General features: G+C 55.1%; 1 protein-coding gene across 1 annotated transcript; it reads right to left on the bottom strand.

Moving 5' to 3' along the window:
• Positions 1-39,587: 39,587 nt before the first annotated feature.
• On the bottom strand, positions 39,588-45,248 carry LOC146340741 (uncharacterized). The gene is made up of 2 exons (XM_084808211.1): positions 44,866-45,248; positions 39,588-41,264 (listed from the first exon to the last, which is right to left on the bottom strand). Exons 1-2 carry the CDS (start codon positions 45,201-45,203, stop codon positions 40,970-40,972), a joined length of 633 nt encoding a protein of 210 aa, XP_084664337.1. The 5' UTR covers positions 45,204-45,248; the 3' UTR covers positions 39,588-40,969.
• Between the last annotated feature and the right edge of the window lie 25,352 nt (positions 45,249-70,600).

Raw genomic sequence — 70,600 nt, 5'->3', positions numbered from 1 at the left:
CATATTAATGATGAATGATTATCATTATGAAGAGCCACTGCAAGCAGGTGTGAAGCAATGCCCCGTGAAAAGAAATGGAACGTCGTCCGCGGTGACCCACAACTCCTTTAAGGCTGCAATCCTGTACACACTTATCTGGGAGTAAATCCCATTGAACACAATGGTACTTACTTCCAAATGGACAAGTAGGATAGCCCTGCAGTCCCACTACAGGCCACTCCTTCTTTTCCCACGACAATATCCCGGGGTGGGCTGGTGGAGGGGCGGCCTTCGGCCCAAGACCTCTCCAGGCTGTTCCTGGAGGGATCGTGAATAGTGTTCCAGTTCGGTGGATATGTTCCATTTCATGCCTGCCTCATGCCCCGTTTTTTCTCTTGGTCATCACCTTTGCTGCTATCTACGTTTCTCATGGAAGGTACAGGGTTTTCTGACTGTGCCCTTCGCTGTAGTCTCTGTCTCCTGATGTGGGCTGTTCCCTCGATGGTGAGCAGGGAGCAGGACATGGGGCTCTGCTTTGGGTTGCTCTTTCATCTCCTGTTGGAGTGGGTTCCTTCCAGACTTGCAAGTCCCTGGACTGGGCTTGAAAATTGTGAACACTCTGCCCATCAACAGGGAGCCTGCGGCTAAGCCATACCTCTTGGAGTTCCTCCGGGAGAAGTCAGGGGAAAACAGCTCACGGTAAGTGTAACAGCTGTGTTTTTACTGGAGACATAACCAACTCACGTCTCAAGGTAAGCCGGCTGAGGTCAGCCCCATGGTCAGCACCGCTTGCAGGAGGAAGGAGGAAGAAGAAGGGAAGGGAGAGGGAGAAGACCAGGAGAAGGCAGGAGGACCTCTCAGGGAACCCCTCCCACCTTGCTCAGGTACATATTAGCCCTTCGAGTTCAGGTTCAGTGACTCATGGCCCTAGTCCCTCCAACATAAACTCCACTGAACACATTAGGACTTCCTTCTGAGTAAACACAGCTAGGATCCTACTGTCCACCAGAGGGGTTGGGTCCAACCCCAGACCCCCTCCTGAGCCTTGAAGGACAAACTGGATGTGCAAACAAACAGCAGGTGAAAACATTTCACCGCATGATCCCCTCCTACCGCCTGCACATCGAGCCCACTAGAATCCCTCTCCCACACACAGCAAACCGCACGCGTCAGCACGAGCGACAGACCAAGGCGGCATCGGCCCCCCGCCCGCTGCTGCCACTGCCGTGGCCAGCCCGCCGGGGACGCAGGCAGGCAAGGAGCGGGGACAGGCAGCAGTGTGGGAACACGGGGAGGAAGCTGAGGGGCTGGCTGGCTGGGGACAGTCGAGTGGCGAGGCGTGGCGTGGCGGCTGCTCTGGGGCTGGAAGGCGGAGGAGCCGAGGGCTGAGGAGGAGACTAGGGGCGCTGAGGAGAGGGAAGGGGGCTTAGTCCCGCCACAGTGCTGACTTCCAGACAGAAGGGTCCCTAGTGGAGATCCCCTCCTGGGACCAGGCGTTGCTCCTGAAACCACCCCCAGGAAGATGGCGTGCACATCCCCAATGAGATGAAGGGACGTGTTGCGTGAGCCTAATAAGAGCGTGGGGTCCATGAATACTGGGAGGTTGCTCCATTACTGACCCATGTGGAATGCTTACGTCATACAAGGTACTCCTTTCTTAAAAACACAAAACATTTAAATGCAATGCACGCCATTTCAGGCAACAAATAAAACCCTTTCACCTTATTAGGTATCAGCTGCAACCCATGAATCTCAACCAGAAAACCGCCAATGCAACAGCAGTAAATTCAGACTCCAGCAAAGGAGAAGCAGGAATGCAGCAAGTCTTCTCCTCCTTTCTAATGACTTTCTGTGAGGCCCTAGGCTGGTGGGCCTCCCTGGGAAGCGAACGAGGCGTTCGCCTGCCTTCGTTTGCGCAGAGGAAAGGAAGAACGGAAGATCTCCTTTGGTTGCAGATCACTGATTCCTCTTCATTTCATTCCAAAGGAGGCGAGGAAGTGGCGTCGGACACCCGCCAACGGGCAGATGTCCCAACATCTCTGGAGCTCCATGCCCCAGAGGAATTAAATCAGGTCCCGGCTAAGAACGCTGCGCTGAATAGTGAGTGCCAAAGATTCAGAAGGCGACTCCACACACCTGCCAAGCGGGGCTTGCTTGCGGAATGCCTGTTGGTGCACAGTCTCCCCGAGCTTTTCCCGTCGCTGTCGCAAAGGGCACTACCCCCCTGTGACACATTCCTTTGAATGGGCTTTGAGGAATGCAGCTCACCGAGGCCCTCTATTTTGGAAGAGTATTTTTTAAATCTGCAAGTGATGACCACAGATCCAGATCCATAGTCCCAAATCTCCCCTGGAATCAATCCGTTAGACGCTGTGGGTTCACGGGTCTCGTGCTGCTTTGCTGTCTTGCCCAGTCTGGAGTGTGTTTCCCTCATTTCATGTCAGGTATGAAAATTGCCCCCCTCTCCAGAAATGAGGACACCCAAGGCGTACATGGGATCAACAGGCAACAGCTTTAGTGACCTATCAGAATCGGCAACAGGAGGAAACAGCTTAGCCACCAGCTCACAGCCTTCCAGTACAGGCCCCTGCACCGCAGCGGAGAGCTGGGAGAACAACACTCCTGCTCTCAACCTGGCCTGGGCAATTCCCCACCTTGCAGCCTCAGGCCCACTCCCTCCCTGCCCACGCCAGACCCGCCAGCAGCACCAATGGGAAGAGAGCCCATCAGCTGCCTTAAATACAGCAACCCCCCCCCCCCCGCAGCATGAAGGAGGTGAAAAGGAGCTCCCTGGATGCCAATTGCAAGCCCCCCCCCCCGCCCAACGCCCTGCTTAGCCCTGGAACCAGCGACTCCCCCCCATGCCACACCACCCACGGGGGGTTGGGCGAGTTGCCATGCGGAGGAATGCTCTGAGCTGGTGGGAGGCAGATCCTCCCGTGTTTCTTCCTGGTCTCGGCGGCGGGGGAAACTCCTCCCATGCTGCACGAGGGGCAGGTGGAGCCCCCTCCGAATTGTGGGAATCGGAGAATTGCTCTCACGTTCTGCCCGCAAAGTAGCAAAGGTTCCTTGTCCTGTAATCATGGGCTCCACTTTCTCTCTCTCTTTCAGGGGTGGACACAGTGAATAGGCACTTAGCGGCACAGTGCCTGAAGGCCGGGGCAGCCCCGGTGGATTTGTTTCCCCGGGAGCAAAGATCAGGCCTTAGCCAGAAAAGAAAATGCCCCGATCCTCAGTCCAAAGACGTGGGCAAACTCCCCAGGATCCCTCCAGAGCCCGGACCTCGCAGGAGCCACCCCCCTTCGAAAGCACCACCAGAGCCTCCCATGAATGGGAAAAGAAAATCAAAGTCAGCCGAAGGAGGACCTTCCCCAAAAAGGCTCCCCACAAGTCTGGACCCAGATCAGCCCCCAAGACATCCGGGAACGGGAAGCACTTTGGTACCTGGGGAAAGTCAGGAAGGGCACAAACATGAGGGGACAAGATCTGAGCCTGTGCCATCTGGGGCGACGGGGGGAGAAACAGTCCCCCACAAGACCGAGGAGCCTGGGGAGAGTGCCCCCGTGAAGACTGCCGGGGTGGCCGAGGATGTTTCTCGGCCCCAGCGCACCCCGAGGGATCGGGGCTCTGAAGAACATCAGTGTAAATATCAAGGCAAAAGACCAGGCAAGGGTGAAGGCCAGTCTCCCTGGGGCGAGGGGGAAAAAGAGAGGCGCCAAGCCGGAGCCGGAGGAAGCCTGGAAGCACGTCTCCAGGCGCAACCTGGCTTTGCCCGTGGCAGAGCCTGTGCAGGGCTTCTCCCCACTGGGGCAGAGCAGAGCTCCATCCCTGCCTCTGCAGAAGCTTCTTCCAGTTCCTTCTCCCCGCGCCGTTCCCCAGACGCTGCTGGCCGTGCCCGAAAGAGCTGTGCCTGCGCCTCTGCCAAGGCCACCATCGTGCTCACTGCCAAAGCCATGTCCAGCCTCACAGCCGCCACCGAGCTCTTTGCCACGGCCGCCACCGAGCTCCCTGCTGAGGCCCCTGCCAAGCTCTTTGCCGAGGCGAGTGCAGGCTTGTGTGCCCAGGCCAGCGCCGACCGCTTTGCCACAGCCAGGGCAGACAACGTTGCCAAGAGTGGTGGAGATCTGCTTTCCGAAGCCAGTGCCGACCTCTGGGCCGAAGCCAGTGCCAGCCCCTTGGCCCAAGCCGCTGCCGAGCATAGTTTCCAAGCAGCTGCCCAGGTCATTGGCGAAGCCACCGCCTTGCTCAGTGACTGGGCAACAAGCAAACTCGTTGCCTCAACCGCTGCCACAATCTGTGTGCAAGCCGGTGCTGAGAACTATGCTTCACCCGGCAGTGGCGCACCCCTCTCAGCCAAAGCCACCGTCGGCTCAGTTTCCCCACGCCGGCGGGTGGAGAGGGCAGGCCAGGGTGGCGGGCAGAACACCCGGTCTCCCCACCAGGCCAGCCGGTCCCGCAGAAAAAATCCGGAAGCCAAGCAGCACGGGCACACCCACTCTGGCGAAAAGCCAGCCTCCGGGGGACGACCCTCCTGCCTCTCCACCGCACAAGGAGGACACGTCCAACCCGTAGAGGACCCCCCTGGTGGCCTGGAGGCCTCGGAGCCTGTAAGAGAAGAGCAACGGCCCATCTGAGAGATGGTGAGCGGAAAGCCCAGAGGGGCGGGAGCGGGCAGCCGCTGGACGTCGGCGGGGTGAGGGCAGCTTTCCATGGGGCGGGAGGGAGAAGTGGATATATCCATTTGGCACGGCTGCCCTCAGCATCACCCAGAGGGCAGTTAAATATATATAGGTGTATATATGTGTGTGTTTGTAACTGGTTAGATTAGAAGGCTGGAGCAGTTCCTGAGTTGCCTTGAAGATCACATTTGATTGCAGTATGTTATATACCACTATAAAATATTTCTAGCTGATTTAATGGTTTATACTTGTCATATTATTTTATTTGGTTGCTTATTTACTATATCACAGGCATAAAATAATTTGCTATTTTTTAATTTTAATACTGTCCCAATTAAATCTATACTTTCTCGTTGTGCTCCTTTTTATATCCATGTGTGTATTAGGCTTATAAATTGTTCCTGTCCATTAATAGTTACATATGCATTTCTGCAATGTCATATTTATCTTAGCTCTTGTATATCTCCCTCATCAGTAGCTAGTGTTCATTTGTATATTGGGTTCCTGCTAATGGTCTTTTAATTTCACTGCTAGCATACCCGGGGTCAATGCGGGGCTCGGGGCACCCTTTATTCGTCTTCCTTCTTCTTTATGGGCTTGTCTTTATTCGTCTCTCATCATCCTAGAACTTGGGTTCATCCAGTGAAAGTGATTGAAAAGAGAGTGGGGACAGAGAAAAGGATGCATAGGAAGCATCCTTCACACAACACAGGGTTTTTTTTTAAGGAACACGCTGCCACAACACGTGGTAGAGAGTACTAGCTGAAACAGCTTTAAAACAGGGGTGTTTCCCCTTGCGTCTAAGGGATGCCAAAAGCTGTGGCTTTTGTTTGTACCCTGATTCAGATCGTTTGCATGAATGTGGCAGACACTGGGCTGTGGCTGGCGCACATCTCCCACATCATCCCTGGTTGAGTTTCCAGCCAGTTGAGATGACCCAAACACCGGGGAATGGTGAGCCTGAAATGGTAAAACCAGGACTCCGCTCCATCAAAGAATGCGGACTTAGGAACCATGGGATCTGAAGAAGGCCCTGATTCTGTAGGCACACAACCCCTCAGGCCCGTCTTATCTCTACAGCGATAAGGGTTAGGGGTTCACGGCCATTCTCCTCCCTGCACTGGGCTCAAGACATGTGCTTCTCCCACGAATCAGGGACAGGCAAACAGGCAGCTTGGGTGGCATTGCAGGGGGAAAGTGGTTGAGCGTGGAAAGGGTGAACTGCTCTCAGCCATGGCTTCTCTCCTGCAAGCTGGATGAAAACAGAACTAATTTCTTCCCATCCCTGCAAGGAAATCCACCTTCTCTTTGCCCCATGGTAGCTCCCCGAACAGCTCTAGGAACACAGGGAGCTGCCATGGGCATCCACAGAATTGTTTGCAGAGGGGGCAAAGCTGGTGTGTGATTGTAATTGACACACATGGCAGTCGCTGCGGCGACACAGCTGTGCGTTCCCCTTGTGTGTCCGCACACGCTTTGTTGCGTAGAGTCATATCCCATGACGTTTAGACGGCTGCACAGAGTGGCAGAACATCCTGGCGACTGGTCAGCCCTCATGCAGAGGAGTGTTCCAGTTCCCCTGCACACAGGAGTGATACATCCGTCAGCGTGAGGGTCACAAGAGTCATACATCAGCGTGGGAGTCGGAGTGCCTGGTTCGAAAGGGGAGCCGAGATGCAGCGGGCAGAACGGAGACCTGATGGAACGGAGGGGGCCAGTGGGAACCGGTCAAGTCTGGACAGACGCTCCAGAGGAAAGACGGGCGGACGTCCTGGGTCGCTCTGTAAAGTAGAGTGTCCAGCAGACTGAAAGAGGCAGACATGTCCTCAGAAGCGCTGTGGGTGGCAAGACCAGGCTCCAAAAGTAATTTAGCACTGGGGACATGCCATCGTTCCTGGAGCAGAATACTCAAGGTGCTGCTGAAATGGAAAATGAAATCAGCGAGGCCTCCAAAGGAGGAAGTGTTGTAATGCTGGGGGGCTTCAGTGACTCCCACATGGACTGGATACATGCATGTTCCAGTCACAGAACCCTAGAACCATAGAGTCATAGAACAGTAGGGTTGGAAGGGGCTTAGAAGACCATCGAGTCCAACCCCCTGCTCAGTGCAGGAATCCAAGTCAGAGCTTCCCTGACAGGTGGCTGTCCAGCCTCGTCACGAATGCCTCCAGTGTGGGAGCCGCCCGCCTCCCCAGGTCATTGGTTCCCTTGTCGTATTGATCTAACAGTCAGGACGCTCATCTTCGTCTTCGCAGGGATGGTAACACGTTGAGCTTTACATCACCCTCACAGGGTGGGAAGATATGGTGATTCAGTCATCTTTATGGACTCTGGACATCCCCTCCGCCTCCACGTTGGCTCTTCCCTTGATATGGGTCACCCAGAAAGCGTAGTCTGGCAGCGCCAAACTCCACCGCAACAGCGCTACATCAACCCACTGGGGGAGGTGATCCAGAGGTACAGACTGCAGGGTCGCCAATATGCGGGTGTCACCCAGGTCCTGTCTCCTGTTCATCCAGTCCAGGTGAGGCAGGGGATGCGCTGAACCTGTGCCTGGCTGCAGAAATAGACGGGATGAGTGCCAATCAACGGAGACTCAATCCAGATACGACGGAGGTTCTGTTAGCGGGTGGTTCTTCTGCCCAGTTGAGTGATATTCACCTGTGCTGGGGGGGCTGCGCTCCTCTTAACCGATCAGGTCTGTAGTTTGAGGGTGCCCTTCAATCCAGCACTGTCATCGGAGGCACAGGTGGCCAGGGGAGTGACGGGCGCCACACCTCGGGGCGGGTTGTCTGAGCAGGGGTGCACCTTCCCCCTCTCAGATGAGAACAGGCAACAGGCCAATCTGCTCAGGACTTCATAGAGCCTTTACCAAGGCCTTTCTCTCTTGGCAGCAAAGTACGTTTCTCGCAGTACAGAAAGAAGCATCCCTTGTCAAGTAGGAGGTACGCAGTGTGAAGAGCAACCACTGTGCATTGCTCCAGCTTCTGTCAGTAGCAAGATTTGTGGCCTTCACTGTTTGTGAATACAGCTATGAGAACCAACCCTGAAAGTGTGACAATTGCCAACTCTCTAGCAAATCGGTGTACTTGTGCTGTTAATTCCTGCATTCAGTCCTGCATATCTCTGGGGAAATTCACACCTGCCTGCCCGCCATGCTTCTGAAACCAAATCCAAAACACTTCACCCCTTGCATTTTCATAGATTCCAAATGCCCTTGTCCATTTAACAACGAAACAAATCATTGCTGTTGCCTCCATATACTGCTGTCTATTAAGCAATCAAACCAGATACAGTATTGCGTTTGCATGACAGATGCAGAGCAAAAAGACACAGCGAGAAGATAACAGTAACCGATAGAACAGTGGGATAGAGCATTATGCATAGGATTTCAGATCCAGTGGTACTCCAGTGTACAAATATATCCCGCCAGTGACTTCCAGTAAACGTTTACACTTGCTTAGACCACGTTAAAAATCTCATTCCCATCTCGACAGCATCATTTCAGCACATGCAGCATCCCTCCGCAAACATTCGGTTTAGACTGCCCTTTCTTGTCTCGTGAAGTACCCCTTGCCGATACAGAAAGAAGGTGGGGCCCAAGCCGCGGTGCATTTTCAAGCACGTGGCAACACAGGCAGTCCCCAGCCCACACCTCTCCCCCTTCTCAGTGACTTGGCCAGGCATCGCATCGTGATCTTTGCACGGGAGAAGCGGCTGCTGTTGCAGCGGTCAGGGGGACGCAGAGGACCATGCATGCCCTCAGCTGACCCTGAGGGAAGGCATTCGATGACGCAGAGGAGAAAGAAGGTTCGCACCCCCAAAAGGCAGGAGCCGTAGGCACAAAGGCAGATATAAATGCACTTCACTAAAGCAAAACAGAAGCAAAGTTACGGAGTACATTCAGCACAGTCATGTACTTAATGTGGGGGGTTGGACTCAATGGTCTTGTCGGCCCCTTCCAACCCTGCTCTTCTATGATTCTGTGGCTATCCACATGTCTGCAACTCGCCTAATTCTAGGGGTGTACGAATGGTGGACCTTCAGTGCTGCTTGACATCCGCACTTTGCGGTCAGTGCGCCATTCCGCCATTCACAAGCCCCCGGATTTCTCCTCTTTTTTTTCCGCTCCAAAAATTACAAAGATAAATCCGTACCGAGAACCGTAATTCCGGTGCCCAGCCCTCTCCGTGAGTCTGCTTAACTTCCGTAAGAATCGCTATTTTTCGTAAATATTTACGTGGTTTTTTTTTTATTGAAATCCTCCGTCTCCGGTTACTTTCAGCCAAAACACTTCCTCTTGCTAGGGGCTTCCCAAATGAAGGTTGTGTGAAGTGTTCCTGAGCAATAAACTCCTTGTTTAAAGCAACAGTGTTTTAAAGAAAGAAAGAAAGAAACTTTTAAAATGACCATGACTGTCCAGGACCAGCATGGTCATTTTAAAAGGTTTTTTCTTTCTTTAAAACAGTTTTTATTTACGAAAATTCCTCGACCCTGTGCGGACGATGAAAAAAAAGCCGCATGACTGCTGGCTCCGCAGGACCTCGCGGCACCGTTCCGCAGAGGATTCCGTGGCAAGGACTGAAGGGAACTCGATCCCATTTCAGTCCGTGGCGGGATTCTCTGGCAGCCCTACCTAATTCAAACCATCGTGGCAGCTCCACCCCCAGGGAATAGCTCAACAGGTTCTACCCTCCCCCTACGCTACCACCTCCCCCACCTTTGGGGGGCTACCTTGGGCAAAAGACCTACGCTTTCTGCCCCACACACAGTGTTAGCGCCTCTCGAGATCTTGGGGCCTCCAATTACAAATTTGGGGGAGGGGCAAGGTCCATGTGCACTCACAGGGTATCTGTCCCCCCACAAGGACCTTTGTTACATTTAAGATCCATTTAGCAAGCACTGTGGGCAACCCCCTTCAGGCCACGGGCAGATGTTCCCAGTGTGATGTGATGTTGAGCTTGTCCATTGTCTTCCTCCGCACGTTCACAGGCCTGAGTTAAGTCAAATCTCCACACGGCCACAACTTGCCATCGCACCTTTGTCCTGGCTTCCACAGGACGCATTATCTGACACAGGGCCATGCGGTGCAGAAGGCAGGCTTACGTCACCCCAGCCAGCGTTCTTCCTTCCCCTCACCCAGGTGGCCGGATGTCACTCCTACCCTGGTTAGATGTCTTCCACCCTGACAGGTCAGGGTACCGCTTGGGAGGCTGCAAGCTCGGGGAGGTCTCGGTCCCCTGAACCCTCACCGGTTGGCGCTTTTTACACAAGGTGGTCAGAGGGGCCGCTGTGGAAGTGAAATTAGGAGGAAAGCGCCGGTGATTTCCAGCCAGCGCCAGGGGGGACAGAACCTGCTCTTCATAGTTGGCAGGGGCCATTGCTGGACGGCCTCTACTTTGGCCTCCACAGGCTTCGAATTTCCACTCCTGGCCTGATGCCTCAAAGAGGTGACCTCCCCCCATCCCAACTGACCCTTGGTGGCTTTGATAGTCAGCCCACTTCTTGCAGGCGCTTCGCCTCTTGTCTCACCAGACCCACGTGGCCTCCCAGGTCGGACTACAAATGGCAACGTCGCCTAGGTAGGCGCGGGCCCAGCCCCTCGGTCCATTCACCAGCCCATCAATGACCTTGCGAACGGTCTCTCACGCTCCCGGCACGCCGGACGGAAGCCCTGTGCAGGAACTCGTGGGTAATAACCAGCACAGCTGGGAAGCCCAGGGGCTCTGGCTCTCTTCAGTAGCCCCCAAGCCAGCATTTCTTGCAATCCCCTGGCCACCGATTTAGCATGCTGTCCAGTAGCCCAGTAGCGGGGAGACTGAATAGGCCGATGGTCTCCGGCCAGAAAGACAACTCAAACAGAAAGACACACGGGAAATCAAACACAGCTTCTGCTTCCACCCTCATATGCTGTAGGAAAAGCCTCACCTGTTGAAGTTCTGCCTGTCATGCGCCTGGCGCAGGAGTCCTGGGCCCTCTGCCCCTGCGAGGCACTCAGCGGCGCCTTCCCTTTGTGAGGCCCTCGGCTGGAGGCCGGCTGGAGCCGAATGGCGCCCGAGGCCTCGCAGTGCTGAGGCAAGAGGCAGCCGGGCGGAGGCGAGGAGGCGGAGGCGAGGAGGCGGAGGCCGCTCTCGGAGGACTGCCCAGCAGCCGAGGCCTGTGTGGGGAGCAGGTCGGCCCGCCTCAGAGGCACGAGCGGGCCTTCCACGGGCGATGACGGCCCTCTGTTCCCCAGACCTGTCTCCTCCCCTCGGGGTGGGGGACATTTACCCGGCACGGGCGGAAGCCCTTCTCGGCTCCTTCCAGGGTCAGAGGCAGAAAGGGCGGGGGGCACGGAGCAGCCTTGGTGTGTCCCCCTCCCTCCTCCACGCAGCCACTCCTTCTGTTAAGAGTCGGGGAGACGAATAAAGTCCAAAGGTTTCCCCCTAAACTGGCACGCCAGCCAGCCCCTGCTTTGCTCGTGAACGGGGCAGGAGCAGGAAGGAGAAAGACGGCCGCTCTCCCTCCTCCGCCTTAGAATCTCGCACGGAGGGCATCAGCCACACGTGAGGGGAGAGTGCCTGTGGGCATGCGCAGAGTACTATCTCCCGCCACGGAACCACTTTGGCCAGCTCCCAAAGGCAAAGGGCGCCGCTCTCGGGCAAGCTTGAGTTCCTCGCTCGTCTACGGTTACAAGTTCAGTGCTTGGGACTGAGTGTGTAAAATAGGACACCCGGGGCGGCGAGGTGGCCCCCCAGTTCTGAAGTCTCAGGAGAAGATGCAGACTTAGCACCTCTCTTGAGACCAGCCTGAAGCATCCCTCTCTGCCCTTCCCTCCACTTTGCATTTCAGTGAAGAAATTTATTTATTTATGTTTATTTATTAAATTTCTTAAGCACCCATCTGGCTGGTCACCCAGCCACTCTGGGCAATGTACAACATTAAAACAGTTCAAAACAATAAAATTCAACGTTAAAAACATCACATTTCTAAAATTACCCTAAACCACCCTAAACGCCTGCCTGAACAACTACGCTTTTAATGCATGGCGGAAGCTCATTAAGGGGGGCCATGGTGGAGTTCCCTAGGGAGGGAGTTCCACAGAGTGGGGGCCACCACAGAGAAGGCCCTCTCCCTTGTCCTCACCAGCCTTGTCCTCACCTCATCAGTCCTGGCTGATGGGACAGAGAGAAGGCCATCCGAGGCTGATCTTGTTGAGCGGCCTGCCTGGTGTTGCTGGAGGTGCTCCTTGAGATAGGCTGGGCCGGAACCGTATAGGGTTTTCAAAGTCAAAACCAACACCTTGAATGTGGCCCGGAAAACAACTGGTAACCACTGCAGCTCCTTCAGCACTGTGATCTCGCCAGCGGCTGCCTTTAATCAGGCGAGCCGCTGCATTCTGTATCAGCTGCAGCTTCCGAACCTTCTTCAAGGGTAACCCCACCTAGACCGCATTGCAGTAGTCTAAACGAGAGGAGACCAGGGCATGTACTACCGATGGGAGCAGATGGTCGGGAAAGAAGGGGCGCAGCCACCGTATCAGATGGAGTTTGTACAGCGCTGTCCAGCTCACAGCTGACCCCTGAGCCTCCATGGACAGCTGGGAGTCAAAAATGACCCCCAGGCTGCGGACCTGGTCTTTCAAGGGTAGCCGTAGCCCATTCGACACCAGGTCAACATCCCCCAGCCTCCTCTTGTCTCCCACCAAAAGTACCTCGGTCTTGTCAGGGTTCAGCTTATTCCTCCCCATCCAGCCACTCACCGTCTGCAGACATTTGGACGGGGATTCTACGGCCAACTTGGTGAAGATTTGAACGGGGGGCAGAGCTGTGTGTCATCTGCATACTAAGGGCACTGCACCCCAAACCTCCTGATGATAGCCCCCAGCGGCGTCATATAAATGTGAAACAGCATCGGGGAGAGGATGGAACTCTGTGGCACCCCACAAGTCAGTGGCCATGGATCCGAAACCTCCTCCCCCAGTGCTACCCTGTGGTACCTGCCGGAGAGGAAGGACCAGAACCACCATAATACGGTGTCTCCAATGCCCTGCCCCTCCAGGCGGTCCAGGAGGATACCGTGGTCAACGGTATCAAAAGCCGCTGCGAAGTCGAGGAGAACAAGGAAGGAGCATTCGCCCTTATCCAGAGCCCTCCTCACATCATCCAGCAAGGCGACCAAGGCCTTTTCTGTCCCATGCCCAGGCCTGAATCCCGGCTGAAATGCATCCAGATAATCGGCCTTTTCCAAGTGTGCCTTCAACTGCAGCGCCATCACCCGCTCAATCACCTTGCCCCAAACTGGCAGATTCGAGACTGGGCAAAAGTTGTTCAGAACTTGGGGATCCAAGGAGGGCTTCTTTAAGAGCGGTCTTATCACTGCGTCCTTGAGGGCTGATGGCATCACTGCCTCCTCAAGGGAGGCGTTCACCACCGCCCTGATCCCCTCACCCAGCCTCTCTCCGCAGCTCATAATGAGCCAAGATGGGCAAGGAGCAAGGATACAGGTGGTCGGCCTTACAGATAAAAGCACCTTGTCCACTTCCTCAGAAGGAAGAAGCTGGAACCGATCCCACAAAACCGGTTTGCCGCAGACCGCCTCTCGCTCACTAACTGTATGCACAGCGCACCGAGTAACACTCCTAATCCGATCACTTTCATCCACAAAGCGCCTTGCCAAGGCCTCACAGCAGGAGGCCTCAGAATGCTCCAGCAGTTCTGGAGCAACTGGACCGACCAGGCTCCGGACCACTTGGAACAGCCTCCTGGGACAGCACTCTGCAGACGCGATAGAGGCAGCATAACATTCCGTCTTTGCTGCCTTCACCGCCACGTGATAGGCTGAAGATACAGCTGTAGCCCGTGTCCGATCGCCTTTGGAGCGAGACGTCCGCCACCGGCGCTCTGGCCGTCTCACCTCCTCTTTCAGCTCGTAACTGCGGATTGAGGCATGGTGCAGCCCGAGCCCTGTGTGTTTGTTTCTTTATGAAAAGTATTCATTCACATTCCATTTTTTAAAAAATGCTCAAGGTCTTCAAGTTTTGTAAAACAACAACAACAACACACACACCTTTCCTCAATATTAAGATTATGACTTTGTGAACAGACCACTGTTAAAGAAGCCCTCCTTGGGTCCCCGAGATGTGAACAACTCTCGCTCGGTCTCGAATCTGCTCTTTGGGGGCAAGGGGATTAAGCCGATGGTGGCGTTGCAGTTGCAGGCACACTTGGAAGAAGCTGATTATCTGGATCCATTTCAATCGGGCTTCAGGCCTGGGCATGGGACAGGAACGGTCTTGGTCGCCTTGGCGGATGATATGGGGAGAGCTCTGGATAGGGGAGAATGCTCCTTCCTTGTTCTCCTCCATCTCTCAGTGGCTTTTGGTACTGTTGAACATGGTATCCCCCTGGACGGGTAGGGCATAGGGGACACCATATTACAATGGTTTCGTTCCTTCGTCTCTGGCAGGTACCAGAAGGTAGCACTGGGAGAGGAGGTTTCGGACCCTTGGTGTCAAGGGCTCCTTGGAGGCCTCTCTCAGTCTAATCCAGTAGCCAAGTCCAGACACAGACAAAGGGATTCCTTTCAAAGCTTTATTCTTCTTTTACAACTTAACAACTCTACAGGTAGCAACTAGATCTGAGCAGCAGAGTACCTATGCCCTAAGTTGAAACAGTTGGTCCCCGTTTGAAAGGGAATTACTGGCAGACCCCTGAACTTAAGGACTGGGGAGAGTCCCTCCCCTTTTCCCTTGGATCCTCTGGGCGCAGCCCTTGTTTGCGCGCCAACCGGGCACTGCGCCTCCTTTCCGCGCCCTCCATCTGGCGCCGCTCTCTGCGTCTGCGTCGCGCATCCACCAAGTCTGCTATCTGTGCTCGGTCACTCCCTGGACTGCTTTCTAATCTAGGAATGCCGGTGGGAGGAATCTCCGTCAGCTGTGGGCCCTGGGAAAGAGGAGCGCGCTCCTCTCCCAGGAGCGACTGCTCTTCCTCAGAATCAGAACTACTCTGGGATTCTATGGGCTCAGTGTCCACCCTGACATTTGGCTGCTCGCTTGCAGGCTGCCACAGGGTTCTATTCTCTCCCCAATGTCATTTAACATCTAGGTGAAGCTGCTGGGGGCTATCATCAGGAGGTTTGGGGTGCAATGTCAGCAATATGCAGATGATACGCAACTCTGCCTCTCATTTAAATCCTTGCCAAGGTTGGCTGTAGAAACCCTGTCCAAGTGTCTGGAGTCAATGAGTGGCTGGATGGAAAGGACCAAGCTGAAACTGAACCCCGACAAAACCGAAGTACTTTTTGTGGGAGACAAGGGGACATTGGGGGAGGTTGACCTGGTGTTCAATGGGGTGTGACTGCCCCTGAAAGACCAGATCCACAGTCTGGGGGTTATTTTAGACTCCCAGTTGTCCATGGAGGCTCAGGTGTCAGCCCTGAGCTGGACAGCGCTGTACCAACACCATCTGATATGGCGGCTGCACCCCTATCTCCCTAACCATCTGCTCCCATCAGTAGTTCATGCCCTGGTCTCCTCTCACCTAGACTACTGTAATGCACTGTATGTGGGGTTGCCCTTGAAGACAGTTCGGAAGTTGCAGCTGGTGCAGAATGTGGCGGCCCAGCTAATTAACATCGGGAAGATCACATCACTCCAGTGCTGAAGGAGTTGCACTGGTTACCAGTTGTTTTCTGGGCCCGATTCAAGGTGTTGGCATTGACCTTTAAAACCCTATATGGGTCTGGCCCAATCTATCTTACGGAGCACCTCCAACAACACCAGAGATGCCACTCAATGAGATCTGCCTCGGTAGGCCTTCCGTCTGTCCCACCAGCCAGGACAGCTAGGCTGGTGAGGACTAGGGATAGGGCCTTTTCTGTGGTGGCCCCCACTCTGTGGAATTCCCTCCCTCGTGACCTCCGCCATGCACCCTCTTTGATGAGCTTCCTCCAGGCTTCGAAAACCTGGCTGTTCAGGTGCGCATTTGGGGTTGGTTAGGGGGTTGGGGTTTTTTTTAGAGCAATGTTGTTTTGTTCAGTTGATGATGTAAATTTGTTGTATTTTGTGTTGTTATTTGTATTGTACGCTGCCTAGAGTGGCCGGGTAGCTGGCCAGATGGGCGGCTAATAAATAAAATAAATACATAAAATATGAAGACCATTTTAAAGACTACTTTTATAATATCGCTGGCTATTCCCTTTTCCCCACGAAAGAAAAAATGAAGCACATCTATCATTCTGTTTCATCCAAAATCACACCTGCACCAGAAGCCCTCTGGGTGGCCCTGCAAAGCTGACCAGGGGGTTGGGGCAACAAAGGCACTCCTTGCCCAGGGCGCTATTTATCCTGGGCCGGCCCTGGATCTGCACATCATTTACTTGACTTTACTTCTGGCTTTCTGAGGAACGCTGGCAAACCCTGAAGTGGCTGATGAGACTGGAAGGAAAGACGGCATATGGGCGTGGCGAAGACAAAGCAGGAGTTCAGTAGGGGTTGCTGACTTTTGAAGTGCCTTTTCCTCCTGCTGACAGCTGCACCACTGCTGCCTTTCCAGCATTTTTATTCAATCCAGAGTAAACAAACACTTGGCCAAAGTGGAGAGCAAAAGCCTGAGTCGGCTTGCCATCTTGGCTTCTGGGTGCCCAGGCAGCAAACTCTGTAGCCCCTCCAGGAAGGGGCAGGTGGAAACAGTCAGCACAGCTGGCTCAGGACCTGGGGGCCCGGTCCTGCAGGGACTGGGGGTCCGCCAGGCAGCAGGCCACAGGGAAGGACTGGTGGTGGTGGCGGCGGCGGCGGCAGCGGCAGGCCCAGCAGCAGCAGATTAAATTAAGCACAAGATGGAAAACATCCCAGACCTGCTGGTGCTTCGTTTCCAAGGACGTTTGGGGGAGAGGATTGCTGCACTAGCAGCCCCATCACGACTGCAGGACCACGTCCGTGTGGCTGAAGATTGTCCGGTTCCTGGACTCAGCGAATTCCAGGTCTGAGGGTGAGCAGCCTCCCCCGCCCCCCTTCTCCTCAGGTCGCCTGTCGGTCTCCCGTTTTGCGAAGGAGGGGAAACCTTCCCTGCTGCGAGGGGTCTTGCCACAGCGTTGGCAGCAGGTGATGCGCGAGAAGGAGCGACACTGGTGCTGCGGCTGCTGGGCAGGCGGGGAGGCGGCGTGGGCAAGGGGCTGCTCCCCCGGTGTGCTGCGGGGCCACCGGGGTGTCTGCTGGGGTAGCAAGGAGGTCCGGGGCCAGCCTGCCTTCCCGTTGCCACAGGAGGACCTGCCCATGCGGTCACTCCCTGGACAGAACTTTCTCCGCAAACACCGCGCTCTCCAAGGGAGCTGGTTCCCGCATTTTGGGAGGGGAGGGGGCCGTGGCTCCGTGGCAGAGCACCTGGTTTGCATGCGGAAGGGGCCAGGTTCAGTCCCTGGCCTCTCCAGGGAGGGCCGGAATCCCCTGCCTGGAACCCTGGAGAGCCACTGCTGCCAGTCAGCCTCGACAGCACCGGGCTAGGTGGCCCCAGGGTTTGACCCGGGATAAGGCAGCGTCCTATGTCCCATTTCAGGCACCCGTCTTCAAAGGGGGGCTCATCTAATTCTCTGCAGGGCTGAAAGCGGGGGGGGGGCCTCTCGGGGATCGGGTGAGGGGAGGGCAGGCATTGTGAGGGCACTTGTGTTCCAGGGGCACGGGCTAAGCAGAGGCTGAAACCCCGTGTTCGCCCCCCGCGAAATGGGCACGGAACGGAGCACCTACCTGCTGCCGTCCACGCTGCATTGCGAATGGCGGCCGCAGACGTCTTCCATATAGACGTGATAGGCTACGTAAATAATTACGTAGCCTATCACGGCTAACGCAGGGAAGCCATTTGCGTCCCTGTGGAAGCCGTGATAGGCTGTGTAAGTATTTATGTAGCCTATGACGGAAAAAAAAGGGAACGCAAATGGCGGCGGCTACGGCGGCCACCATTTGCGTTCCCTTTTTTTTTGCCATGATACCCTACGTAAATATTTACATAGGCTATTACAGAAAAAAAAAAAGTACGCAAATGGCGTAGTGGCCACCATTTGCGTTCCTTTTTTTTTTTTTACCGTAATAGGTTACGTAAATATTTACGTAGCCTATTACTGTAAAAAAAAAAAAGGAACGCCAATGGTGGCCACTACGCCATTTGCGTTCTTTTCTTTTCTGTAATAGCCTATGTAAATATCACGGCAAAAAAAAAAAGGGAACGCAAGTGGCAGCTGCTGTAGCCGCTGCCATTTGCGTTCAGTATTTTTTTTCTTTTGCTGTGGTAGGCTACGTAAATATTTACGTAGCCTATCACGGCTATATGGAAGAAGTCCCAACATATAGGGACACAAATGGCGATGGCTACGGCAGCTGCCATTTGCGTCCCTGCAGGCTATCCACCGGCCGGATGTCCGGCTGCAGGCAGCCCCGGAGGACAGCTCTGCGGAATCTCCGTGGAGTGGAGCCGGCTGGAGAGAATTTTGGGGGGAGGGATGGAGCGCCTCCCCCCCACCGCGAATGTCACCCTTCGAAAAGGTAAGTGACTTTCGTACATCCCTACCTCTCTCATAGGGGAGATGCTCCAGCCCCTTCATCATGTTAGTTGCCCTTTTCTGCACTTCTTCCAGCTCTGCAATATCTTTTTTTTAGCCGTGGTGACTAGGGATGTACGAAAGTAAATATTGGGGGGGGGGGATTACACCACATACCCCATGTTGAGCTCCCTGCATGAGAGGCGAAATATGTAATCAGTAAGCAAAACACTACCATCCCCAACAAATATTTAGAAAAGTAAATATTTATGTAGGCTAGAACGGTGAAAAATAAAGGAACGCAAATAGAGCCCACTACGCTATTTGCGTTCCCCTTTTTTTCGCCGTTTTATCTTACGTAAATATTTACGTAAGATAAATCGGCGAAAAATAGGGAACGCAAATGGCGGCTGCAGTAGCCGCCGCCATTTGCGCACACTGTGGGTTTTTTGTAAATTCTTACGTAGCCTATCACAGCTGCAAGGATGGCAATGGTGGTGGCAGAAGCCCAGCCGCAGCTGGCCAGGAGACCATCCGCTGCTGGAGCCGCCGCTGGGAAGCCCAGGGGCTCTGGCTCTCTTCAGTAGCCCCCAAGCCAGCATTTCTTGCAATCCCCTGGCCACCGATTCAGCATGCTGTCCGGTAGCCCAGTAGCGGGGAGACTGAATAGGCCGATGGTCTCCGGCCAGAAAGACAACTCAAACAGAAAGACACACGGGAAATCAAACACAGCTTCTGCTTCCACCCTCATATGCTGTAGGAAAAGCCGCACCTGTCGAAATTCTGCCTGTCATGCGCCTGGTACAGGAGTCCTGGGCCCTCCTCGGCTGGAGGCCGGCCGGAGCCGAATGGCGCCCGAGGCCTCGCAGTGCTGAGGCAAGAGGCAGCCGGGCGGAGGCGAGGAGGCGGAGGCCGCTCCCGGAGGACTGCCCAGCAGCCGAGGCCTGTGTGGGGAGCAGGCCGGCCCGCCGCAGAGGCACCAGTGGGCCTTCCACGGGGGGTGGCGGCCCTGTCTTCCCCAGACCTGTCCCCTTCCCTGGGGGTGGGGTGGGCGACGTTTCCCGGCCCGGGCGGAAGCCCTTCCCGGGCCAGAGGCAGAAAGGGCGGGGGGCACGGAGCGGCCGTGGTGCTTCCCCCTCCCTTCTCCTCAGAGCCACCAGCGCCTGCGAGAAGCGGGGTGACTATCCAAGCCACCAAGGGTCAGTTGGGCTGGGGGGAGGTCACCCCTTTGAGGCATCAGGCCAGGAGTGGAAATGCGAAGCCTGCGGAGGCCGAAGCAGAAGCCGTCCAGCAATGGCCCCTGCCCACTGCGAAGAAGCCGGCCTTGTCGTTCGACCCCGGCGTGGCCCAAGGGGACTCCTATGCTCGCCAGATCTTTGCACGGGAGAAGCGGCTGCTGTTGCAGCGGTCAGGGGGACGCAGAGGACCGTGCTTGCACCCCGCTGACCCCGAGGGAAGGCATTCGATGACGCAGAGGAGAAAGGAGGTTCGCACCCCCAAAAGGCAGGAGCCGTAGGCACAAACGCAGGTATAAACGCACTTCTCTAACGCAAAACAGGAGCAAAGTCACGGAGTACCTTCCGTAAGAATCGCTATTTTTCGTAAATATTTACTTTTTTAAAAAAATTGAAATCCTCCGTCTCCGTTTCCATTCAGCCCAAACACTTCCTGTTCCTCGGGGCTTCCCAAAAGAAGGCTGTCTTAGGTGTGCTGAGCGATACACTCTTTGTTTAAAGCAACGCTGTTTTAAAGAAAGAAAAAAAACCCTTTAAAATGACCATGCCGGTCCTGGAACACCCACAAACAAGGTGGTGAGTGCAATTCCTTTTGTAAAAAGACTCGCGTATTTATTATTGGAATATACTACACTGCATTCTTATTTAGTGAAATTTTGCGACTCATTTTAAAGGGAAAGAAACCCTTTAAAATGACAGAAAGCCGCACAAAACATCACATATGAATTTTAGAACAGATTTCTTTTGAATGGCCAGCTTGGGAAATAGGAGGGAACCAGCCGGACTAGCCCAGCCAGCCTCCCCCTGAGGATTTTGACCAGTCTGGGATGGATAGAGTGACCCGCCCCTAATCTGGCGCAAAATGTCCTGCATATTACGAGAGCGAGAGCAACCACGCTAGCCTTCATGTTGCGGGGGAAATCGTGGAAAGCTGTGAACACGCTGGAGAGGGCTCGGTAATCCTAGCTATTTCTATAGTTGAAACTTGGCTTTCTTCCACCATCCCTGGAGCTCTGTGACAGGCAGAAACTCAGTAGGTGGCCTTCCCCCAGCATTTAGAGGTGGGAACTGCACCTGTTGAAGTTCTGGCTGTCATGCCACTGAAGTACAGTCAGGATATCCACAGCTTCTGCTTCCCCCCTCATGTGCTGTAGGAAAAGCTGCACCTGTTGAAGTTCTGCCTGTCATGCGCCTGGCACAGGAGTCCTGGGCCCTCTGCCCCTGCGAGGCACTCGGCGGCGCCTTCCCTTTGTGAGGCCCTCGGCTGGAGGCCGGCTGGAGCCGAATGGCGCCCGAGGCCTCGCAGTGCTGAGGCAAGAGGCAGCCGGGCGGAGGAGGGGAGGCAGAGGAGAGGAGGCGGAGGCCGCTCTCGGAGGACTGCCCAGGAGCCTCTCTTCTCCAGACATGTCCCCTTCCCTTGGGGTGGGGTGGGGGGCACAGAGCAGCCATGGTGTGTCCCCTCCCTTCTCCACGCAGCCACTCCTTTTAAAAAGTGGGGAGATGAACGCAGTCTAAAGGTTTCCCCCTATGCTGTCACGCCAGCCAGCCCCTGCTTTGCTCGTGAACGGGGCAGGAGCAGGAAGGAGAAAGACGGCCACTCTCCTTCCTCTGCCTTAGAATCTCCCACGGAGGGCATCAGCTACACATGAGGGGAGAGTGCCTGTGAGCATGCGCAGAGTACTACCCCTCGCCCGGGAGCCCCTTAGGCCAGCTGCCAGACCTGGAGGTGGTGTGGCGCTTCCAAGGCAAAGGGCGCTGCTTTTGGGCAAGCTCGAGTCCCTCGCTCATCTACGGTTACAAGTTCAGTGCTTGGGATTGAGTGTGTAAAATAGGACAACTGGGGGGGGGGTGCCCACCCCCAATTTTGAAGCCTCAGGAGGAGGTGCAGATTTAGCACCTCCCTTGGAACCAGCCTGAAGCATCCGTTCCTGCCCTTTCCTCCACTTCGCATTTTGATGAAGAAATTTATTTATTTATTTATGTTTATTTATTAAATTTAGTAAGCGCCCATCTGGCTGGTCACCCAGCCACTCTGGGCAATGTACAACATTAAAACAGTTCAGAACAATAAAATTCAACATTAAAAACATCACATTTCTAAAATTACCCTAACCTACCCCAAATGCCTGCCTGAACAACCACGTTTTCAATGCGTGGCGGAAGATCATTAAAGAGGGGGCACGGTGGAGTTCCCTAGGGAGGGAGTTCCAGAGAGTGGGGGCCACCACAGAGAAGGCCCTCTCCCTCGTCCTCACCAGCCTAGCAGTCCTGGCTGATGGGACAGAGAGAAGGCCATCCGAGGCTGATCTTGTTGAGTGGCCTATCTGGTGTTGCTGGAGGCGCTCCTTGAGATAGGCTGGGCCAGAACTCTATAGCGTTTTCAAGGTCAAAACCAACACCTTGAATGTGTCCCGGAAAACAACTGGTAACCAGTGCAGCTCCTTTAGCACTGTGATCTCACAGGCGGCTGCCTTCAATCAGGCGAGCCGCCGCGTTCGGTACCAGCTGCAGCTTCCGAACCGTCTTCAAGGGTAACCCCACCTAGAGTGCATTACAGTAGTCTAAACAAGAGGAGACCAGGGCATGTACTACCGATGGGAGCAGATGCTTGGGAAGGTAGGGGCGCAGCCGCCGTATCAGATGGAGTTGGTACAGCGCTGTCCAGCTCACAGCTGACACCTGAGCCTCCGTGGACAGCTGGGAGTTGAAAATGACCCCCAGGCTGCGGACCTGGTCTTTCAAGGGTAGCCATACCCCATTCAACACCAGGTCAACATCCCCCAGCCTCCTCTTGTCTCCCACCAAAAGTACCTCAGTCTTGTCAGGGTTCAGCTTCAGCTTGTTCCTCCCCATCCAGCCACTCACCATCTGCAGACATTTGGACGGGGATTCTACAGCCAACTTGGTGAAGATTTGAACGGGAGGTAGAGCTGCGTGTCATCCGCATACTAAGGACACTGCACCCCAAACCTCCTGATGATAGCCCCCAGTGGCTTCATATAGATGTTAAATAGCAGCAGGGAGAGGATGGAACCCTGTGGCACCCCACAAGTGAGCGGCCACGGGTCTGAAACATCCTCTCCCAGTGCTACCCTGTGGTACCTGCTGGAGAGGAAGGACCACGGTGTCTCCAATGCCCAGCCCCTCCAGGCGGTCCAGGAGGATACCGTGGTCAATGGTATCAAAAGCTGCTGAGAGGTTGAGGAGAACAACGAAGGAGCATTCGCCCCTATCCAGAGCCCTCCTCACATCATCCACCAAGGCGACCAAGGCCATTTCTGTCCCATGCCCAGGCCTGAAGCCCGACTGAAATGCATCCAGATAATCGGCCTTTTCCAAGTGTGCCTTCAACTGCATCTCCATCACCCGCTCAATCACCTTGCCCCAAACTGGCAGATTTGAGACTGGGCGAAAGTTGTTCAGAACTTGGGGATCCAAGGAGGGCTTCTTTAAAGGCGGTCTTATCGCCGCCTCCTTGATGGCTGATGGCATCACTTCCTCCTCAAGGGTGGCATTCACCACCGCCCTGATCCCTTCACCCAGCCTCTCTCTGCAGCCCATAATGAGCCAAGATGGGCAAGGAGCAAGGACGCAGGTGGTCGGCCTTACAGATGAAAGCACCTTGTCCACTTCATCAGGAGGAAGAAGCTGGAACCGATCCCACAAGACCGGTTTGCCACAGACCACCTCTCGCTCACTAACTGTATGCACAGCGCACGGAGTAACACTCCTAATCCGATCACTTTTACCCGCGAAGCGCCTTGCCAAAGCCTCACAGCAGGAGGCCTCGAATGCTCCAGCAGTTCTGGAGCAACTGGACTGACCAGGCTCCAGACCACTTGGAACAGCCTCCTGGGACAGCACTCTGCAGACGCGATGGAGGCAGCATAACATTCCGTCTTTGCTGCCTTCACCGCCACGTGATAGGCTGAAGATACAGCTGTAGCCCGTGTCCGATCGCCTTTGGAGCGAGACGTCCGCCACCGGCGCTCTGGCCGTCTCACCTCCTCTTTCAGAGCTCGTAACTGCGGATTGAGCCATGGTGCAGCCCGAGCCCTGCTCAGGGGGAGAGGGCGTTTCGGAGCCACCCGATCTAATGCCCCAGTGACTGCGGCGTTCCAGCCACCCACCAGGGTCCCGACCGAGTGGCCGCTGGCGTGCTCCAGAGAATCCCCAAGCGCGTTCAGGAATCCATTTGGATCCATAATACGTCTGGGGCGGCCCATTTTAATGGGTCCTCCCCCCCGCGGAGGGGTTGTGGAACCGAGAAGTCCAACGTCACCAGTTTGTCCAACTTGGACAAATTGGAGTTTGTCCAACCCCTTTTGAGCCGTCCAAACTGGTGGCCATGGTAGCGACTTCCACAGTTTAACTCTGCGATGTGTGAAGAAGTGCTTCCTTTGGCCTGTCCTGAATCTCCCACCAATCATCTCCATGGGATGAGCCTGGTTTCTGATCCTTTGAGAGAGGGAGAATAATGTCTCCCCATCTGCAATCTCCACACCATGCATAATTTTGTAGACCGCTGTCATGTCTCCCCTCACCCTCCTTTTTTCCAAAATAAGCAATCCCAGCTGTTGGAACCCTCTCTCATAGGGGAGATGCTCCAGCCCTTTCATCATTTTAGTTGCCCTTTTCTGCACTTTTTCCAGCTCTACAATATCTTTTTTTTTAGGTGTGGTGACCAGAACTGGACACAGTATTCCAAGTGTGGCTGCACCATAGATTTGTATAGGAGCAGTCTGATATTGGCTGTTTTATTCTCCATTCCTTTTTTAATTATGCCTAGCATGGCGTTCCCCCCCCCCTTTATTTTACAGCGGCTGCATGCTGGGTAGACATCTTCACTGAGCTGTCCACCACAACACCAAGATCTCTTTCCTGGTCGGTCACTGCCAGCTCGGATCCCATCAGGTTATACTTGAAGTTGGGAATTTTTGACTCCCCTCCACTGCAAATGTCACCCTTCGAAAAGGTAAGTGACTTTCATACATCCCTAATTTGGCCTCCCTGGGATCCGTGGCGGAATTCTCTAACATCCCTAACACAAACTCTTTCCTGCCCGTGCTCAAATATGGCCTGGCATCTTTTGCTTGCTGAATCGTTCCCCTGTTTTTCGGTGCTGGTTCCCTTTGTCTGACAGTTGCCATGCTCCCAGTGGGAATATTAGGGTGTTGGAAGTGTTGCCATATATCCTTGGAAGGCCCGCTAAACAAGAGCCATCTTGCTCCAACAGGAAGGGGATGAAGAGGTCTACGGTGAAGTACGGCATGAGGCGTCTGCCGATCACATGGAAGGAGATGAGGCGGTTCTTCGCTGCGCCCTTTCAGTCCATGTGAGTCATCCAGAGGGAAACAGGGAGCTTTTGCCATTTTGTGGGAGGAGGACTGACAACTGTAGCTTTCGAGATAGGGAGCGGTCAGCATAAATTGGGCATCTTGAACGCCTCCAGTGGGAGAGCCCCCCCCAGGTCTCGAGGTCATTGGTTCCATTGTCGTAATGCTCTAACGGTCAGGACGTTTTTCCTGATGTCCAGACGGAATCTGGCTTCCGGAATCTGGAGGTGGGAACTGCACCTGTTGACGTTCTGGCTGTCATGCCACCGAAGTACAGCCAGGATATCCACAGCTTCTGCTTCCCCCCTCATGTGCTGTAGGAAAAGCCGCACCTGTTGAAGTTCTGCCTGTCATGCGCCTGGCGCAGGAGTCCTGGGCCCTCTGCCCCTGCGAGGCACTCAGCGGCGCCTTGCCTTTGTGAGGCCCTCGGCTGGAGGCCGGCTGGAGCCGAATGGCGCCCGAGGCCTCGCAGTGCTGAGGCAAGAGGCAGCCGGGCGGAGGCGAAGAGGCGGAGGCGAGGAGGCGGAGGCCGTCTCGGAGGACTGCCCAGCAGCCGAGGCCTGTGTGGGGAGCAGGTCGGCCCTCCTCAGAGGCACGAGCGGGCCTTCCACGGGCGATGGCGGCCCTCTGTTCCCCAGACCTGTCTCCTCCCCTCGGGGTGGGGGACATTTACCCGGCACGGGCGGAAGCCCTTCTCGGCTCCTTCCAGGGCCAGAGGCAGAAAGGGCGGGGGGCACGGAGCGGCCATGGTGTGTCCCCCTCCCTCCTCCACGCAGCCACTCCTTCTGTTAAGAGTCGGGGAGACGAATAAAGTCCAAAGGTTTCCCCCTAAACTGGCACGCCAGCCAGCCCCTGCTTTGCTCGTGAACGGGGCAGGAGCAGGAAGGAGAAAGACGGCCGCTCTCCCTCCTCCGCCTTAGAATCTCGCACGGAGGGCATCAGCCACACGTGAGGGGAGAGTGCCTGTGGGCATGCGCAGAGTACTATCCCCCGCCACGGAACCACTTTGGCCGGCTCACAAAGGCAAAGGGCGCCGCTCTCAGGCAAGCTTGAGTTCCTCGCTCCTCTACGGTTACAAGTTCAGTGCTTGGGATTGAGTGTGTAAAATAGGACAACGGGGGGGAGAGGTGGCCCCCCAGTTCTGAAGCCTCAGGAGAAGAAGCAGACTTAGCACCTCTCTTGAGACCAGCCTGAAGCACCCCTCTCTGCCCTTCCCTCCACTTTGCATTTCAATGAAGAAATTTATTTATTTATGTATGTATGTTTATTTATTAAATTTCTTAAGCGCCCATCTGGCTGGTCACCAAGCCACTCTGGGCGATGTACAACATTAAAACAGTTCAAAACAATAAAATTCCACATTAAAAACATCACATTTCTAAAATTACCCTAACCCACCCCAAACGCCTGCCTGAACAACTATGCTTTTAATGCATGGTGGAAGCCCATTAAGAGGGTCCATGGCAGAGTTCCCTAGGGAGGGAGTTCCACAGAGTGGGGGCTACCACAGAGAAGGCCCTCTCCCCCGTCCTCACCAGCCTAGCTGTCCTGGCTGATGGGACAGAGAGAAGGCCATCCGAGGCTGATCTTGTTGTGCGGCCTATCTGGTGTTGCTGGAGGCGCTCCTTGAGATAGGCTGGGCCGGAACGGTATAGGGTTTTCAAGGTCAAAACCAACCCCTTGAATTTGGCCCGGAAAACAACTGGTAACCAGTGCAGCTCCTTCAGCACTGTGATCTCGCAGGCGGCTGCCTTCCATTAGGCGAGCTGCCGCGTTCTGTACCAGCTGCAGCTTCCGAACCGTCTTCAAGGGTAACCCCACCTAGAGCGCATTACAGGAGTCTAAACGAGAGGAGCCCAGGGCATGTACTACCGATGGGAGCAGATGGTCGGGAAGGAAGGGGCGCAGCCGCCGTATCAGATGGAGTTGGTACAGCGCTGTCCGGCCTCCATGGACAGCTGGGAGTCGAAAATGACCCCTAGGCTGCGGACCTGGTCTTTCAAGGGTAGCCGTAGCCCATTCGACACCAGGTCAACATCCCCCAGCCTCCTCATGTCTCCCACCAAAAGTACCTCGGTCTTGTCAGGGTTCAGCTTATTCCTCCCCATCCAGCCAGTCACCGTCCGCAGACATTTGGACAGGGATTCTGCGGCCAACTTGGTGAAGATTTGAACGAGAGGTAGAGCTGCGTGTCATCCGCATAGTAATGACACTGCACCCCAAACCTCCTGATGATAGCCCCCAGCAGCTTTAAGGAGATGTTAAATGGCATCGGGGAGAGGATGGAACCCTGTGGCACCCCACAAGTGAGCGGCCATGGATCCGAAAAATCCTCTCCCAGTGCTACCCTCTGGTACCTGCCGGAGAGGAGGGACCGGAACCACCGTAATACGGTGTCTCCAATGCCCAGCCCCTCCAGGCGGTCCAGGAGGATACCGTGGTCAACGCTATCAAAAGCTGCTGAGAGGTCGAGGAGAACAAGGAAGGACAATTCGCCCCTATCCAGAGCCCTCATAGAGCCCCAAATACAGGCCTGACATCATGGCCATCCTTTCCTGTGATCAGCTCCGCGGTGGCTGCTGGATGGCCATGACGTCCTGTATCCCTAATGACCTCCAAACACAGCCAGCTTGGAGAACATCGCTCATGGAGAACCCCCCCCCCGAGACATGAAGTGGGGCAGGGGCTGGTTGCATGCATCGGCAGCTGTTTCTAGAAGCCACGAAAGAGAGAGGGAGAGGGAGGGAGAGAGAGAGAGGGAGAGAGAGGCAGGTGGCCACACAGGACACAGAGATGCTGCCCCTTTGTGCACTGACGTCTTTGGCCAGGGCTGGCTTAGTTAAAAATGAGCCTTCACAGCTGCCAGTCCTGGACACTTCTTCGAAGAAAGGTACCGAGGATTTGGAGGAATCCAGACTCTCCACTCCGCTCCACTCCGCTCCACTCTGCCAACTCCCGTCTTAACATGTGATTAGGGATGTCAGAGCATTCCGCCACGGACTGGAATGAGATCGAGTTCCCTTCAGTCTGTGCCACGGAATCCTCTGCGGAGCGGCGCCACAAGGTCCTGCGGAGCCAGCAGTCATGCGGCTCTTTTTTTTTGTCAGCTGCACAGAGTCGCAAAGTTTCCGTAAATAAAAACGCAAGGTAGGATATTTCGAAAAGAAATACGTAAGTTTAAAAACAGAAGAAGAATTGTGCTTACCGTCTTGTTTGTGGGTGTTCTTTTTCACTTGAAATCCTCCGTCTCCGTTTACTTTCAGCCAAAACACCTCCTCCTCCCCGGAGGACAGAGTTGCACAGAGTTGGTTCTCCTCTCCATTTTAGCCTCACAACGTCACCAACAAGCTGGATGTGGAAATAGAAAGCCTAGTAGGGGGAATAATACTCGTGCAGGTCTCCAGACCGGCACGGTCATTTTAAAAGGTTTTTTCTGTCTTTCTGTCAAACAGCGTTGCTTTAAGCAAAGAGTGCATCGCTCAGGCACACCTAGGGCAGCTTTGATTTGGGAAGCCCCGAGGAGGAGGAAGTCTTTGGGCTGAAAGTAATTACTGCACGTCTCAGGGCAGGGGAAAATATACCTAAATATCTATGAGAAATAGCCTTTCTTACGGAAGTTATGCAGAATTACGGCTGTCGGTACGGATTTATCTTTGTAATTTTCGGAGCGAAAAAAAGGGTATTCCGGGGGTTTGAGAATGACGGTACAGATAGGGGTGTACGAAGCCCCACTTACCTGGCTCCACCGGGTTCCGCTGGGGGGTGAGGCGCTCCGTCCCTCCCCCCGGAATCCTGGCCGGCCAGCTCCGCTCCACGGGGATTCCGCGGAGTCGCTGGCCGGCTCCACCAGCAGCCGGACATCCGGCCGCTGGCTAGCAGGGATGCAAATGGCGGCGGCCGTAGCCGCCGCCGTTTGTGTCCCTGTTGTGAGCCACGATAGGCTATGTAAAGACTTACGTAGCCTATCACGTCTGGGTTAAAAAAAAAAATGTGTACGCAAATGGCAGTGGCTACGGCCGCAGCCATTTGCGTTTCTTATTGTAGGCCGTCTTAGTCTACGTAAATATTTACGTACACTAAGATGGCGAAAATAAGGGGGAACGCAGATAGCGTCTTTACATAGCCTATCACGAATGGGGAAAAGCAAAAAAACAAAACAGACTGCAAATGGCGGCGGTGGCGGCTGGTTGGAAGTCCAGCCGCCGCCGCCGAAACCACCGCTGGAGCCACCGCCGTCCGGAACATCCGCCCCAGGTAAGTCTCGTCCCGGGGGGGATCTGCGGCAGGCGGGGGGGTGGCAGGCCATTCCGCCATGGAGTTCGGGGGCCCGAATACACTGGCATTCGGCCTCACCGAGATCCGTGGCGGAATTCTCTGACATCCCTAGGTACGGATCACTGGCTGCATATTGCGGAAGTCAAGCAGCACAGAAGGTACACAATTCGTACATCCCTACTACTCAAAACGGAACACAGTCCTCCAAATGGGGCCTGGCCAGTGCAGAATGGAGCAGAACTATGACTTCCCACGATCTGGAGACTATGCGTCCGTTCCGTTTGTCCCCCCTACTCCTTTCTCCCAATCCCCCTCTTCTACAGAACCTCTGGCCTTCCCCCTTAGTCCTCAGCAGAAACAGAGTCCAGCTGTGTGAAACGGCACTTGCTCATCCTAATTCCTTGTTTCCAAAGCCCCATCTGCGGATCTCTCTTGGATCACATTCTAGAGTGTGAGCTCCTTGCGGCAGGGACTGGTCTTGTTTGTCACTCTGTTGAGTTTACGCGCATGTAGATTGTACTATAGAAATAATCAAGATCTTGAACTTACTATGATTATAGTGATCTACTATTCTTGTTTAAACACAGTCTGTATATGACTTCTCTATCCAGTCGACAGCTGGTTTTCTCCTGCCAGCTCATAGGACCATGAGAAGAGCTGTGTTAGATCAGGCCAGGGGCCTCTCTGGTCCAGCATGCCGTTCCTGCAGGAGCCAGCCAGATCCCCTGAGAAACCCACAAGCAGGACATGTCACAACTGCTCCCTCATTGTTCCTCAGCGCGATGAACCTAGGACTGCCCCTCGAATGTGGAAATGGATCTGGAAAATTAACTTCCCAGAGGCTTACCGAGGGATATCTAGGGCGTCTATGGCAACGGTGAAATGTGAACTCGGGACTTTCTCATTCCTGGCACATAGACCACACAATGCTATTTCATTACTAGCCCCACCCCCCCACCCCCCAATTTACCACAACACAGGAATCAAGAAGATACCAAGAATAAAGGTAATAGGCATGACAGCAACTGGACCCGGCCATAGCTGGTGCCTGCTATTCACATTCACTAACTTGGACTCCGGAAAACTGAGGCAGAACGTGTTAGTCCGCCAGTCCAGCGAAAGCCAAAAGGGACTTCATGTGACTATGTTTGAAGCATCTCGGCATCTCAGACCAGGCCTTCCTCTCTGGAGGTCAAGGTGAAGGTCACTCATTGCTGGACAGACAGACGAAGGGCGCCTGGGAAGATGGGTTTTCTACCACGTAGCGTGAGTCACTGAGCACCTCTACACCAGCCCCAAATCCCGCATTCAAAACGGGACTTTCTGCTTCCATTCCAAAGGCAGGATCCCAGCAGACTCCCTTTACACGCGTTTCCCTTTCCCCCTCCCCTCCCGCTCCCCCGATCTGAGTCTTCCCTCTGTTTCACGATCTCGCTCCTCTTCCTGCAGCTTTTCCTTTTTCACAGGGGGAACTCAAGTGGAACACAAGCGGGCGATGCGATAGCTCATTACCTCCCATCTATTTCGAAGTGGAATATGGGCCATTGCGTGCAGGAGAGGCCCCGGAGGATAACGCCGTCACCTGCCGGGGCCGCAAACGTGCGTGAGTGAGCAATCTCAGGAGCGGGAGAAAAGCTCCGTGTGAAGACCCACGCCCTCTCCTCCCTGCCCAGCTCCGTTCTGGGCGGCAGCCCTGGGACTGCTCTTCCGCCACACCTTCCGCCGTGACGTCACCTTTCATCATCGTGTTCCGCTCTGGATATGCTCCTTCCGCCCCCACAATCCCTCGGTTGCCATAGGGACAGCAAGGAACCATTTTGCATCATCGCGATTCTCTTGCCTATTCCCTACCGGACGTTCGATCGGTTAGGAGTGTCGGAGTTCGTCTCTCCGTCGATTAGCCAAGGAGTTTCTCCAGTCGCCTTATCTGGACATTTTCTGGCATCATGGCAGGTAGGATATTCGGCCATCTGGGTGTTCAGAAGGAGCCTTCCTTTTCCATGGGGCTGATGGAGACAACAGCTGTGAGGTGATGGGACCACAGTTGGGGAAGGAATAGTCTTTGGGCGGGATAGAGCAGGTAAAATGCAGGGATGAGGAAACGGAGATAAGGTAAGGCAAGAAGGAGCAAGGAGCCTGCAAGTCCACAGCCACAATGCAGGGCACAATCCAGCAAAACAACTCCGTCCCGGCCGTGCCAGCGAGGCTTTGGTTAGCCACGCTTCAGGATAGCCCCCCGCCAGTCTCCCCCCAGCCCCTTCCACTCAGGCCAACCGCCAGTCCCTTTGGACTCCCGCTTGCACCATAACATTCTCTGGCCTGGTAGAATCCTGGGGTCGCCATGGGGACAGCCGCCAACCAGTCCGGCAGCCCTCGTGAGCATGCGGCACCAGCAGGAGGAACGTCGTGCCGAAGGTGCTGCAGAGGTCTGCAGGCCAGAACAGGAGCGTCCCAGCGAGACAAGTGGGGCGCGGGAGGGGCCTGCTTTGAAGCGTACCGCAGCCGGGAACTCCCTCACGGGCCGTAGGGGAAGCACCCTTCCTCGACCCTTCGTCCTCCTGCCAGCTGCAGAATCCTCATATCGGCCTCCTTTATGTCTGCGTGTCAGGGACACCGGGACCACGTATGTGAGCACTCAGGACCGCCGAAGTCTGTTCACTGGGCCTGAAGGGCTGACGGGTGCTGAGGCGGACCAGGCGGTGCAGTGGTTAATGCCCCGCCCCCTTGCTTTGTGTTGCAGATCGGGCCCCGAACCCACGGCCACGGGGAGGCTCGAGCCGCCAGCCCCGGAGCACCCCAGAGGGGACTGCCAGCTCTCCGCCCTGCGCCCCCGGAGCCTCCGCACCAGGCCTGAGTGCCGCTGGGCCGCAGCCTCCCGCCCCGGCTCTGCCTCCCCAGCCGGACCCAGGGAGTGCCAGCACCCACAGCTGCCCGTCCCTGGAAACAGTTCAGCTGCAGGGAGGTTGGGGGAGCCAGGATCACGCGCAGACGCCCAGCTCAGCAGCGCTTTCTCCTCCCCTCCATGGGTGGGCTGCAGCTGGCCAGTTCCCCGGGCCTCTCCGTGGGCCACTGGCATCCCAGTTCAGAAGCCTTCCCACTGCCAGCCCCATGGAGCAGCTGTATGCCCACTCCCACCTCCAGCCGGTGGCCAGCCTGCAGCGGGTGCAGGGGCCGCCTGCCAGGCAAGGACAGGTCCGGCAAACCCCTTTCCGGGATGGGGCTGGCCTCTCCCTGTACCGCCGTGCCACCTTGGCGCCCATGCCGCAGGGAGGCAGGAATCCCCCTGCACAGACAGGCAGCGATGTCCCTGGGCCACCAGAGCCGAGCGACAACGTGGTCCTCCAAGAGGTGGAGCCACAAACCACCGTGACGCCAGCTCCAGCCAGCGGGTCTTCCACGGCACCATCGAGACCCGGCATTCTCAAAGCCTCCAAAGCAGGCTCCAAAGGTATGTGCTGATCTTTGCAGAAAGGGGTGGTTCGCGTTTGGTGATTTATTATGACGTTTCTTATCTGCCCAATGACCACTGTTCTCTGGGCAGGTTGCAGAAATTTACAAGACCAAAATACCACAACCATGTAGCATACAATACAGATGCTTCAAGGGGTAGAATACAATGCGATGCAGAACAACAAACACAGGAATCGATCAAAGAGCCATGAAATCCAGGACTAGGTCCTAAAACGCCTGGAAGAAAAGGGAGGTCTTTGCCTGGCACCGAAAAGATACCAACGTGGTGCCAGGCGAGCCTCTTTGGGGAGCTCCTGCCACCACGGAGAAGGCCCTCTCTCTTGTCACCACCCGTCTAGCTTCGTCTGTCGGGGCACCCACAGAGCCTCCAAAGATGATCTGGGGTCTGAGCAGGCACATAGGGGTGAAGACACAGAATCATAGAATAGTAGGGTTGGAAGGGGTCTACACGGCCATCGAGTCCAACCCCCCGGTCAATGCAGGAATCCAAGTCAGAGCGTCCCCAGCAGGTGGCTGTCCAGCCTCATCTTGAATGCCGCCAGTCTGGGAGAGCCCACTACCTGCCCAGCTCATTGGTTCCATTGTCGTATTGCTCCTGATGTTCAGCCGGAATCTGGCTTCCAGTAACTTGAGCCCATTATTCCGTGTCCTGCCTTCTGGGATACTTCTAGATACTCTGGTGCCAAGCTGTCGAGGGCTTCACAGGTCAACACCAACACTTGGCCAGGCCATCTCTGTCCAGATCGGGTCACAGTTGGTATATCAGCTCCATGCCCCCCTTGCCACGTGGCAAGTCGTCCGTATCTCACTCTCAGTGTTTCTCCATTCCTATCTTTCCCTGGCAGGCACCACCCTTGGGGAAAAGCATGTCTCCTGGGCTTACAACCTCCAGGGAGCTCCTGCTCAGCCTAGAACCACGGAGAACCCCAATAGCAGCCAGCATCTCCCTGGCATGTTTCAGGCATCTTTTGCCCCTGCCTCGTCCAACGAATGCTCTGAAGGCTCCGCTTCTTCTGGGAGTGTCCCAACCAGCCACAGAGGATTCCGACGTGAGTATTGCACAGCCTGCACCTGAGCCACGGGTTTCCTTTATCATAGGGCAAGGCTGGTCTGGAGGTCCAAGCCTGAACAGCCCCCCATGGCCAATCATCCCTTTTGCTCTGTTCCTATTTTTCAGCGGCAAGCACCTCTGTTGGGAAAGAGCATGAGTCCCGCGGTCACCACCTCCAGGGAGTTCCTCCTCAAAGCCAAACTGGGGAGAATCCAGCCAGCGGCTGCCAGATCTCGGTCACGTTTGGGATGCCTCTGGTCCCTGCTTCACCCACCGAATGCGCTGCAGGACCGGCTTCTTCCAGGAACGTCCCAACCACCGACCCCGGACTGCAAGGTGATTGTTGAGCAAACTAGGGGCTGAGCTCCATGAACGTGTTTTCCTGGCCTTGTAATGCCTGGCTCACCGGCATGTCACACGAGGTACACCCCAAACCTTCCTCCTCCTCATGCGATTTCTCCGTCGACAGTGTTGTTTTCCAAACTCCCATGACAACGTTTTTTCTGGTGCTTGAGATTTTCATGTGCTACATGTGTGTTCCAGCTAGGGATGTATGGAGTTTGTAAAATCTGCGTCGTCTGTATTTCACAAGTTGTGAGGTGCCTTCCGTTCTGTCGGCCGCTCGCGGCCAGAATTGGATTTGTTCCCCATTTCCCAAGTTTGCACAAATGCATACTTGTGCAAATGCACAAATCCCTCCAAAATGTGTAAATTCCCCCCAAATGCACATTTTCATGCTTTCCCCTGTGGGGGAAATGGGCATTTTCAGCCAGTGTTTTTTCTTTTACGGATTTCTCCGGCATCCCTCGTTCCAGCCAAGCTGTAGCGGAACTCTTGCCAGCAGGAGCAGCCGGTAGTGCAGCAGCAAATTCAGAAGTGCAGGGTCCCTTCAGAATGGCCACAGCCACGCCCCTCACAGCCACGCCCACTCCTGGGATGATGCCACCTTGGAGGATTCTGCAATACAAAGGAGCTTTCAGTCACTTCCTTGGTTTGGAGTATCTGGTCAGAGTAATTCAGAATTATTAAAAGGTCCATTTGCAAAGAAAACGCACACACAAAGTAATGTCCAGCACCTTGCGAGAAAGTATTATTTGGTTAGTCCCTTTTAATTCAAGGAACATGTAATAATACTAATACTAAAAATGACGCAATCATCGCATATTAATGATGAATGATTATCATTAGGAAGAGCCACTGCAAGCAGGTGTGAAGCAAATCCCCGTGAAAAGAAATGGAACGTCGTCCGCGGTGACCCACAACTCCTTTAAGGCTGCAATCCTGTACACACTTATCTGGAAGTAAATCCCATTGAACACAATGTTACTTACTTCCAAATGGACAAGTAGGATAGCCCTGCAGTCCCACTACAGACCACTCCTTCTTTTCCCACGACAGTATCCCGGGGTGGGCTGGTGGAGAGGCGGCCTTCGGCCCAAGACCTCTCCAGGCAGTTCCTGGAGGGATCGTGAATACTGTTCCAATTCGGTGGATATGTTCCATTTCATGCCTGCCTCATGCCCCGTTTTTTCTCTTGGTCATCACCTTTGCTGCTATCTACGTTTCTCATGGAAGGTTCAGGGTTTTCTGACTGTGCCCTTCACTGTAGTCTCTGTCTCCTGATGTGGGCTGTTCCCTCGATGGTGAGCAGGGAGCAGGACATGGGGCTCTGCTTTGGGTTGCTCTTTCATCTCCTGTCGGAGTGGGTTCCTTCCAGACCTGCAAGTCCCTGGACTGGGCTTGAAAATTGTGAACACTCTGCCCATCAACAGGGAGCCTGCGGCTAAGCCATACCTCTTGGAGTTCCTCCGGGAGAAGTCAGGGGAAAACAGCTCACGGTAAGTGTAACAGCTGTGTTTTTACTGGAGATATAACCAACTCACGTCTCAAGGTAAGCCGGCTGAGGTCAGCCCCATGGTCAGCACCGCTTGCAGGAGAAAGGAGGAAGAAGATGGGAAGGGAGAGGGAGAAGACCAGGAGAAGGCAGGAGGACCTCCCAGGGAACCCCTCCCACCTTGCTCAGGTACATATTAGCCCTTCGAGTTCAGGTTCAGTGACTCATGGCCCTAGTCCCTCCAACATAAACTCCACTGAACACATTAGGACTTCCTTCTGAGTAAACACACCTAGGATCCTACTGTAAACCAGAGGGGTTGGGTCCAAACCCAGACCCCCTCCTGAGCCTTGAAGGACAAACTGGATGTGCAAACAAACAGCAGGTGAAAACATTTCACCGCATGATCCCCTCCTACCGCCTGCACATCGAGCCCACTAGAATCCCTCTCCCACACACAGCAAACCGCACGCGTCAGCACGAGCGACAGACCAAGGCGGCATCGGCCCCCCGCCCGCTGCTGCCACTGCCGTGGCCAGCCCGCCGGGGACGCAGGCAGGCAAGGAGCGGGGACAGGCAGCAGTGTGGGAACACGGGGAGGAAGCTGAGGGGCTGGCTGGCTGGAGACAGTCGAGTGGCGAGGCGTGGCGTGGCGGCTGCTCTGGGGCTGGAAGGCGGAGGAGCCGAGGGCTGAGGAGGAGACTAGGGGCGCTGAGGAGAGGGAAGGGGGTTTAGGTCCCGCCACAGTGCTGACTTCCACACAGAAGGGTCCCTAGTGGAGATCCCCTCCTGGGACCAGGCGTTGCTCCTGAAACCACCCCCAGGAAGATGGCATGCACATCCCCAATGAGATGAAGGGACGTGTTGCGTGAGCCTAATAAGAGCGTGGGGTCCATGAATACTGGGAGGTTGCTCCATTACTGACCCATGTGGAATGCTTACGTCATACAAGGTACTCCTTTCTTAAAAACACAAAACATTTAAATGCAATGCACGCCATTTCAGGCAACAAATAAAACCCTTTCACCGTAATAGGTATCAGCTGCAACCCATGAATCTCAACCAGAAAACCGCCAATGCAACAGCAGTAAATTCAGACTCCAGCAAAGGAGAAGCAGGAATGCAGCAAGTCTTCTCCTCCTTTCTAATGACTTTCTGTGAGGCCCTAGGCTGGTGGGCCTCCCCGGGAAGCGAACGAGGCGTTCGCCTGCCTTCGTTTGCGCAGAGGAAAGGAAGAACGGAAGATCTCCTTTGGTTGCAGATCACTGATTCCTCTTCATTTCATTCCAAAGGAGGCGAGGGAGTGGCGTCAGACACCCGCCAACGGGCAGATGTCCCAACATCTCTGGAGCTCCAAGACCCAGAAGAATTAAATCAGGTCCCGGCTGAGAACGCTGCGCTGAATGGTGAGTGCCAAAGATTCAGAGGGCGACTCCACACACCTGCCAAGCGGGGCTTGCTTGCGGAATGCCTGTTGGTGCACAGTCTCCCCGAGCTTTTCCCGTCGCTGTCGCAAAGGGCACTACCCCCCTGTGACACATTCCTTGGGCTTTGAGGAATGCAGCTCACCGAGGCCCTTTATTTTGGAAGAGTATTTTTTAAATCTGCAAGTGATGACCACAGATCCAGATCCATAGTCCCAAATCTCCCCTGGAATCAATCCGTTGGACCCTGTGGGTTCACGGGTCTCGTGCTGCTTTGCTCTCTTGCCCAGTCTGGAGGATGTTTCCCTCATTTCATGTCAGGTATGAAAATTGCCCCCCTCTCCAGAAATGAGGACACCCAAGGCGTACATGGGATCAACAGGCAACAGCTTTATTGACCTATCAGAATCGGCAACAGGAGAAAACAGCTTAGCCACCAGCTCACAGCCTTCCAGTACAGGCCCCTGCACCGCAGCGGAGAGCTGGGAGAACAACCCTCCTGCTCTCAACCTGGCCTGGGCGATTCCCCACCTTGCAGCCTCAGGCCCACTCCCTCCCTGCCCACGCAAGACCCGCCAGCAGCACCAATGGGAAGAGAGCCCATCAGCTGCCTTAAATACAGCAACCCCCCCCCCCGCATCATGAAGGAGGTGAAAAGGAGCTCCCTGGATGCCAATTGCAAGGGGCCCCCCCCCCGCCCAACGCCCTGCTTAGCCCTGGAACCAGCGACTCCCCCCATGCCACACCACCCACGGAGGGTTGGGCGAGTTGCCATGCGGAGGAATGCTCTGAGCTGGTGGGAGGCAGATCCTCCCGTGTTTCTTCCTGGTCTAGGCGGCGGGGGAAACTCCTCCCACGCTGCACGAGGGGCAGGTGGAGCCCCCTCCGAATTGTGGGAATCGGAGAATTGCTCTCACGTTCTGCCCGCAAAGTAGCAAAGGTTCCTTGTCCTGTAATCATGGGCTCCACTTTCTCTCTCTCTTTCAGGGATGGACACAGTGAATAGGCACTTAGCGACACAGTGCCTGAAGGCCGGGGCAGCCCCGGTGGATTTGTTTCCCCGGGAGCAAAGATCAGGCCTTAGCCAGAAAAGAAAATGCCCCGATCCTCAGTCCAAAGACGTGGGCAAACTCCCCAGGATCCCTCCAGAGCCCGGACCTCGCAGGAGCCACCCCCCTTCGAAAGCACCACCAGAGCCTCCCATGAATGGGAAAAGAAAATCAAAGTCAGCCGAAGGAGGACCTTCCCCAAAAAGGCTCCCCACAAGTCTGGACCCAGATCACTCCAGGCCCCCAAGACATCCGGGAACGGGAAGCACTTTGGTACCTGGGGAAAGTCAGGAAGGGCACAAACATGAGGGGACAAGATCTGAGCCTGTGCCATCTGGGGCGACGGGGGAAGAAACAGTCCCCCACAAGACCGAGGAGCTTGGGGAGAGTGCCCCTGTGAAGACTGCCGGGGTGGCCGAGGATGTTTCTCGGCCCCAGCACACCCCGAGGGATCGGGGCTCTGAAGAACATCAGTGTAAATATCAAGGCAAAGACCAGGCAAGGGTGAAGGCCAGTCTCCCTGGGGCGAGGGGGAAAAAGAGAGGCGCCAAGCCGGAGCCGGAGGAAGCCTGGAAGCACGTCCCCAGGCGCAACCTGGCTTTGCCCGTGGCAGAGCCTGTGCAGGGCTTCTCCCCACTGGGGCAGAGCAGAGCTCCATCCCTGCCTCTGCAGAAGCTTCCTCCAGTTCCTTCTCCCCGCGCCGTTCCCCAGACGCTGCTGGCCGCGCCCGAAAGAGCTGTGCCTGCGCCTCCGCCAAGGCCACCATCGTGCTCACTGCCAAAGCCATGTCCAGCCTCACAGCCGCCACCGAGCTCTTTGCCACGGCCGCCACCGAGCTCCCTGCTGAGGCCCCTGCCAAGCTCTTTGCCGAGGCGAGTGCAGGCTTGCGTACCCAGGCCAGTGCCAACCGCTTTGCCACAGCCAGGGCAGACAACCTTGCCAAGAGTGGTGGAGATCTGCTTTCCGAAGCCAGTGCCGACCTCTGGGCCGAAGCCAGTGCCAGCCCCTTGGCCCAAGCCGCTGCCGAGCATAGTTTCCAAGCAGCTGCCCAGGTCATTGGCGAAGCCACCGCCTTGCTCAGTGACTGGGCAACAAGCAACCTCGTTGCCTCAACTGCTGCCACAAGCCGGTGCTGAGAACTATGCTTCACCCGGCAGTGGCGCACCCCTCTCAGCCAAAGCCACCGTCGGCTCAGTTTCCCCATGCCGGCGGGTGGAGAGGGCAGGCCAGGGTGGCGGGCAGAACACCCGGTCTCCCCACCAGGCCAGCCGGTCCCACAGAAAACATCCGGAAGCCAAGCAGCACGAGCACATCCACTCTGGCGACAAGCCAGCCTCCGGGGGACGACCCTCCTGCCTCTCCACCGCACAAGGAGGACACGTCCAACCCGTAGAGGACCCCCCTGGTGGCCTGGAGGCCTCGGAGCCTGTAAGAGAAGAGCAACGGCCCATCCGAGAGATGGTGAGCGGGAAGCCCAGAGGGGCAGGAGCGGGCAGCCGCTGGACGTCGGTGGGGCGAGGGCAGCTTTCCGTGGGGCAGGAGGGAGAAGTGGACATATCCATTCGGCACGGCTGCCCTCAGCATCACCCAGAGGGCAGTTAAATGTATATAGGTGTATATATGTGTGTGTTTGTAACTGGTTAGATTAGAAGGTTGGCGCAGTTCCTGAGTTGTCTTGAAGATCACACTTGATTGCAGTATGTTATATACCACTATAAAATATTTCTAGCTGATTTAATGGTTTATACTTGTCATATTATTTTATTTGGTTGCTTATTTACTATATCACAGGCATAAAATAATTTGCTATTTTTTAATTTTAATACTGTCCCAATTAAATCTATACTTTCTCGTTGTGCTCCTTTTTATATCCATGTGTGTATTAGGCTTATAAATTGTTCCTATACATTAATAGTTACATATGCATTTCTGCAATGTCATATTTATCTTAGCTCTTGTATATCTCCCTCATCAGTAGCTCGTGTTCATTTGTATATTGGGTTCCTGCTAATGGTCTTTTAATTTCACTGCTAGCATACCCGGGGTCAATGCGGGGCTCGGGGCACCCTTTATTCGTCTTTCTTCTTCTTTATGGGCTTGTCTTTATTCGTCTCTCATCATCCTAGAACTTGGGTTCATCCAGTGAAAGTGATTGAAAAGAGAGTGGGGACAGAGAAAAGGATGCATAGGAAGCATCCTTCACACAACACAGGGTTTTTTTTAAGGAACACGCTGCCACAACACGTGGTAGAGAGCACTAGCTGAAACAGCTTTAAAACAGGGGTGTTTCCCCGTGCGTCTAAGGGATGCCAAACGCTGTGGCTTTTGTTTGTACCCTGATTCAGATCGTTTGCATGAATGTGGCAGACACTGGGCTGCGGCTGGCGCACATCTCCCACATCATCCCTGGTTGAGTTTCCAGCCAGTTGAGATGACCCAAACACCGGGGAATGGTGGGCCTGAAATGGTAAAACCAGGACTCCGCTCCATCAAAGAAATCGGACTTAGGAACCATGGGATCTGAAGAAGGCCGTGATTCTGTAGGCACACAACCCCTCAGGCCCGTCTTATCTCTACAGCGATAAGGGTTAGGGGTTCATGGCCATTCTCCTCCCTGCACTGGGCTCAAGACACGTGCTTCTATCACAAATCAGGGACAAGCAAACAGGCAGCTTGGGTGGCATTGCAGGGGGAAAGTGGTTGGGTGTGGAAAGGGTGAACTACTCTCAGCCATGGCTTCTCTCCTGCAAGCTGGATGAAAACAGAACTAATTTCTTCCCATCCCTGCAAGAGAATCCACCTTCTCTTTGCCCCATGGTAGCTCCCCAAACAGCTTTAGGAACACAGGGAGCTGCCATGGGCATCCACAGAATTGTTTGCAGGGGGGGCAAAGCTGGTGTTTGATTGTAATTGACACACATGGCAGTCGCTGCGGGACACAGCTGTGCGTTCCCCTTGCGTGTCCGCACACGCTTTGTTGCGTAGTCATATCCCATGACGTTTAGAAGGCTGCACAGAGTGGCAGAACATCCTGGCGACTGGTCAGCCCTCATGCAGAGGAGTGTTCCAGTTCCCCTGCACACAGGAGTGATACATCCGTCAGCGTGAGGGTCACAAGAGTCATACATCAGCGTGGGAGTCGGAGTGCCTGGTTCGAAAGGGGAGCCGAGATGCAGCGGGCAGAACGGAGACCGGATGGAGCGGAGGGGGCCAGTGGGAACCGGTCAAGTCTGGACAGACGCTCCAGAGGAAAGACGGGCGGACGTCCTGGCCGCGGGGTTGCTCTGTAAAGTAGAGTGTCCAGCAGACTGAAAGAGGCAGACATATCCTCAGAAGCGCTGTGGGTGGCAAGACCAGGCTCCAAAAGTAATTTAGCACTGGGGACACGCCATCGTTCCTGGAGCAGAATACTCAAGGTGCTGCTGAAATGGAAAATGAAATCAGCGAGGCCTCCAAAGGAGGAAGTGTTGTAATGCTGCGGGGTTTTCAGTGACTCCCACATGGAGGGAAACATGCATGTTCCAGTCACAGAACCCTAGAACCATAGAGTCATAGAACAGTAGGGTTGGAAGGCGCTTAGAAGACCATCGAGTCCAACCCCCTGCTCAGTGCAGGAATCCAAGTCAGAGCTTCCCTGACAGGTGGCTGTCCAGCCTCGTCACGAATGCCTCCAGTGTGGGAGAGCCGCCCGCCTCCCCAGGTCATTGGTCCCCTTGTCGTATTGATCTAACAGTCAGGACGCTCATCTTCATCTTCGCAGGGATGGTAACACGTTGAGCTTTACATCACCCTCACAGGGTGGGAAGATATGGTGATTCAGTCATCTTTATGGACTCTGGACATCCTCTCCGCCTCCACGTTGGCTCTTCCCTTGATATGGGTCACCCAGAAAGCGTAGTCTGGCAGCACCAAACTCCACCGCAACAGCGCTACATCAACCCACTGGGGGAGGTGATCCAGAGGTACAGACTGCAGGGTCGCCAATATGCGGGTGTCACCCAGGTCCTCTCTCCTGTTCATCCAGTCCAGGTGAGGCAGGGGATGTGCTGAACCTGTGCCTGGCTGCAGAAATAGACGGGATGAGTGCCAATCAACGGAGACTCAATCCAGATACGACAGAGGTTCTGTTAGCGGGTGGTTCTTCTGCCCAGTTGAGTGATATTCACCTGTGCTGGGGGGGCTGCGCTCCTCTTAACCGATCAGGTCTGTAGTTTGAGGGTGCCCTTCGATCCAGCACTGTCATCGGAGGCACAGGTGGCCAGGGGAGTGACGGGCGCCACACCTCGGGGCGGGTTGTCTGAGCAGGGGTGCACCTTCCCCCTCTCAGACGAGAACAGGCAACAGGCCAATCTGCTGAGGACTTCATAGAGCCTTTACCAAGGCCTTTCTCTCTTGCCAGCAAAGTACGTTTCTCACAGTACAGAAAGAAGCATCCCTTGTCAAGTAGGAGGCACGCAGTGTGAAAAGCAACCACTGTGCATTACTCCAGCTTCTGTCAATAGCAAGATTTGTGGCCTTCACTGTTTGTGAATACAGCTGTGAGAACCAACCCTGAAAGTGTGACAATTGCCAACTCTCTAGCAAATCGGTGTTCTTGTGCTGTTAATTCCTGCATTCAGTCCTGCATATCTCTGGGGTTTAGACTGCCCTTTCATGTCTCATGAAGTACCCCTTGCTGATACAGACGGAATGTGGGGCCCAAGCCGCGGTGCATTTTCAAGCACGTGGCAACACAGGCAGTCCCCAGCCCACACCTCTCCCCCTTCTCAGTGACTTGGCCAGGCATCGCATCGTGATCTTTGCACGGGAGAAGCGGCTGCTGTTGCAGCGGTCAGGGGGACGCAGAGGACCATGCATGCCCTCAGCTGACCCTGAGGGAAGGCATTCGATGACGCAGAGGAGAAAGAAGGTTCGCACCCCCAAAAGGCAGGAGCCGTAGGCACAAAGGCAGATATAAACGCACTTCACTAAAGCAAAACAGAAGCAAAGTTACGGAGTACATTCAGCACAGTCATGTACTTAATGTGGGGGGTTGGACTCGATGGTCTTGTCGGCCCCTTCCAACCCTGCTCTTCTATGATTCTGTGGCTATCCACATGTCTGCAACTCGCCTAATTCTAGGGGTGTACGAATGGTGGACCTTCAGTGCCGCTTGACATCCGCACTTTGCGGTCAGTGCGCCATTCCGCCATTCACAAGCCCCCGGATTTCTCCTCTTTTTTTTCCGCTCCAAAAATTACAAAGATAAATCCGTACCGAGTACCGTAATTCCGGTGCCCAGCCCTCTCCCTGAGTCTGCATAACTTCCGTAAGAATCGCTATTTTTCGTAAATATTTACGTGGGGTTTTTTTTATTGAAATCCTCCGTCTCCGTTTACTTTCAGCCCAAACACTTCCTCTTGCTAGGGGCTTCCCAAATGAAGGCTGTGTGAAGTGTGCCTGAGCAATAAACTCCTTGTTTAAAGCAACAGTGTTTTAAAGAAAGAAAGAAACTTTTAAAATGACCATGACGGTCCAGGACCAGCATGGTCATTTTAAAAGGTTTTTTCTTTCTTTAAAACAGTTTTTATTTACGAAAATTCCTCAACCCTGTGCGGACGATGAAAAAAAAGCCGCATGACTGCTGGCTCCGCAGGACCTCGTGGCGCTGTTCCGCAGAGGATTCCGTGGCACGGACTGAAGGGAACTCGATCCCATTTCAGTCCGTGGCGGGATTCTCTGGCAGCCCTACCTAATTCAAACCATCGTGGCAGCTCCACCCCCAGGGAATAGCTCAACAGGTTCTACCCTCCCCCTACGCTACCACCTCCCCCACCTTTGGGGGGCTACCTTGGGCAAAAGACCTACGCTTTCTGCCCCACACACAGTGTTAGCGCCTCTCGAGATCTTGGGGCCTCCAATTAAAAATTCGGGGGAGGGGCAAGGTACATGTTCACTCAAAGGGTATCTGTCCCCCCACAAGGACCTTTGTTACATTTAAGATCCATTTAGCAAGCACTGTGGGCAACCCCCTTCAGGCCACGGGCAGATGTTCCCAGTGTGATGTGATGTTGAGCTTGTCCATTGTCTTCCTCCGCACATTCACAGGCCTGAGTCAAGTCAAATCTCCACACGGCCACAACTTGCCATCGCACCTTTGTCCTGGCTTCCACAGGACGCATTATCTGACACAGGGCCATGCGGTGCAGAAGGCAGGCTTACGTCACCCCAGCCAGCGTTCTTCCTTCCCCTCACCCAGGTGGCCGGATGTCACTCCTACCCTGGTTAGATGTCTTCCACCCTGACAGGTCAGGGTACCGCTTGGGAGGCTGCAAGCTCGGGGAGGTCTCGGTCCCCTGAACCCTCACCGGTTGGCGCTTTTTACACAAGGTGGTCAGAGGGGCCGCTGTGGAAGTGAAATTAGGAGGAAAGCGCCGGTGATTTCCAGCCAGCGCCAGGGGGGACAGAACCTGCTCTTCATAGTTGGCAGGGGCCATTGCTGGACGGCCTCTACTTTGGCCTCCACAGGCTTCGAATTTCCACTCCTGGCCTGATGCCTCAAAGAGGTGACCTCCCCCCATCCCAACTGACCCTTGGTGGCTTTGATAGTCAGCCCACTTCTTGCAGGCGCTTCGCCTCTTGTCTCACCAGACCCACGTGGCCTCCCAGGTCGGACTACAAATGGCAACGTCGCCTAGGTAGGCGCGGGCCCAGCCCCTCGGTCCATTCACCAGCCCATCAATGACCTTGCGAACGGTCTCTCACGCTCCCGGCACGCCGGACGGAAGCCCTGTGCAGGAACTCGTGGGTAATAACCAGCACAGCTGGGAAGCCCAGGGGCTCTGGCTCTCTTCAGTAGCCCCCAAGCCAGCATTTCTTGCAATCCCCTGGCCACCGATTCAGCATGCTGTCCGGTAGCCCAGTAGCGGGGAGACTGAATAGGCCGATGGTCTCCGGCCAGAAAGACAACTCAAACAGAAAGACACACGGGAAATCAAACACAGCTTCTGCTTCCACCCTCATATGCTGTAGGAAAAGCCTCACCTGTTGAAGTTCTGCCTGTCATGCGCCTGGCGCAGGAGTCCTGGGCCCTCTGCCCCTGCGAGGCACTCAGCGGCGCCTTGCCTTTGTGAGGCCCTCGGCTGGAGGCCGGCTGGAGCCGAATGGCGCCCGAGGCCTCGCAGTGCTGAGGCAAGAGGCAGCCGGGCGGAGGCGAGGAGGCGGAGGCGAGGAGGCGGAGGCCGCTCTCGGAGGACTGCCCAGCAGCCGAGGCCTGTGTGGGGAGCAGGTCGGCCCGCCTCAGAGGCACGAGCGGGCCTTCCACGGGCGATGATGGCCCTCTGTTCCCCAGACCTGTCTCCTCCCCTCGGGGTGGGGGACATTTACCCGGCACGGGCGGAAGCCCTTCTCGGCTCCTTCCAGGGTCAGAGGCAGAAAGGGCGGGGGGCACGGAGCAGCCTTGGTGTGTCCCCCTCCCTCCTCCACGCAGCCACTCCTTCTGTTAAGAGTCGGGGAGACGAATAAAGTCCAAAGGTTTCCCCCTAAACTGGCACGCCAGCCAGCCCCTGCTTTGCTCGTGAACGGGGCAGGAGCAGGAAGGAGAAAGACGGCCGCTCTCCTTCCTCCGCCTTAGAATCTCGCACGGAGGGCATCAGCCACACGTGAGGGGAGAGTGCCTGTGGGCATGCGCAGAGTACTATCCCCCGCCACGGAACCACTTTGGCCAGCTCCCAAAGGCAAAGGGCGCCGCTCTCGGGCAAGCTTGAGTTCCTCGCTCGTCTACGGTTACAAGTTCAGTGCTTGGGACTGAGTGTGTAAAATAGGACACCCGGGGCGGCGAGGTGGCCCCCCAGTTCTGAAGTGCCAGGAGAAGATGCAGACTTAGCACCTCTCTTGAGACCAGCCTGAAGCACCCCTCTCTGCCCTTCCCTCCACTTTGCATTTCAATGAAGAAATTTATTTATTTATGTTTATTTATTAAATTTCTTAAGCACCCATCTGGCTGGTCACCCAGCCACTCTGGGCAATGTACAACATTAAAACAGTTCAAAACAATTAAATTCAACATTAAAAACATCACTTTTCTAAAATTACCCTAAACCACCCCAAACGCCTGCCTGAACAACTACGCTTTTAATGCATGGCGGAAGCTCATTAAGGGGGGCCATGGTGGAGTTCCCTAGGGAGGGAGTTCCACAGAGTGGGGGCCACCACAGAGAAGGCCCTCTCCCTTGTCCTCACCAGCCTTGTCCTCACCTCATCAGTCCTGGCTGATGGGACAGAGAGAAGGCCATCCGAGGCTGATCCTGTTGAGCGGCCTGTCTGGTGTTGCTGGAGGTGCTCCTTGAGATAGGCTGGGCCGGAACCGTATAGGGTTTTCAAGGTCAAAACCAACACCTTGAATGTGGCCCGGAAAACAACTGGTAACCACTGCAGCTCCTTCAGCACTGTGATCTCGCCAGCGGCTGCCTTTAATCAGGCGAGCCGCTGCATTCTGTATCAGCTGCAGCTTCCGAACCTTCTTCAAGGGTAACCCCACCTAGACCGCATTGCAGTAGTCTAAACGAGAGGAGACCAGGGCATGTACTACCGATGGGAGCAGATGGTCGGGAAAGAAGGGGCGCAGCCGCCGTATCAGATGGAGTTTGTACAGCGCTGTCCAGCTCACAGCTGACCCCTGAGCCTCCATGGACAGCTGGGAGTCAAAAATGACCCCCAGGCTGCGGACCTGGTCTTTCAAGGGTAGCCGTAGCCCATTCGACACCAGGTCAACATCCCCCAGCCTCCTCTTGTCTCCCACCAAAAGTACCTCGGTCTTGTCAGGGTTCAGCTTATTCCTCCCCATCCAGCCACTCACCGTCTGCAGACATTTGGACGGGGATTCTACGGCCAACTTGGTGAAGATTTGAACGGGGGGCAGAGCTGTGTGTCATCTGCATACTAAGGGCACTGCACCCCAAACCTCCTGATGATAGCCCCCAGCAGCGTCATACAGATGTGAAACAGCATCGGGGAGAGGATGGAACTCTGTGGCACCCCACAAGTCAGTGGCCATGGATCCGAAACCTCCTCCCCCAGTGCTACCCTGTGGTACCTGCCGGAGAGGAAGGACCAGAACCACCATAATACGGTGTCTCCAATGCCCTGCCCCTCCAGGCGGTCCAGGAGGATACCGTGGTCAACGGTATCAAAAGCCGCTGCGAAGTCGAGGAGAACAAGGAAGGAGCATTCGCCCTTATCCAGAGCCCTCCTCACATCATCCAGCAAGGCGACCAAGGCCTTTTCTGTCCCATGCCCAGGCCTGAATCCCGGCTGAAATGCATCCAGATAATCGGCCTTTTCCAAGTGTGCCTTCAACTGCAGCGCCATCACCCGCTCAATCACCTTGCCCCAAACTGGCAGATTCGAGACTGGGCAAAAGTTGTTCAGAACTTGGGGATCCAAGGAGGGCTTCTTTAAGAGCGGTCTTATCACTGCGTCCTTGAGGGCTGATGGCATCACTGCCTCCTCAAGGGAGGCGTTCATCACCGCCCTGATCCCCTCACCCAGCCTCTCTCCGCAGCTCATAATGAGCCAAGATGGGCAAGGAGCAAGGATACAGGTGGTCGGCCTTACAGATGAAAGCACCTTGTCCACTTCCTCAGAAGGAAGAAGCTGGAACCGATCCCACAAAACCGGTTTGCCACAGACCGCCTCTCGCTCACTAACTGTATGCACAGCGCACGGAGTAACACTCCTAATCCGATCACTTTCATCCACAAAGCGCCTTGCCAAGGCCTCACAGCAGGAGGCCTCAGAATGCTCCAGCAGTTCTGGAGCAACTGGACCGACCAGGCTCCGGACCACTTGGAACAGCCTCCTGGGACAGCACTCTGCAGACGCGATAGAGGCAGCATAACATTCCGTCTTTGCTGCCTTCACCGCCACGTGATAGGCTGAAGATACAGCTGTAGCCCGTGTCCGATCGCCTTTGGAGCGAGACGTCCGCCACCGGCGCTCTGGCCGTCTCACCTCCTCTTTCAGCTCGTAACTGCGGATTGAGGCATGGTGCAGCCCGAGCCCTGTGTGTTTGTTTCTTTATGAAAAGTATTCATTCACATTCCATTTTTTAAAAAATGCTCAAGGTCTTCAAGTTTTGTAAAACAACAACAACAACAACACACGCACCTTTCCTCAATATTAAGATTACGACTTTGTGAACAGACCACTGTTAAAGAAGCCCTCCTTGGGTCCCCGAGATGTGAACAACTCTCGCTCGGTCTCGAATCTGCTGTTTGGGGGCAAGGGGATTAAGCCGATGGTGGCGTTGCAGTTGCAGGCACACTTGGAAGAAGCTGATTATCTGGATCCATTTCAATCGGGCTTCAGGCCTGGGCATGGGACAGGAACGGTCTTGGTCGCCTTGGCGGATGATATGGGGAGAGCTCTGGATAGGGGAGAATGCTCCTTCCTTGTTCTCCTCCATCTCTCAGTGGCTTTTGGTACTGTTGAACATGGTATCCCCCTGGACGGGTAGGGCATAGGGGACACCATATTACAATGGTTTCGTTCCTTCGTCTCTGGCAGGTACCAGAAGGTAGCACTGGGAGAGGAGGTTTCGGACCCTTGGTGTCAAGGGCTCCTTGGAGGCCTCTCTCAGTCTAATCCAGTAGCCAAGTCCAGACACAGACAAAGGGATTCCTTTCAAAGCTTTATTCTTCTTTTACAACTTAACAACTCTACAGGTAGCAACTAGATCTGAGCAGCAGAGTACCTATGCCCTAAGTTGAAACAGTTGGTCCCCGTTTGAAAGGGAATTACTGGCAGACCCCTGAACTTAAGGACTGGGGAGAGTCCCTCCCCTTTTCCCTTGGATCCTCTGGGCGCAGCCCTTGTTTGCGCGCCAACCGGGCACTGCGCCTCCTTTCCGCGCCCTCCATCTGGCGCCGCTCTCTGCGTCTGCGTCGCGCATCCACCAAGTCTGCTATCTGTGCTCGGTCACTCCCTGGACTGCTTTCTAATCTAGGAATGCCGGTGGGAGGAATCTCCGTCAGCTGTGGGCCCTGGGAAAGAGGAGCGCGCTCCTCTCCCAGGAGCGACTGCTCTTCCTCAGAATCAGAACTACTCTGGGATTCTATGGGCTCAGTGTCCACCCTGACATTTGGCTGCTCGCTTGCAGGCTGCCACAGGGTTCTATTCTCTCCCCAATGTCATTTAACATCTATGTGAAGCTGCTGGGGGCTATCATCAGGAGGTTTGGGGTGCAATGTCAGCAATATGCAGATGATACGCAACTCTGCCTCTCATTTAAATCCTTGCCAAGGTTGGCTGTAGAAACCCTGTCCAAGTGTCTGGAGTCAATGAGTGGCTGGATGGAAAGGACCAAGCTGAAACTGAACCCCGACAAAACCGAAGTACTTTTTGTGGGAGACAAGGGGACATTGGGGGAGGTTGACCTGGTGTTCAATGGGGTGTGACTGCCCCTGAAAGACCAGATCCACAGTCTGGGGGTTATTTTAGACTCCCAGTTGTCCATGGAGGCTCAGGTGTCAGCCCTGAGCTGGACAGCGCTGTACCAACACCATCTGATATGGCGGCTGCACCCCTATCTCCCTAACCATCTGCTCCCATCAGTAGTTCATGCCCTGGTCTCCTCTCACCTAGACTACTGTAATGCACTGTATGTGGGGTTGCCCTTGAAGACAGTTCGGAAGTTGCAGCTGGTGCAGAATGTGGCGGCCCAGCTAATTAACATCGGGAAGATCACATCACTCCAGTGCTGAAGGAGTTGCACTGGTTACCAGTTGTTTTCTGGGCCCGATTCAAGGTGTTGGCATTGACCTTTAAAACCCTATATGGGTCTGGCCCAATCTATCTTACGGAGCACCTCCAACAACACCAGAGATGCCACTCAATGAGATCTGCCTCGGTAGGCCTTCCATCTGTCCCACCAGCCAGGACAGCTAGGCTGGTGAGGACTAGGGATAGGGCCTTTTCTGTGGTGGCCCCCACTCTGTGGAATTCCCTCCCTCGTGACCTCCGCCATGCACCCTCTTTGATGAGCTTCCTCCAGGCTTCGAAAACCTGGCTGTTCAGGTGCGCATTTGGGGTTGGTTAGGGGGTTGGGGTTTTTTTTAGAGCAATGTTGTTTTGTTCAGTTGATGATGTAAATTTGTTGTATTTTGTGTTGTTATTTGTATTGTACGCTGCCTAGAGTGGCCGGGTAGCTGGCCAGATGGGCGGCTAATAAATAAAATAAATACATAAAATATGAAGACCATTTTAAAGACTACTTTTATAATATCGCTGGCTATTCCCTTTTCCCCACGAAAGAAAAAATGAAGCACATCTATCATTCTGTTTCATCCAAAATCACACCTGCACCAGAAGCCCTCTGGGTGGCCCTGCAAAGCTGACCAGGGGGTTGGGGCAACAAAGGCACTCCTTGCCCAGGGCGCTATTTATCCTGGGCCGGCCCTGGATCTGCACATCATTTACTTGACTTTACTTCTGGCTTTCTGAGGAACGCTGGCAAACCCTGAAGTGGCTGATGAGACTGGAAGGAAAGACGGCATATGGGCGTGGCGAAGACAAAGCAGGAGTTCAGTAGGGGTTGCTGACTTTTGAAGTGCCTTTTCCTCCTGCTGACAGCTGCACCACTGCTGCCTTTCCAGCATTTTTATTCAATCCAGAGTAAACAAACACTTGGCCAAAGTGGAGAGCAAAAGCCTGAGTCGGCTTGCCATCTTGGCTTCTGGGTGCCCAGGCAGCAAACTCTGTAGCCCCTCCAGGAAGGGGCAGGTGGAAACAGTCAGCACAGCTGGCTCAGGACCTGGGGGCCCGGTCCTGCAGGGACTGGGGGTCCGCCAGGCAGCAGGCCACAGGGAAGGACTGGTGGTGGTGGCGGCGGCGGCGGCAGCGGCAGGCCCAGCAGCAGCAGATTAAATTAAGCACAAGATGGAAAACATCCCAGACCTGCTGGTGCTTCGTTTCCAAGGACGTTTGGGGGAGAGGATTGCTGCACTAGCAGCCCCATCACGACTGCAGGACCACGTCCGTGTGGCTGAAGATTGTCCGGTTCCTGGACTCAGCGAATTCCAGGTCTGAGGGTGAGCAGCCTCCCCCGCCCCCCTTCTCCTCAGGTCGCCTGTCGGTCTCCCGTTTTGCGAAGGAGGGGAAACCTTCCCTGCTGCGAGGGGTCTTGCCACAGCGTTGGCAGCAGGTGATGCGCGAGAAGGAGCGACACTGGTGCTGCGGCTGCTGGGCAGGCGGGGAGGCGGCGTGGGCAAGGGGCTGCTCCCCCGGTGTGCTGCGGGGCCACCGGGGTGTCTGCTGGGGTAGCAAGGAGGTCCGGGGCCAGCCTGCCTTCCCGTTGCCACAGGAGTACCTGCCCATGCGGTCACTCCCTGGACAGAACTTTCTCCGCAAACACCGCGCTCTCCAAGGGAGCTGGTTCCCGCATTTTGGGAGGGGAGGGGGCCGTGGCTCCGTGGCGGAGCACCTGGTTTGCATGCGGAAGGGGCCAGGTTCAGTCCCTGGCCTCTCCAGGGAGGGCCGGAATCCCCTGCCTGGAACCCTGGAGGGCCACTGCTGCCAGTCAGCCTCGACAGCACCGGGCTAGGTGGCCCCAGGGTTTGACCCGGGATAAGGCAGCGTCCTATGTCCCATTTCAGGCACCCGTCTTCAAAGGGGGGCTCATCTAATTCTCTGCAGGGCTGAAAGCGGGGGGGGGGGGCCTCTCGGGGATCGGGTGAGGGGAGGGCAGGCATTGTGAGGGCACTTGTGTTCCAGGGGCACAGGCTAAGCAGAGGCTGAAACCCCGTGTTCGCCCCCCGCGAAATGGGCACGGAACGGAGCACCTACCTGCTGCCGTCCACGCTGCATTGCGAATGGCGGCCGCAGACGTCTTCCATATAGACGTGATAGGCTACGTAAATAATTACGTAGCCTATCACGGCTAACGCAGGGAAGCCATTTGCGTCCCTGTGGAAGCCGTGATAGGCTGTGTAAGTATTTATGTAGCCTATGATGGAAAAAAAAGGGAACGCAAATGGCGGCGGCTACGGCGGCCACCATTTGCGTTCCCTTTTTTTTTGCCGTGATACCCTACGTAAATATTTACATAGGCTATTACAGAAAAAAAAAAGAACGCAAATGGCGTAGTGGCCACCATTTGCGTTCCTTTTTTTTTTTTACCGTAATAGGTTACGTAAATATTTACGTAGCCTATTACTGTAAAAAAAAAAAAGGAACGCCAATGGTGGCCACTACGCCATTTGCGTTCTTTTCTTTTCTGTAATAGCCTATGTAAATATCACGGCAAAAAAAAAAAGGGAACGCAAGTGGCAGCTGCTGTAGCCGCTGCCATTTGCGTTCAGTATTTTTTTTTTTTTGCTGTGGTAGGCTACGTAAATATTTACATAGCCTATCACGGCTATATGGAAGAAGTCCCAACATATAGGGACACAAATGGCGATGGCTACGGCAGCTGCCATTTGCGTCCCTGCAGGCTATCCACCGGCCGGATGTCCGGCTGCAGGCAGCCCCGGAGGACAGCTCTGCGGAATCTCCATGGAGTGGAGCCGGCTGGAGAGAATTTTGGGGGGAGGGATGGAGCGCCTCCCCCCCACCGCGAATGTCACCCTTCGAAAAGGTAAGTGACTTTCGTACATCCCTACCTCTCTCATAGGGGAGATGCTCCAGCCCCTTCATCATGTTAGTTGCCCTTTTCTGCACTTCTTCCAGCTCTGCAATATCTTTTTTTTAGCCGTGGTGACTAGGGATGTACGAAAGTAAATATTGGGGGGGGGGGATTACACCACATACCCCATGTTGAGCTCCCTGCATGAGAGGCGAAATATGTAATCAGTAAGCAAAACACTACCATCCCCAACAAATATTTAGAAAAGTAAATATTTATGTAGGCTAGAATGGTGAAAAATAAAGGAACGCAAATAGAGCCCACTACGCTATTTGCGTTCCCCTTTTTTCGCCGTTTTATCTTACGTAAATATTTACGTAAGATAAATCGGCGAAAAATAGGGAACGCAAATGGCGGCTGCAGTAGCCGCCGCCATTTGCGCACACTGTGGGTTTTTTGTAAATTCTTACGTAGCCTATCACAGCTGCAAGGATGGCAATGGTGGTGGCAGAAGCCCAGCCGCAGCCGGCCAGGAGACCATCCGCCGCTGGAGCCGCCGCTGGAACCGCTGCCGCTGCCAAATCTGCCGCAGCCGCCCCAGGTAGGTGCCATCCCGGGGGGATTCCGCTGGGGGGCGGGGGGCAGGAGGCTGTTCCGCCACGGATTTCGGGGGGCTGAATGCACTGGCACTCACTCACTGAAATTCGCGGCGAAATTCTCCGCCATCCCTACTTGTTACCAGACAGGGAAATGGAGGTTGCAGGGGAGCGCTGCCTCCAAAGCTTCCCCCGATCTAAATAAGAGAATAATGGCAGCCAGTTCTAACTGGGATTCTACTTGGTGACACAAACTCTTTCCTACCCGTGCTCAAATATGGCCTGGTATCTTGTGCTTGCTGAATCGTTCCCCTGTTTTTCGGTGCTGGCTCCCTTTGTCTGACGGTTGCCATGCTCCCAGTGGGAATATTAGGGTGTTGGAAGTGTTGCCATATGTCCTTGGAAGGCCCGCTAAACAAGAGCCATCTTGCTCCAACAGGGAGGGGATGAAGATGTCTACGGTGAAGCACGGCATGAGGCGTCTGCCGATGACATGGAAGGAGATGAGGCGGTTCTTCGCTGCACCCTTTCAGCCCATGTGAGTCATCCAGAGGGAAACAGGGAGCTTTTGCCATTTTGTAGGAGGGGGGCTGACAACAGTAGCTGTCAGGATAGGGAGCGGTCAGCATAACTTGGGCATCTTGAACGCCTCCAGTGGGAGAGCCCCCCAGGTCCCCAGGTCATTGGTTCCATTGTCGTATTGCTCGAACAGTCAGGACGTTTTTCCTGATGTCCAGCCGGAATCTGGCTTGCTGTCACTTGACCCCGTTATTCCTTGCCCTGCACTCTGGCATGGTCAAGATGAGATCCTGGCCTTCCCCTCTGTGGCAACCTTTCAAGTACTTGAAGAGCGTCATCCTATCTCCTCTCAGGGTGTTTCTACATTAAGCAAAGGACCTGCAAAAGTCCACATACTTTCCGGAGCTTCCTGCTTCCGCTTTCTTTGCAGGATTCGGAAGGGCTCCTTTACGGCAATGGCGGCCGTATCGCTGGCGCTCCAGAGCTGGCGGTGGGCAAGATCTGGCCAGCAAGGACTTCGATGGGAGGCGGACATAAGGACTTCGCCCAGAAAATGCGGAGTTCCAGGGTCCCCCCATCCCTTCGCAGCTGCGCAGTTACAGAGGCACAGAGGGGCATTTTCATCTATTTATCACACTTCCGCACAGTTTTGCAGCTTTGTGTCTTTGCAACGGTTGTGGACTCAGCACCCAAGGGCGGGGGGGGCGTCTTGGGGAAGGACCAACATCGTTCCAGCAACCATTTCGGAGCGATGGCTAGGCACGTAGTGCTCACGCTTGTGCGTGCGAACCATCACGAGGGTCTCGGGCTGGCGACCTTACAAACGGATGGTGCGGAAATGAAGGAGCACAGAACACCCACTTTTTAGCTGAAAGGGACGGAAAGACACAGCAGAGCCCCTCAGACACAAAACAGCCACTGAAGTGCCGCTCCCCCACACTCACGGGACTGCAGAGCTGCGCGTTTCAGTATAATGGCAAAAACGGGGGCACGGCGAGGCTGTGCAGTACATCACGAGTGTACCGCAGGGCCTGCTGACTCAAAGCCACATCGCTGCGCTGTTGCGACGGGGCTGGGGGTCAAAGCGGTGCCATATAGATGGGGCCCGGAAGGAGAAGCGGATGGAGGATTGCCCGGATTCTTTGAAGGGATCGGCTTTGGTGTGCTTTGGTCTGCGCGGGGCTCCATGAGTGAGTGCGACGCAGGAGTATAAGTTGCTTCACAGAACATATTTCCAGGTGGGGGGCGTTGGAGTGAACGTGACCTGACTGGCAGGGGCTGCTCAACCAATAAGAGAGGCTTCCCCCACCATCCAGACTCCCCCCCCCGCTTCTCCTTTGATAAAATCACTCTCCTTCTGTCTCCCCCACACACATTACTTACTCTCTGGTCCAGTGCTCTGTTCCTGCAGGAGCCAGCCAGATGCCTCTGAGAAACCCACAAGCAGGACATGGCACAATAGCTCCCTCATTGTTCCTCAGCTCGGGTATTCAGGGGCAACTGGCTCTGATCCTGGAGGCATATAGGGTCATCATGACTAACCACCATGGATAGCCTCACCCTCTACTAGGCACGATGAACCTAGCACTGCCCCTAGAATGTGGAAATGGATCTGGAAAATTAACTTCCCAGAGGCTTACCGAGGGATATCTAGGGAGTCTATGGCAACGGTGACATGTGTACTTGGGACTTTCCCATATGCTACATAGTGCTATTTCTTTGTTAGCCCCCCCCCTCCAATTTAATGCAATGCAGGAATCAAAAAGATACCAGCAATAAAGGTAATAGGCATGCCAGCAACTGGACCCGGCCATACCTGGTGCCTGCTATTCACATTCACTAACTTGGACTCCGGAAAACTGAGGGCAGAACGTGTTAGTCCGCCAGTCCAGCGAGAGCCAAAAGGGACTTCACGTGACTATGTTTGAAGCATCTCGGCATCTCAGACCAGGCCTTCCGCTCTGGAGGTCAAGGTGAAGGTCACTCATTGCTGGACAGACAGACGAAGGGCGCCTGGGAAGATGGGTTTTCTACCAGGCAGAGTGAGTCACTGAGCACCTCTACACCAGCCCCAAATCCTGCATTCAAAACGGGGCGTTCTGCTTCCATTCCAAAGGCAGGATCCCAGCAGACTCCCTTTACACGCGCTTCCCTTTCCCCCTCCCCTCCCGCTCCCCCGATCTGAGTCTTCCCTGTGTTTCATGATCTCGCTCCTCTTCCAGCGGCTTTTCCTTTTTCACGGAGGAAACTCAAGCGGAGCACAAGCGGGTGATGTGAGAGCTCATTATCTCCGATCTATTTCGAAGTGGAATATCGGCCATTGGGTGCAGGAGAGGCCGTGAGTGAGCAATCTCAGGAGCGGGAGAAAAGCTCCGTGTGAAGACCCACGCCCTCTCTTCCCTGCCCAGCTCCGTTCTGGGCGGCAGCCCTGGGTCTGCTCTTCCGCCACACCTTCCGCCGTGACATCACCTTTCATCATCGTGTTCCGCTCTGGATATGCTCCTCCCCCCACCATCCCTTGGTTGCCATAGGGACGGCAAGGAACTATTTTGCATCATCGCGATTCTCTTGCCTATTCCCTACCGGACGTTCGATCGGTTAGGAGTGTCGGAATTCGTCTCTCCATCCATTAGCCAAGGAGTTTCTCCAGTCGCCTTATCTGGGTATTTTCTGGCATCATGGCAGGTAGGATATTCGTCCGTCTGGGTGTTCAGAAGGATCCTTGCTTTTCCATGGGGCTGATGGAGACAACAGCTGTGAGGTGATGGGACCACAGTTGGGGAAGGGATAAAGTCTTTGGGCGGGATAGAGCAGGTAAAATGCAGGGATGAGGAAACGGAGATAAGGTAAGGCAAGAAGGAGCAAGGAGCCTGCAAGTCCACAGCCACAATGCAGGGCACAATCCAGCAAAATCAGTCACAACTCCGTCCCGGCCGTGCCAGCGAGGCTTTGGTTAGCCACGCTTCAGGATAGCCCCCCGCCAGTCTCCCCCCGAGCCCCTTCCGCTCAGGCCAACCGCCAGTCCCTTTGGACTCCCGCTTGCACCATAACATTCTCTGGCCTGGTAGAATCCTGGGGTCGCCATGGGGACAGCCGCCAACCAGTCCGGCAGCCCTCGTGAGCATGCGGCACCAGCAGGAGGAACGTCGTGCCGAAGGTGCTGCAGAGGTCTGCAGGCCAGAACAGGAGCGTCCCAGCGAGACAAGTGGGGCGCAGGAGGGGCCTGCTTTGAAGCGTACCGCAGCCGGGAACTCCCTCACGGGCCGTAGGGGAAGCACCCTTCCTCGACCCTTCATCCTCCTGCCAGCTGCAGAATACTCATATCGGCCTCCTTTATGTCTGCGTGTCAGGGACACTGGGACCACGTATGTGAGCACTCAGGACCGCCGAAGTCTGTTCACTGGGCCTGAAGGGCTGACGGGTGCTGAGGCGGCCCAGGCGGTGCAGTGGTTAATGCCCCGCCCCCTTGCTTTGTGTTGCAGATCGGGCCCCGAACCCACGGCCACGGGGAGGCTCGAGCCACCAGCCCCGGAGCACCCCAGAGGGGACTGCCAGCTCTCCGCCCTGCGCCCCCGGAGCCTCCGCACCAGGCCTGAGTGCCGCTGGGCCGCAGCCTCCCGCCCCGGCTCTGCCTCCCCAGCCGGACCCAGGGAGTGCCAGCACCCACAGCTGCCCGTCCCCGGAAACAGTCCAGCTGCAGGGAGGTCGGGGGAGCCAGGATCACGCGCAGACGCCCAGCTCAGCAGCGCTTTCTCCTCCCCTCCATGGGTGGGCTGCAGCTGGCCAGTTCCCCGGGCCTCTCCGTGGGCCACTGGCATCCCAGTTCAGAAGCCTTCCCACTGCCAGCCCCATGGAGCAGCTGTATGCCCACTCCCACCTCCAGCCGGTGGCCAGCCTGCAGCGGGTGCAGGGGCCGCCTGCCAGGCAAGGACAGGTCCGGCAAACCCCTTTCCGGGATGGGGCTGGCCTCTGCCTGTACCGCCGTGCCACCTTGGCGCCCATGCCGCAGGGAGGCAGGAATCCCCCTGCACAGACAGGCAGCGATGTCCCTGGGCCACCAGAGCCGAGCGACAACGTGGTCCTCCAAGAGGTGGAGCCACAAACCACCGTGACGCCGGCTCCAGCCAGCGGGTCTTCCACGGCACCATCGAGACCCGGCATTCTCAAAGCCTCCAAAGCAGGCTCCAAAGGTATGTGCTGATCTTTGCAGAAAGGGGTGGTTCGCGTTTGGTGATTTATTATGACGTTTCTTATCTGCCCAATGACCACTGTTCTCTGGGCAGGTTGCAGACATTTACAAGACCAAAATACCACAACCATGTAGCATACAATACAGATGCTTCAAGGGATAGAATACAATGCGATGCAGAACAACAAACACAGGAATCGATCAAAGAGCCATGAAATCCAGGACTAGGTCCTAAAACGCCTGGAAGAAAAGGGAGGTCTTTGCCTGGCACCGAAAAGATACCAACGCGGTGCCAGGCGAGCCTCTTTGGGGAGCTCCTGCCACCACGGAGAAGGCCCTCTCTCTTGTCACCACCCGTCTAGCTTCGTCTGTCGGGGCACCCACAGAGCCTCCAAAGATGACCTGGGGTCTGAGCAGGCACATAGGGGTGAAGACATAGAATCGTAGAATAGTAGGGTTGGAAGGGGTCTACACGGCCATCGAGTCCAACCCCCCGGTCAATGCAGGAATCCAAGTCAGAGCATCCCCAGCAGGTGGCTGTCCAGCCTCATCTTGAATGCCGCCAGTGTGGGAGAGCCCACTACCTGCCCAGCTCATTGGTTCCATTGTCGTATTGCTCCTGATGTTCAGCCGGAATCTGGCTTCCTGTAACTTGAGCCCATTATTCCGTGTCCTGCCTTCTGGGATACTTCTAGATACTCTGGTGCCAAGCTGTCGAGGGCTTCACAGGTCAACACCAACACTTGGCCAGGCCATCTCTGTCCAGATCGGGTCACAGTTAGTATATCAGCTCCATGCCCCCCTTGCCACGTGGCAAGTCGTCCGTATCTCACTCTCAGTGTTTCTCCATTCCTATCTTTCCCTGGCAGGCACCACCCTTGGGGAAAAGCATGTCTCCTGGGCTTACAACCTCCAGGGAGCTCCTGCTCAGCCTAGAACCACGGACAACCCCAATAGCAGCCAGCATCTCCCTGGCATGTTTCAGGCATCTTTTGCCCCTGCCTCGTCCAACGAATGCTCTGAAGGCTCCGCTTTTTCTGGGAGTGTCCCAACCAGCCACAGAGGATTCCGACGTGAGTATTGCACAGCCTGCACCTGGGCCACGGGCTTCCTTTATCATAGGGCATGGCTGGTCTGGAGGTCCAAGCCTGAACAGCCCCCCATGGCCAATCATCCCTTTTGCTCTGTTCCTATTTTTCAGCGGCAAGCACCTCTGTTGGGAAAGAGCATGAGTCCCGCGGTCACCACGTCCAGGGAGTTCCTCCTCAAAGCCAAACTGGGGAGAATCCAGCCAGCAGCTGCCAGATCTCGGTCACGTTTGGGATGCCTCTGGTCCCTGCTTCACCCACCGAATGCGCTGCAGGACCGGCTTCTTCCAGGAACGTCCCAACCACCGACCCCGGACTGCAAGGTGATTGTTGAGCAAACTAGGGGCTGAGCTCCATGAACGTGTTTTCCTGGCCTTGTAATGCCTGGCTCACCGGCATGTCACACGAGGTACACCCCAAACCTTCCTCCTCCTCATGCGATTTCTCCGTCGACAGTGTTGTTTTCCAAACTCCCATGACGACGTTTTTTCTGGTGCTTGAGATTTTCATGTGCTACATGTGTGTTCCAGCTAGGGATGTATGGAGTTTGTAAAATCTGCGTCGTCTGCATTTCACAAGTTGTGAGGTGCCTTCCGTTCTGTCGGCCGCTCGCGGCCAGAATTGGATTTGTTCCCCATTTCCCAAGTTTGCACAAATGCATACTTGTGCAAATGCACAAATCCCTCCAAAATGTGTAAATTCCCCCCAAATGCACATTTTCATGCTTTCCCCTGTGGGGGAAATGGGCATTTTCAGCCAGTGTTTTTTCTTTTACGGATTTCTCCGGCATCCCTCGTTCCAGCCAAGCTGTAGCGGAACTCTTGCCAGCAGGAGCAGCCGGTAGTGCAGCAGCAAATTCAGAAGTGCAGGGTCCCTTCAGCATGGCCACAGCCACGCCCCTCACAGCCACGCCCACTCCTGGGATGATGCCACCTTGGAGGATTCTGCAATACAAAGGAGCTTTCAGTCACTTCCTTGGTTTGGAGTATATGGTCAGAGTAATTCAGAATTATTAAAAGGTCCATTTGCAAAGAAAACGCACACACAAAGTAATGTCCAGCACCTTGCGAGAAAGTATTATTTGGTTAGTCCCTTTTAATTCAAGGAACATGTAATAATACTAATACTAAAAATGACGCAATCATCGCATATTAATGATGAATGATTATCATTAGGAAGAGCCACTGCAAGCAGGTGTGAAGCAATGCCCCGTGAAAAGAAATGGAACGTCGTCCGCGGTGACCGACAACTCCTTTAAGGCTGCAATCCTGTACACACTTATCTGGAAGTAAATCCCATTGAACACAATGGTACTTACTTCCAAGTGGACAAGTAGGATAGCCCTGCAGTCCCACTACAGACCACTCCTTCTTTTCCCACGACAGTATCCCGGGGTGGGCTGGTGGAGAGGCGGCCTTCGGCCCAAGACCTCTCCAGGCTATTCCTGGAGGGATCATGAATACTGTTCCAATTCGGTGGATATGTTCCATTTCATGCCTGCCTCATGCCCCGTTTTTTCTCTTGGTCATCACCTTTGCTGCTATCTACGTTTCTCATGGAAGGTTCAGGGTTTTCTGACTGTGCCCTTCGCTGTAGTCTCTGTCTCCTGATGTGGGCTGTTCCCTCGATGGTGAGCAGGGAGCAGGACATGGGGCTCTGCTTTGGGTTGCTCTTTCATCTCCTGTCGGAGTGGGTTCCTTCCAGACCTGCAAGTCCCTGGACTGGGCTTGAAAATTGTGAACGCTCTGCCCATCAACAGGGAGCCTGCGGCTAAGCCATACCTCTTGGAGTTCCTCCGGGAGGGGAAAACAGCTCACGGTAAGTGTAACAGCTGTGTTTTTACTGGAGACATAACCAACTCACATCTCAAGGTAAGCCAGCTGAGGTCAGCCCCATGGTCAGCACCGCTTGCAGGAGGAAGGAAGAAGAAGATGGGAAGGGAGAGGGAGAAGACCAGGAGAAGGCAGGAGGACCTCTCAGGGAACCCCTCCCACCTTGCTCAGGTACATATTAGCCCTTCGAGTTCAGGTTCAGTGACTCATGGCCCTAGTCCCTCCAACATAAACTCCACTGAACACATTAGGACTTCCTTCTGAGTAAACACACCTAGGATCCTACTGTCCACCAGAGGGGTTGGGTCCAAACCCAGACCCCCTCCTGAGCCTTGAAGGACAAACTGGATGTGCAAACAAACAGCAGGTGAAAACATTTCACCGCATGATCCCCTCCTACCGCCTGCACATCGAGCCCACTAGAATCCCTCTCCCACACACAGCAAACCGCACGCGTCAGCACGAGCGACAGACCAAGGCGGCATCGGCCCCCCGCCTGCTGCTGCCGCTGCCGTGGCCAGCCCGCCGGGGATGCAGGCAGGCAAGGAGCGGGGACAGGCAGCAGCGTGGGAACACGGGGAGGAAGCTGAGGGGCTGGCTGGCTGGGGACAGTCGAGTGGCGAGGCGTGGCGTGGCGGCTGCTCTGGGGGTGGAAGGCGGAGGAGCCGAGGGCTGAGGAGGAGACTAGGGGCGCTGAGGAGAGGGAAGGGGGCTTAGGTCCCGCCACAGTGCTGACTTCCACACAGAAGGGTCCCTAGTGGAGATCCCCTCCTGGGACCAGGCGTTGCTCCTGAAACCACCCCCAGGAAGATGCCGTGCACATCCCCAATGAGATGAAGGGACGTGTTGCGTGAGCCTAATAAGAGCGTGGGGTCCATGAATACTGGGAGGTTCTCCATTACTGACCCATGTGGAATGCTTACGTCATACAAGGTACTCCTTTCTTAAAAACACAAAACATTTAAATGCAATGCACGCCATTTCAGGCAACAAATAAAACCCTTTCACCTTAATAGGTATCAGCTGCAACCCATGAATCTCAACCAGAAAACTGCCAATGCAACAGCAGTAAATTCAGACTCCAGCAAAGGAGAAGCAGGAATGCAGCAAGTCTTCTCCTCCTTTCTAATGACTTTCTGTGAGGCCCTAGGCTGGTGGGCCTCCCCGGGAAGCGAACGAGGCGTTCGCCTGCCTTCGTTTGCGCAGAGGAAAGGAAGAACGGAAGATCTCCTTTGGTTGCAGATCACTGATTCCTCTTCATTTCATTCCAAAGGAGGCGAGGGAGTGGCGTCAGACACCCGCCAACGGGCAGATGTCCCAACATCTCTGGAGCTCCACGACCCAGAAGAATTAAATCAGGTCCCGGCTGAGAACGCTGCGCTGAATGGTGAGTGCCAAAGATTCAGAGGGCGACTCCACACACCTGCCAAGCGGGGCTTGCTTGCGGAATGCCTGTTGGTGCACAGTCTCCCCGAGCTTTTCCCGTCGCTGTCGCAAAGGGCACTACCCTCCTGTGACACATTCCTTTGAATGGGCTTTGAGGAATGCAGCTCACCGAGGCCCTCTATTTTGGAAGAGTATTTTTTCAATCCGCAAGTGATGACCACAGATCCAGATCCATAGTCCCAAATCTCCCCTGGAATCAATCCGTTGGACCCTGTGGGTTCACGGGTCTCGTGCTGCTTTGCTCTCTTGCCCAGTCTGGAGGATGTTTCCCTCATTTCATGTCAGGTATGAAAATTGCCCCCCTCTCCAGAAATGAGGACACCGAAGGCGTACATGGGATCAACAGGCAACAGCTTTATTGACCTATCAGAATCGGCAACAGGAGAAAACAGCTTAGCCACCAGCTCACAGCCTTCCAGTACAGGCCCCTGCACCGCAGCGGAGAGCTGGGAGAACAACCCTCCTGCTCTCAACCTGGCCTGGGCGATTCCCCACCTTGCAGCCTCAGGCCCACTCCCTCCCTGCCCACGCAAGACCCGCCAGCAGCACCAATGGGAAGAGAGCCTATCAGCTGCCTTAAATACAGCATGCCCCCCCCCCCGCAGCATGAAGGAGGTGAAAAGGAGCTCCCTGGATGCCAATTGCAAGCCCCCCCCCCCGCCCAACGCCCTGCTTAGCCCTGGAACCAGCGACTCCCCCCATGCCACACCACCCACGGAGGGTTGGGCGAGTTGCCATGCGGAGGAATGCTCTGAGCTGGTGGGAGGCAGATCCTCCCGTGTTTCTTCCTGGTCTAGGCGGCAGGGGAAACTCCTCCCACGCTGCACGAGGGGCAGGTGGAGCCCCCTCCGAATTGTGGGAATCGGAGAATTGCTCTCACGTTCTGCCCGCAAAGTAGCAAAGGTTCCTTGTCCTGTAATCATGGGCTCCACTTTCTCTCTCTCTTTCAGGGATGGACACAGTGAATAGGCACTTAGCGGCACAGTGCCTGAAGGCCGGGGCAGCCCCGGTGGATTTGTTTCCCCGGGAGCAAAGATCAGGCCTTAGCCAGAAAAGAAAATGCCCCGATCCTCAGTCCAAAGAGGTGGGCAAACTCCCCAGGATCCCTCCAGAGCCCGGACCTCGCAGGAGCCACCCCCCTTCGAAAGCACCTCCAGAGCCTCCCATGAATGGGAAAAGAAAATCAAAGTCAGCCGAAGGAGGACCTTCCCCAAAAAGGCTCCCCACAAGTCTGGACCCAGATCACTCCAGGCCCCCAAGACATCCGGGAACGGGAAGCACTTTGGTACCTGGGGAAAGTCAGGAAGGGCACAAACATGAGGGGACAAGATCTGAGCCTGTGCCATCTGGGGCGACGGGGGAAGAAACAGTCCCCCACAAGACCAAGGAGCTTGGGGAGAGTGCCCCCGTGAAGACTGCCGGGGTGGCCGAGGATGTTTCTCGGCCCCAGCACACCCCGAGGGATTGGGGCTCTGAAGAACATCAGTGTAAATATCAAGGCAAAGACCAGGCAAGGGTGAAGGCCAGTCTCCCTGGGGCGAGGGGGAAAAAGAGAGGCGCCAAGCCGGAGCCGGAGGAAGCCTGGAAGCACGTCCCCAGGCGCAACCTGGCTTTGCCCGTGGCAGAGCCTGTGCAGGGCTTCTCCCCACTGGGGCAGAGCAGAGCTCCATCCCTGCCTCTGCAGAAGCTTCCTCCAGTTCCTTCTCCCCGCGCCGTTCCCCAGACGCTGCTGGCCGCGCCCGAAAGAGCTGTGCCTGCGCCTCTGCCAAGGCCACCATCGTGCTCACTGCCAAAGCCATGTCCAGCCTCACAGCCGCCACCGAGCTCTTTGCCACGGCCGCCACCGAGCTCCCTGCTGAGGCCCCTGCCAAGCTCTTTGCCGAGGCGAGTGCAGGCTTGCGTACCCAGGCCAGTGCCGACCGCTTTGCCACAGCCAGGGCAGACAACCTTGCCAAGAGTGGTGGAGATCTGCTTTCCGAAGCCAGTGCCGACCTCTGGGCCGAAGCCAGTGCCAGCCCCTTGGCCCAAGCCGCTGCCGAGCATAGTTTCCAAGCAGCTGCCCAGGTCATTGGCGAAGCCACCGCCTTGCTCAGTGACTGGGCAACAAGCAACCTCGTTGCCTCAACCGCTGCCACAATCTGTGCACAAGCCGGTGCTGAGAACTATGCTTCACCCGGCAGTGGCGCACCCCTCTCAGCCAAAGCCACCGTCGGCTCAGTTTCCCCACGCCGGCAGGTGGAGAGGGCAGGCCAGGGTGGCGGGCAGAACACCCGGTCTCCCCACCAGGCCAGCCGGTCCCACAGAAAACATCCGGAAGCCAAGCAGCACGGGCACATCCACTCTGGCGACAAGCCAGCCTCCGGGGGACGACCCTCCTGCCTCTCCACCGCACAAAGAGGACACGTCCAACCCGTAGAGGACCCCCCTGGTGGCCTGGAGGCCTCGGAGCATGTAAGAGAAGAGCAACGGCCCATCCGAGAGATGGTGAGCGGCAAGCCCAGAGGGGCAGGAGCGGGCAGCCGCTGGACGTCGGTGGGGCGAGGGCAGCTTTCCGTGGGGCAGGAGGGAGAAGTGGACATATCCATTCGGCACGGCTGCCCTCAGCATCACCCAGAGGGCAGTTAAATGTATATAGGTGTATATATGTGTGTGTTTGTAACTGGTTAGATTAGAAGGTTGGAGCAGTTCCTGAGTTGTCTTGAAGATCACACTTGATTGCAGTATGTTATATACCACTATAAAATATTTCTAGCTGATTTAATGGTTTATACTTGTCATATTATTTTATTTGGTTGCTTATTTACTATATCACAGGCATAAAATAATTTGCTATGTTTTAATTTTAATACTGTCCCAATTAAATCTATACTTTCTCGTTGTGCTCCGAATTATATCCATGTGTGTATTAGGCTTATAAATTGTTCCTATACATTAATAGTTACATATGCATTTCTGCAATGTCATATTTATCTCAGCTCTTGTATATCTCCCTCATCAGTAGCTCGTGTTCATTTGTATATTGGGTTCCTGCTAATGGTCTTTTAATTTCACTGCTAGCATACCCGGGGTCAATGCGGGGCTCGGGGCACCCTTTATTCGTCTTTCTTCTTCTTTATGGGCTTGTCTTTATTCGTCTCTCATCATCCTAGAACTTGGGTTCATCCAGTGAAAGTGATTGAAAAGAGAGTGGGGACAGAGAAAAGGATGCATAGGAAGCATCCTTCACACAACACAGGGTTTTTTTTAAGGAACACGCTGCCACAACACATGGTAGAGAGCACTAGCTGAAACAGCTTTAAAACAGGGGTGTTTCCCCGTGCGTCGAAGGGATGCCAAACGCTGTGGCTTTTGTTTGTACTCTGATTCAGATCGTTTGCATGAATGTGGCAGACACTGGGCTGCGGCTGGCGCACATCTCCCACATCATCCCTGGTTGAGTTTCCAGCCAGTTGAGATGACCCAAACACCGGGGAATGGTGGGCCTGAAATGGTAAAACCAGGACTCCGCTCCATCAAAGAAATCGGACTTAGGAACCATGGGATCTGAAGAAGGCCGTGATTCTGTAGGCACACAACCCCTCATGCCCGTCTTATCTCTACAGCGATAAGGGTTAGGGGTTCACGGCCATTCTCCTCCCTGCACTGGGCTCAAGACACGTGCTTCTCCCACGAATCAGGGACAAGCAAACAGGCAGCTTGGGTGGCATTGCAGGGGGAAAGTGGTTGAGCGTGGAAAGGGTGAACTACTCTCAGCCATGGCTTCTCTCCTGCAAGCTGGATGAAAACAGAACTAATTTCTTCCCATCCCTGCAAGGAAATCCACCTTCTCTTTGCCCCATGGTAGCTCCCCAAACAGCTCTAGGAACACAGGGAGCTGCCATGGGCATCCACAGAATTGTTTGCAGAGGGGGCAAAGCTGGTGTTTGATTGTAATTGACACACATGGCAGTCGCTGCGGCGACACAGCTGTGCGTTCCCCTTGTGTGTCCGCACACGCTTTGTTGCGTAGAGTCATATCCCATGACGTTTAGAAGGCTGCACAGAGTGGCAGAACATCCTGGCGACTGGTCAGCCCTCATGCAGAGGAGTGTTCCAGTTCCCCTGCACACAGGAGTGATACATCCGTCAGCGTGAGGGTCACAAGAGTCATACATCAGCGTGGGAGTCGGAGTGCCTGGTTCGAAAGGGGAGCCGAGATGCAGCGGGCAGAATGGAGACCTGATGGAACGGAGGGAGCCAGTGGGATCCGGTCAAGTCTGGACAGACGCTCCAGAGGAAAGACGGGCGGACATCCTGGCCGCGGGGTCGCTCTGTAAAGTAGAGTGTCCAGCAGACTAAAACAGGCAGACTTGTCCTCAGAAGCGCTGCGGGTGACCAGACCAGGCTCCAAAAGTAATTTAGCACTGCGGACACGCCATCGTTCCTGGAGCAGAATACTCAAGGTGCTGCTGAAATGGAAAATGAAATCAGCGAGGCCTCCAAAGGAGGAAGTGTTGTAATGCTGCGGGGGCTTCAGTGACTCCCACATGGACTGGATACATGCAGGTTCCAGTCACAGAACCCTAGAACCATAGAGTCATAGAACAGTAGGGTTGGAAGGGGCTTAGAAGACCATCGAGTCCAACCCCCTGCTCAGTGCAGGAATCCAAGTCAGAGCTTCCCTGACAGGTGGCTGTCCAGCCTCGTCACGAATGCCTCCAGTGTGGGAGCCGCCCGCCTCCCCAGGTCATTGGTTCCCTTGTCGTATTGATCTAACAGTCAGGACGCTCATCTTCATCTTCGCAGGGATGGTAACACGTTGAGCTTTACATCACCCTCACAGGGTGGGAAGATATGGTGATTCAGTCATCTTTATGGACTCTGGACATCCCCTCCGCCTCCACGTTGGCTCTTCCCTTGATATGGGTCACCCAGAAAGCGTAGTCTGGCAGCGCCAAACTCCACCGCAACAGCGCTACATCAACCCACTGGGGGAGGTGATCCAGAGGTACAGACTGCAGGGTCGCCAATATGCGGGTGTCACCCAGGTCCTGTCTCCTGTTCATCCAGTCCAGGTGAGGCAGGGGATGTGCTGAACCTGTGCCTGGCTGCAGAAAGAGACGGGATGAGTGCCAATCAACAGAGACTCAATCCAGATACGACGGAGGTTCTGTTAGCGGGTGGTTCTTCTGCCCAGTTGAGTGATATTCACCTGTGCTGGGGGGGCAGCGCTCCTCTTAACCGATCAGGTCTGTAGTTTGAGGGTGCCCTTCGATCCAGCACTGTCATCGGAGGCACAGGTGGCCAGGGGAGTGACGGACGCCACACCTCGGGGCGGGTTGTCTGAGCAGGGGTGCACCTTCCCCCTCTCAGACGAGAACAGGCAACAGGCCAATCTGCTCAGGACTTCATAGAGCCTTTACCAAGGCCTTTCTCTCTTGGCAGCAAAGTACGTTTCTCGCAGTACAGAAAGAAGCATCCCTTGTCAAGTAGGAGGTACGCAGTGTGAAAAGCAACCACTGTGCATTGCTCCAGCTTCTGTCAGTAGCAAGATTTGTGGCCTTCACTGTTTGTGAATACAGCTGTGAGAACCAACCCTGAAAGTGTGACAATTGCCAACTCTCTAGCAAATCGGTGTACTTGTGCTGTTAATTCCTGCATTCAGTCCTGCATATCTCTGGGGTTTAGACTGCCCTTTCTTGTCTCATGAAGTACCCCTTGCTGATACAGACGGAATGTGGGGCCCAAGCCGCGGTGCATTTTCAAGCACGTGGCAACACAGGCAGTCCCCAGCCCACACCTCTCCCCCTTCTCAGTGACTTGGCCAGGCATCGCATCGTGATCTTTGCACGGGAGAAGCGGCTGCTGTTGCAGCGGTCAGGGGGACGCAGAGGACCATGCATGCCCTCAGCTGACCCTGAGGGAAGGCATTCGATGACGCAGAGGAGAAAGAAGGTTCGCACCCCCAAAAGGCAGGAGCCGTAGGCACAAAGGCAGATATAAACGCACTTCACTAAAGCAAAACAGAAGCAAAGTTACGGAGTACATTCAGCACAGTCATGTACTTAATGTGGGGGGTTGGACTCGATGGTCTTGTTGGCCCCTTCCAACCCTGCTCTTCTATGATTCTGTGGCTATCCACATGTCTGCAACTCGCCTAATTCTAGGGGTGTACGAATGGTGGACCTTCAGTGCCGCTTGACTTCCGCACTTTGCGGCCAGTGCTCCATTCCGCCATTCACAAGCCCCCGGAATTCTCCTCTTTTTTTTCCGCTCCAAAAATTACAAAGATAAATCCGTACCGAGAACCGTAATTCCGGTGCCCAGCCCTCTCCCTGAGTCTGCATAACTTCCATAAGAATCGATATTTTTCGTAAATATTTACGTGGGGTTTTTTTAATTGAAATCCTCCGTCTCCGTTTACTTTCAGCCCAAACACTTCCTCTTGCTAGGGGCTTCCCAAATGAAGGCTGTGTGAAGTGTGCCTGAGCAATAAACTCCTTGTTTAAAGCAACAGCGTTTTAAAGGAAGAAAGAAACTTTTAAAATGACCATGACGGTCCAGGACCAGCATGGTCATTTTAAAAGGTTTTTTCTTTCTTTAAAACAGTTTTTATTTACGAAAATTTCTCGACCCTGTGCGGACGATGAAAAAAAAGCCACATGACTGCTGGCTCCGCAGGACCTCGTGGCGCCGTTCCGCAGAGGATTCCGTGGCACGGACTGAAGGGATCTCGATCCCATTTCAGTCCATGGTGGAATTCTCTGACATCCCTACCTAATTCAAACCATTGTGGCAGCTCCACCCTCAGGGAATAGCTCAACAGGTTCTACCCTCCCCCTATGCTACCACCTCCCCCAACTTTGGGGGGCTGACTTGGGCAAAAGACCTACACTTTCTGCCCCACACACAGTGTTAGCGCCTCTCGAGATCTTGGGGCCTCCAATTAAAAATTCGGGGGAGGGGCAAGGTACATGTTCACTCAAAGGGTATCTGTCCCCCCACAAGGACCTTTGTTACATTTAAGCTCTATTTAGCAAAGCGCTATGGACAACCCCCTTCAGGCCATGGGCAGATGTTCCCAGTGTGATGTGATGTTGAGCTTGTCCATTGTCTTCCTCCACAAGTTCACAGCCTTGAGTCAAGTCAAAACTCCACATGGCCACAACTTGCCATCACAACTTTGTCATGGCTTCCAAAGGATGCATATCTGGTACAGGGCCATGCAGTTCAAAAGGCAGACTTACGTCATCCCAGCCAGGCTTTGATAGTCAGCCCACTTCTCGCAGGCATTTCACCTCTTGTCTCGCAAGACCCACGTGGGCCTCCCAGGTCGGACTACAAATGGCAGCGTCATCTAGGTAGGCGCGGGCTCAGCCCCTGGGTCCATTCACCAGCCTATTAATGACCTTGCGAAGGGTCACTCATGCTCCCGGCATGCCAGATGGAAGCCCTGTGCAGGAACTCGTGGGTCATTAACCAGCACAGCTGGGAAGCCCAGGGGCTCTGGCTCTCTTCACGAGCCCCCAAGCCAGCATCTCTTGCAATCCCTTGGCCACTGATTCAGCATGCTGTCCGGTAGCCCAGCAGCAGGGAGACTGAATAGGCCGATGGTCTCCGGCCAGAACAGAGAGACAAGCCAACACATCGTGCCCCAGGAGGGTCGAAAAGCGTTCCTGACATTCCGCCAGCTGTCCCATCAATTGGCTTTCATGTTCCGAGCTCCGGTTCTCCGGCAAGGGCTCCTCTCTCACGCCTCCTCCCTGGCGGCATTCTTCCAGCAGGTCAACCCCTCGGCCCGCCTCCACAGGCTCCCCCCACGGAAAGCACAGCCCGCTTTCCCTCCCCAAGGCCTCTCAGCACATTCACAGGACGGACCTTCAGCCGCCGGGCAGAGTTGGGGAACGTTAAGAGATGATGCACCTCACCAAGCTGCTGTTCCACTGCCAGGGCCCCTCTTACGGCACCAGGCGTTTGTCGGACTCAGTGGGCTTTAAGACCAGCGCTTTATCCCAGGCTGAAACGCTCCCATTCCGGCCTCGGTGTCACACCAGCTTTCTTGCTGGCCTTGGGCGGCTGGCAGGTTAGCTCGGGCCCCTTTCCCTGCTGTACGCAGGGTGTTCTGCAGGGCCTGCACAGAGGCTACCGCCGAAGTCGAGGCTGAGTCCAGCCTCCCCTCCCCTCCCACGCTTCCTTTGGCACGTTTGGCGGCCCCCGACGTTCTCGGCTGAACGTCAGCTCGTTTGGGGACTGTCCAAGCTGTCCTGGGAGAGTCACGACAGGCGACAACAGAAAAGGTAGGGCTTGATCCCAGCCGGCGGCATGAGTCACTGCATCGGCCTTGAACGTTTCCCCCAGTGCCTGGTCACCCTCTCCGCCAACCGTTCCCTTTGTGAGGGGCCGCCGTGGCGGTGCAGTGCTGCATTCCAGCTGCCTCCCATAATGCCTCCAGAAGGTGGGACGGAATAAGCCTCAATCCCTCGCCAGGCTCCGAGGCAGTCCGAATTGCT

The sequence above is a fragment of the Heloderma suspectum genome, chromosome 6 (genome assembly GCF_057233095.1).
Source record: "Heloderma suspectum isolate Gila_16-S chromosome 6, 16-S_ref, whole genome shotgun sequence".
In the NCBI taxonomy this organism is placed as follows: Eukaryota; Metazoa; Chordata; class Lepidosauria; order Squamata; family Helodermatidae; genus Heloderma; species Heloderma suspectum.
The sequence above is the reverse complement of the archived record's forward strand: the minus strand, read 5'-3'. Positions and strand labels throughout refer to the sequence as shown.

Coding starts and splice junctions, on each gene's coding strand:
- LOC146340741 (XM_084808211.1), bottom strand. CDS start 45,203: ATGTCCCCCACCCCGAGGGGAGGAGACAGGTCTGGGGAACAGAGGGCC. Junction 41,265..44,865: donor GACAGGCAGAACTTCAACAG/GTGAGGCTTTTC, acceptor TTTCCATTTCAG/CAGCACCTTGAGTATTCTGC.